Source organism: Ursus arctos, unplaced genomic scaffold (assembly GCF_023065955.2).
Source record: "Ursus arctos isolate Adak ecotype North America unplaced genomic scaffold, UrsArc2.0 scaffold_26, whole genome shotgun sequence".
Classification (NCBI taxonomy): Eukaryota; Metazoa; Chordata; class Mammalia; order Carnivora; family Ursidae; genus Ursus; species Ursus arctos.
The window spans coordinates 10,037,231-10,109,319 of NW_026622941.1; the positions used below are offsets into that span (position 1 = coordinate 10,037,231).

The following is a 72,089-nucleotide window of genomic DNA, read 5'->3' on the forward strand; positions in this document are numbered from 1 at the left end:
TAAAAGTATGGTGAGTTTATAAAATTTATATTTTGCAGAGGCTACTCTGGAAATTGATTAGAAGTCATGAGTGAATGTAATTAGATCACTTGGAGGCTTGGAGAGTAGAAAGAGAGAGGAAGGGAGAGAGAGAGAAATGGAGGGAGAGAGAGAGAAAATGAGGGAGAAGGAGATTGCCTTGGATTAAATGGGTAATAATGCAATTGTAGAGAAGTGTATTAATTCACAAAGTTGAGATAATTTGTGGCAGTTAGAAACAGAGATGACTCCTAGGTTTGTTTCATTAGACATCAAGCACCAAGAAAGACAATAATATTAAAATATCTGATTTTTTCCTTGATGTTGGTAGGGATCCAGGTTGGGAAGATAGTCTGTTTGGAAATATAGTGTGCTAGTTGTTTTTAAGATATCTCAGAAGAAATGTTAGTAAGAGACTGAAAATGAGGACCTAGATATTGGACCTTAGTCCTCGCTTGTATATAGTAACACTACATTAACTTTGTATCTGGCTTCCTTATTGAAGTGTTCTTTTATGCTGATTTTTTCTTTTTTTTTATGTTTGGTTGCCACTGTATAGTAGTACATCACTAGTTTTTTATGTAGTTTTCAACGATTAATTAGTTGTGTATAACACCCAGTGCTTATCACAACATGTGCCCTCCTTAGTACCCAACACCCTGTTACCCCATTTCCCCACCCCCCTCCCCTCTGAAACCCTCAGTTTGTTTCCTGAGGTCCACAGTCTCTCATGGTTCATCTCCCTCTGTGATTTCTTCCCCGTCAGATTTCCCTCCCTTCCCCTATGGTCCTCTGTGCTATTGCTTATGTTCCACATAGGAATGAAACCATATGATAATTGTCTTTCTCTGCTAGACTTACTTCACAGCATAATCCCCTCCAGTTCTATCCATGTCGATGCAAATAGATGTCTTGTCATATCTGGGTAAGAATGCACATCATCTGCAGGTAATTTCAGTATTTAATTTGTAATATTTGTATTATATCTAAATAGTTTTTTCTTTTTCTTTTTTTAAGATTTTATTTATTTGACAGAGAGAGAGACAGCCAGTGAGAGAGGGAACAGAGGCAGGGGGAGTGGGAGAGGAAGAAGCAGGTTCCCAGCAGAAGAGCCTGATGTGGGGCTTGATCCCAGAACTCTGGGATCACGCCCTGAGCCGAAGGCAGATGCTTAATGACTGAGCCACCCAGGCGCCCCTAAATAGGTTTTTCTGTATGTTTCCTTTTTCTTGCCAGGACATCCAAAGAAATGTTGAAGGATAGTAGTTCTATCAGTCATCCTTGTCTTCCTGATTCTATTGAAAATGAGTCTAAATTTTTGCTATGAAAGATGCTATTTGATTCTTACAAAACAAATTAAACAGATTTCCTTCTACTTGTAGGTATTTCTTTTTCTCCTCAATATCACAAATTGCATGATAAATGTATAAACCCATCTCTGATTTTAACCAGAATTTGATTATTGCATAGTATCCTTCTAGTATAATAGTGGATTATGTTAGCTCTTGTATGTAGGATTTTTGCTTCTATGTTTGTCAGGGGTGTTGTCCTAAATTATTTTCCTGTGTATGGATATAATTTGGAATAACGCTATGCTTTTCTTCCTGATCTGGGTGGCACTTTTCTTTTTTGTTAGTTTATAAACAGTTTATCTAGGAGTCAGATTACTTATTAAGATATTTTCAGATTCATCCTTTAAAAGTTATCAGTCAGGTATCTACTCGGAGGTATATCACTGATTATTTATCTACAGAATACAGAATATATTTGTCTATAGAACATAGTTATTTTATTCAATTTTTCAACATTACCTTGAGCCTTTTTATCATGTGTCTTTGCAGGAAATCATACATTTAAACAAGTTTTTTATGTTTATTATTAAAATTATATATTCTGCTTTATTCTGAAATAATTCACTTTGAGACTATAATTGCTTTTAATGTAATTATGTTTTTAAAATTAATTTATTTGCTATGTGTTTTGAGTTGCTGTTTTCTCTGACTTATAAATCTTATTTATCTTACTTTCTACGTTTGATGGAATTTTTCACATTTCTGGCCTGCTAATAGTACTGTGTTATAGATTTATTCTTTTAAAAGCTAAATATTTTTTTATAGTGTAATGACATATTGAGTTTGAGCAATGTGTAGGCTCAGTCCACTATCATTAGCATTTTGCTTTATTATTTATTTTTTTGATTAATACCTACCCACCATCTTTTCTTTCCTCTGTTAAATTCTCTTTTTCAAATTACTTGATTTGATGCCCTTATAGTTCATTTTTACCTGCCCTGACAGATAAATTCTGTAACTGTTTTCACGTTTTATTACATTACATTTGGTGAATTGAATGTCATTATAATATGGCAAAATATAGAGTGCTGCTATTATTTTCCACTTTTATTCAAATACCCAACATTCACTGACATCTTTGATAAGATCACTTGGGCCTTTGCTATTGATAATTCAACAAATCACTGAATTGATAAAATACTCATATAATTAAAATAGATAATGTAAGAAAATACCTTCAGGAAATTCTTGCAATCAATGTAAAGACCTTTAAAAATTATATTCTAGTAATTTAAAACAAATTAATGACATAGTTCTAAAAAAATACTTACCCTTAGCTGTCATAATCGCAGCTAGTCCCAGAAAAATAAGATAAAGGAAGGCAAGCATTATTGCAACAAGGCGCCATGGAGACTCTGTCCAAAGAGAGAAAAGTGAGCTCGTATGATGATCAATGGAAACAAGGGGAGGGGTGGTGGGGGAATGGGATAGGCTGGTGATGGGTAGTAAGGAGGGCACGTATTGCATGGTGCACTGGGTGTTATACACGACTAATGAATCATCAAGCTTTACATCAAAAACCAGGGATGTACTGTATGGTGACTAACATAATATAATAAAAAATATTATTATTTAAAAAAAAAGATTCTGTAGTTGGGATTAGAAAGAATTTTGGACAAGAATATTCAACTCACTTCAATTGGACTGAAATCTAAGGTTATGAGAGCACTGAATTGTGGAAAAATATACCCCAGCCTGAAAGGGGAACTCCCAAACTTATTTTGCAGATTTGGATACAGCCAGAGAATATATGAATATTTTTATGTAGGAATGGATTATGGACCAGTGAGTTGCCCTACTAAAGAAGTCTTTTGAAGTCTACAAATGAGTACTTCAGAAATCCTACTAGGGATTTTTAAAAAATGACTTCTTTCTTTTTATAGTAGAGCTAGGTTAAGAATAAAATTCCTGCATTAGCTGTTGGCCCAGACCGACATTCCGTGACAGTTTTGATAAGATACCTCACAAGCTTCATTTTTTAAAAATAGAAATACTATAAAAGGGACACTTTGCAAGGTTAAAATATCAGACTGAGAAGGTATATATGAAACATTTTTTAAATTATTATTCTATGGCTATGGTACATTATTCTAAGCCATGTGGCCATCAGTGGTTCATTGCCGTTGGCTGTTAATACAGCCCTTCATGTCACTATAACCATTTAAATGGTGTTGATATGAGAGATGAACTCCAATTCAGAGTTTCGCCCAGGAGTATTTGTTTTTATGATTGGTTCATTAAAATATTCAAGTAAAAAAGGGAAATCTAGGGGCGCCTGGGTGGCACAGAGGTTAAGCGTCTGCCTTCGGCTCAGGGTGTGATCCTGGCGTTGTGGGATCGAGCCCCACATCAGGCTCCTCCACTGTGAGCCTGCTTCTTCCTCTCCACTCCCCCTGCTTGTGTTCCCTTTCTCACTGGCTGTCTCTATCTCTGTCAAATAAATAAATAAAATCTTTTTTAAAAAAAGGGAAATCTAGAATTTTAAATGTTTTTTTTACCGTTCGTCTTCAAACTCCTAGTTGTTTTTCTCTTTTCAATATTTGAAGAGCTATGAACTTTGATTGCTGAGTAAGTTACACTTTCGTCACAAAAGTCTAGAAAATATGTAAGAAAAATGCAAAACAACTATTTATATGTAATTAATATATGTACATGTATATACATATCTGATACATAAACATACAATTGAAAAGCATGCTAAAAATTATAAACAAAAATTACCTCATTTTATGCTTATGAGAAGGTATTAAAATTTGCTCAATCACATAGCTGCTTTGTGAAATATGACAATTCTTTTTCTTTTTTAATTCTTAGTTTCTTTAAAAAGTAAAGATAATACTAATTCATAGATATATTGTGGAGATTAATTAAATGTATGTAAAGTCGATAGCATAGTGTTTGAAACAATCATGTACAAAAGTATATGAGAAAAAATCATGTAATAAGTCATTATTTTAGAAGTAGTAATAGTAGCAGTGAATAGTATTGTAAGAAAATAATAGGCAGTAGCACTAAGAGTAACGCTGGTTGCAGAAGCAAGAGTAGAAATATAAAACTTAATTTAAATGCCTATTTTCCCCGTTCCTACAGTTGAATTTAATCTTAATTAAAAGAGCGTGAAAAAAAATCGTCTGATTCTCGTTAGGTAGATAAATTCTCTTAGCAATATATTGCATGTACTCCTTCAGTACAAGTGAAGTAGAACTCAGCCACCAAGTCAGTAACATTTTTCTAAATAATATTAACTCTAACCGCATTGTAAATATTTACTTATCAAATGATGATTGTCTGAAATTTAAATCCTCCTCAACTGGAAAATCTTAAATTGATTCATACAGAGAAAAGATTTTCAACTCCTCTAAAAGTATCTGGCTATGAACTTTGTTGTTTATAATATTATTTTCTCACTAAATAAAGGGACTACTTAATGGCAATATCTGATTTTACCTGTATTTATTTCATGAAATTCCACCGAAGAAGGAGGAAGATCAAGACAGGGGCTGGACAGTGCCGATGTGTCTTGTTCCATAGTTTAGATCAGATTGCATGGGTCAGATGATGAGCAGAGGGTTTGAATGAGACAGAATCCAGAAAACAGATCTCAATATTGCATCATCAGACAGGATGTTTATGATAACTTTAATATGTAAACTACTTTCTCCACTTAAAATAAAAGACAATGTAATCCAGTCCCTATAGATTAAATTTGCTATTCTTCTATGCATAATGAAGCACATCTTTATTTCCAAAGATAATGTTTAAAATTATCTTAACCATACTTATTTCTTCTCTGCCATATTTTTTAAAAAGAATGAATAAACAATAAAGACTAAAACATTTATATAAATAAGTGATATATTGTATTTGAATGGGATTGTAATGGATACTGATTTTTGGAAATATCTTTTTTATAGTTATAAGTATCCATGCTCATTATAAATAATTGAAAAGATATTAGAATGTATCCTATAGAAAATGAAAATGATACAACCTTGTCTCCTCAATGTAACTAGTAACATAATTTTTCATAACTTTATAATTTTTCAAGTGACCAATGAATGTTTTGTTTAAAAAAGTAAAAGGAATAATTTATCAATAAATTAAATAATTAAATGAATTATAATGTCTTCCTACAGTAAAGCTTATACAGTCATTAAATATAAATAAGAGAGTTCTTCAAATGCTGATATGGATAATATTCCATAATATATTAAGTGGTGAAAAGTCACAAAGTATTTCATAATATGATTTTATATTATATTTTGTAGAAAAATAAATGTTTTTACACATGTGTTTCTAATACAATAATACGTGCCTAACCTAGTAACTTAAGATTGTAATATAATAATATTTAAGTGACTAAATTGGTAGATTCTCAGTTTATATATGTGGTTTTCCATTTTTGTGTGACTGTTGAATATCATTTATTTTTATCATTGGAAAGAATAAGGTGTTTTATTTTCAGCTAAAGTATGCTCTGATATATTCACACCACAGTGACCACAGGGGCCCCGGCCCTCATCTTTGATCAATAGATTTAAACTTCATAGCAAAAGTATATAATTTGGGAGACCATAGACTGTTCTAGGGTCTTATATAGTTTTGGAAGAGTGTAAAGATAATGAGTAATTTCAGACACTGATAATAGAGTACACATTCATTAAATTCTAGAGTAAATGCTGATACGGTAGAAAATATAACCTCAAAAATTAGGGAAAAAACATAGATAGAGAAAAATAAATAAATACAGAAGCTAGAAAAGAGTGGGGAAAGCCCAAGAATAAATAGGACAAAGAGAAAGCACAAAATTATGATATTGATGAAAAAGAAAATACATCTGGGACACCTGGGTGGCTTAGTCAGTTGTGTCTGCCTTCGGCTCAGGTCATGATCCCAGGGTCCTGGAATTGAGTCCCACTTCAGGTTTCTTGCTTGGCAGGGAGCCTGTTTCTCCCTCTGCCTGCCACTCCCCCTGCTTGTGCTCACGCTCTCTCTCTGACAAATAAATAATATCTTTAAAAAAAAAGAGAGAAAAATATATCCTTAATAATGTGAACTCTCTAAATGTTCCAGTAAAGAGATAAAAATTAGCACATTTAAAAAAATAAATGTTATATGCCATTTACAAAAGCCACATTTAATAGATAAGTATGAAATGTTTGAAAATAAGAGATGAAAATACGTACCATGAACACAAATTAAAGCAATCATAGCTTCTAATATCTGACAAAATACACTGTGCAAAATGTAGTATTTAAGGTAGGTTTCTTAATAAAAGTTTCAATTTGATAGTAATGTATCACAACTTAATGTAATCTTTTTTAAAAGATTTATTTATTCATTTTAGACAGATGGCATGAGCAGGGAGAGGGGCAAAGGGAAAGGGAGAAAGAGAATCTTAAGCAGACTCCCCACTGAGCACAGAGCCCAACACAGGGCTGGATCTCACCACCCTGAGATCACAACCCCAGCTGAAACCAAGAGTCAGACTCTCAGCCGACTGAGCCACCCAGGCGCCCCTAATATCTTTTACTATAACTTCAAAATATAATAAGATAAATGATATGTGTACCCGGAAAGAGAAATAAACATATCATTTGAGGAAATTTTAGCATACTTCTGACAAACATCAAGCGACCAAAGAGATCCGAGTTGGACAATCTTAAGAAGATTTAAACAATACTATTTCTTTAATGAATGAAAATGCCAATTTCTCTCAGGTTTTTTTTTTTTTTTTTGAAAAATACATATTTTTTCCCTCATACTTGGGAAACCTGCCTGGGTATTGAGTTTTAGCTTGATTCATTTTCTGTCAACATAGCACATGCATCATTCCCTTTCCTCTTATTTCCATTTTTGCTGTTGAAAATTCAGCAGGAAGAAAACATGTTGCTAATTTGCAGTAATTGCCTTTTCCTTAGTGCTGCTTTTGGAAATTTAGCTTTGTTCTTGGTGTTCTTCAGTTTCTACTATGTGTCTTTTTTGTGAAATTCTTTTCTTTCTTTTATCCTGATTGGTGTTAATTAGACTTCATAACTATGTGGATTGGTGTGTTATTATCAGTGGATTGAAAAAGTCTTTGCTATTAATTTTGCAGAGACCACATCTTCTCCTTTTGCTTTTTACTCTTAAATGCTACCTTTAGGCATCTGAAGTTGCTTCATATTTATCTTGTTCTTTTTGCCTCTATATGCTATATTTGAACAGTAGCTTCAGAAATGCCTTCCAATTCATTAATTTTCTCTTCATCTGTACCAAGGTAGATGATAAATCTATACAATATTTTATTCTATTTTATTTTTTAGAAATTCTATTTAGTATCTTTTCAAACCTATTTGATCATTTTTAAAGTTTCTTGTACTCTAAATACATTTCTAAATTTGCCCTATATTTCTTTAAACATAGTAAATAGCTAAAATTAAAAATATAAATATATATATAAATTTATACAATGTGTTTGATAATTAGCAATAATGATTTTAGAATCTTTAGCTGTCATTTTGTTCCTGCTGTTGCTTTCCAAAGTGACTTGTTTACTTGTGTGTTTAATTTTTCAGTATGTTTGTTTCTGGCTCTGAGCATCTTATCTGCCTCACTAATTGATTTATGGGAACTTAATAAGCCTGGGATGAAATGAGTTGCTCTAGAGAATATTTGCATTTTGTTCTGTTAGGTGACAAAGAAACCTTACTAATTTTGGATACTTTTAAAATACTGGGGGGTGATGTCATCAAGATGACAACAAAAGCCATTCCTGACTTCCATCCCCTTCAAAGAAGACCAACCAGCAACTATCCATAGACAAGACACCACAGGGAAAATCCTAGAACACAGCAGTGAGGGTAAAGTACCCTTTTGGACTACAAAGACCAAGAAGGACTGCATTAAAAGGTAAGAGTAATGGTTACACTCTGACCACATTGTGACACATCACATTAATAAAATGGAAGAAAAAAATCATATGATCATATCAATAGAAGTAGAAAGAACATTTGGTGAAATGAATGTCCGTTCATGATAAAAACTCTTAAAAAATTAGGTGATGAAAGAATGTACCCCAACATAATAAGGCTATATATAATAAGACCACAGCTAAGATTGTACTTAATGGTGGAAGGTTGAAAACTTTTCCTTTAAGATTAGGAATAAGACAAGGTACCCACTCTCACCACTTTTATTCAACAGAATACTGAAAGTCCTTATCAGAGTAGTCAGACCAGAAAAAGATATAAAGGACATCAGAATTGGAAAGGAGGAAGTAAAATTATCTCTATTTGCAGATAACAGGATTTAAATATACAAAATGCTAAAACTCTACCAAAAATCTGTTAGATCTAATCAATGAATTCAGTAAAGTTGCAGGATACAAAATTAACACCTAAAAATTGTAGCATTTCTATACACTAACAACAAATAATCTGAAAAAGAAATAAAACAATCCCATTTACAGTAACATCAAAAACAACAAAATACTTAGGAACAAATTTACCCAAGGTGGTGCAAGCTCTCTACTTTGAAAACCATAAAACACTGATGAAGGAAATTGAAAAAGATATAGATAAATAGAAGGATATCTGAAGTTCATGGATTGAAAAATTAATATTGATGCTGATTAAACTTTTTATGGTAATCACTTCATACATACATCAAATCATTATGTTATACACATTAAACTTATACGATATTATATACAAATTATATCTCATAAACTGAAAAACAAAACAAAGAAACACACAAAATAAGATCTTGGCCTAGTGACTTTTTTAACCAGAGAAGTGCTGTTAATGTAGCCTGAAAATCTACATGAAGCCTGGCTTCAGGGAAGCTATTTGAATAAGGAAATTGTCCTTTTACTGATCTGGGGTAGCTGATTTAGTTTTAGCTCATTTTTATCCTAAGACTTAGTTATAGTTGCCAGATTTAGCAAACAAGTGCCCGTTTGAAAAAAATGAAGATGCTTAATCCCTACCGACTGGATTCTTAGAGATGATCTCTTACTAAATTCACTAATTTAATCCCCTTCCAAAAGGCCACAGTATATTAAACCATCACTTTTCCTGACAACCAACTGGAGATTTTGGCTAGTTAGTTAACCTACGTAACAATAGTAGACATAAATAGATCAGATGCATGGAATACAGAGCAGAGCAAGAATTATTCTTTTAATTGAAAATAATATTTTGATATAATGTTATTTTAATAACTTCAATAAAATGTAAATTGTGGGTTTACCAAAAATCTCAAAGCTATCATTGATGTAACAATGGGTTGTTTTTAAAACATGATTTCATGAAAGGTAAAATACCGAGACGTTAGGGACATGTGTCTTTTTTCCACAAACTAGACATAATTCTTGATCCAGAATGTGTTTAACAAATAAAAAGTCTTCTGATTGCAAGGTGTTATGTAGTCAACTGTCCAGAGCTAACATTAATTTGCATTTCTCGAGAAGCTGAGGTATACCTCTTTTTTTAAGATTTTTTATCTTAAAAAAGATAAATCTTTTTTAAAGATTTTATTTATTTATTTGAGAGAGAGCATGAGTGGTGGGGAGGAGCAGAGGGAGAGGGAGAAGCAGACTCCCTATTGAGCAGGGAGCCCAACGCGGGGCTTGATCCCTAGACCCTGAGATCATGACCTGAGCCAAAGGCAGACACATTAGGAGAAGGAAGGGAAAAATGAAGGGGGGGGGGGAATCAGTGGGGGAGACAAACCATGAGAGACTGTGGACTAAGGGAAATGAACTGAGGGTTTCAGAGGAGAGAGGGATGAGGGTCAGTTAGCCCAGTTATGGGTATTAAGGAGGGCACATATTGCATGGAGCACTGGGTGTTACATGCAAACAATGAATCATGGAACACTACATCAAAAACTAATGATGTACTGTATGATGAGTGACATAACATAATAAAATGAAAAAAATGAAAAAACGAAACAAAACAAAAACAAAAGGCAGACACTTAAACTGAGCCACCCAGGCACCCCTGAGGTATACTCTTTAATTACAATTTTTGCAATCATTTTGTATTACACAAATATAATATTTTGTAATATACAATGAATTTTGATAACCACTGTAAGTATGCATTATTTATAGCTTATAAATAAATGAAAAATTTTAAAAAATGATACATTAGATTTTTGAAAATTGGAAGTAGAATTAAGAATCTAGTATAAATAAATGAACCTGTTGGAATTTATTTATTATCTGTTAATATCTGACTCATTTTCTTTTATCAGAACCCAACAGGACTTCTGGGGAAGATGGTGGAGTAGGAGGACCCTAAGCTCACATCATTACATGGATACACCTAGATAACCCTCACTTCAATGTAATTAACCCAGAAAATAACCTGAAGATTGGAAAAACAAACTCCACAACTAAATTTAGAGAAGAGACCACATCATAAAGGATAGGAAGTGTGGGGACAAGGTGGGGAGCTGTATGGGCTCACAGGAAAGGAAAAGGGAAAAAAACCACTCTCACACTGAGGAGACTTCATGGAGAAGATGAATCTCCATAGCATTTGGCTCTGGAAACAAGAGAGGCTGAATTTCATGACTTCTTACAACCAGTGGGACTTAAAGCCTGGAACATTAGAAATAGTGGGCTTTGCTCTGGGATAGCCCAAAACGTAATGGAAAACTGAGTCTCCACCCTTTGAGCATAACAGAAAGCCAGCAGAGATACATCACGAAAGCCTGGGAAAATGGGAGGGAGAGATATGTATAATCACAGAGCATGTCCCAGAGGGAAAAGTTTTGCTGAGACACTTCTCCAGAAACAAAGGATCTGGCACATGCCATCTCCCTCCCCTGCTTCCCTGCATAAACACACGGCCACCTGCAGGAATCAGCAGGGCACCAAATATTCTACCTAACTTGCTTGCATCAAGCACTGCTTCCTGCAACCAGGTGTGCCTCAGTCTTGGTCGTAAGTACCCTCCCCCTGAAGACTAATTCAAACTTTGCCAACACCTCATCTCCTGCTTATGTGTTTTGTGGAGCCTTGGCCCTGGCACTGATGGTTGCTGGTCACCTCCTGCAGAGGATGCATGCACCTTTTTAAAGTTATGTGCCCCATCTGCATATGGTTTGCTGAGCACCCCTGCCAGCTTGGTTTTGGCAGTGGAGGCATGTCCCCTCTGGCATCTTATTAAAAGTGCACACCTGTCACTACTTTCAAGAACAGGAGACATAGCTGACCTTCCTAATACACAGAAACAGAGAGAGACAGAAAAAAATGAGGAGACAGTGGAATATGTCCCAAATGAAAGAACAGGACAAAACCACAGCAAGAGACCTAAGCAAAATGGATATAAATAATATGCCTGATAGAGAATTGAAAGTAATTATCATAAAGATATTCACTGGACTTAAGAGTGAAGGACATCAGTGAGAACCTTAATGAAGTGATAGAAAACATAAAAAAGAATAAATCAGAGATGACAAACACAATAAACTAAATTAAAAATACATTACATGGAATAAATAACAGACTAGAAAAGTGGAGGAATGAATCAGTGACCTGGAGGACAAAGTAATGGAAAGAATCAAGGTGAGCAAGTGAGAGAAAAAAAGAAAATTATGCAAAATGAGAGTACACATAGGAAACTCAGTGAATCCATCAATTGTAGTAACATTTGCATTATAGTGATCCCAGAAGAAGAAGAAGAGAGAAAAGGGGACAGGAAATTTATTTGCAGACATAATAGCTGAAAACTTCCCTAATCTGGGGAAGGAAACATATATCCTTATTCGAGGCAGAGAGAGCCCCAACAAAATCAACCCAAGGAGGTCCACACCAAGACATACAGCAATTAAAAATGGCAAAGAGTAGTGATAAAGACCAAATTTTAAAAGCAGCAAGAAAAAAGAAGAGAGTAACATACAAGGGAAACCCCATAAGGCTATCAGCAGATTTTTTAACAGAAATTTTGCAGGCCAGAAGAAGGTGGCATGATATATTAAAAGTCCTGAAAGGAAAAAAATCTACAGCCAAAAATATTCTATCCAGGAGGGGTATAATTCAAAATAGAAGGAGAGCTAGAGTTTCCTAGGTAACGAAAGTCAAAAGAGTTTTGTCCACTAAACCATCCCTGTAAGAAATGTTAAAGGGGAACTCTTTGAGTGGAAAGGAAAAACCACAGTTAAAAGCAAGAAAAGTAGGAAGCACAGCAGCAGTAAAAATAAGTTTATCTGTAAAAATCAGTCAAAGGACTTAAAAAATAAAAGGATGTAGAATATGACACCATAAGGCTAAAAAATGGGGAGGAGAGGAGTAAAGAATGGGTTTAAACTTAAGTGACTATCAACTTAATACAGACTGCTATATGCACAAGATGTTATATACAAACTCAATGATAACCACAAATCAAAGACCTTTAATAGATATGCAAAAAATAAAGAGAAAGGAATCCAAATATATCACTAAAGAAAGCAAAGTTATGGCGAGAGAAGAGAGTAAGAGAAGAAAGGAACAGAGATAATCTACAAAAACAACCACAAAACAAGTAACAAAATGGCAATAAATACATAGTTATCAATAATTACTTCGAATGTAAATGGCATAAGTGTTCCAATCAAAAGACATAGGGTGATGGAATGGATAAAAACACAAAACAAAGCCTGTCTATATGTTGCCTACAAGAGACTCATTTCAGACCTAAAGACATGCAGATTGAAAGTGAAGGGATGGAGAAACATTTATCATGCAAATGGATGTGTAAAGAAAGCTGAGGTTGCAGTAATTATATCAGACAAAATAGACTTTAAAACAAAGACTGCAACAAGAGACAAAGAAAGATTCTATATAATCATTAAGGGGACAATCCAACAAAAAGACATAAGAATTGTGAACGTTTATGGCTCCAACATGGGAACATCCATAAACATAAAACTGTTAATAACAAATATAAAGGAACTAATCAATAATAATAAAATAATGGGGGACTTTAACACCCCACTTATATCAATGGACAGATCGTCCAAACAGAAAAATCAATAATCAATAAACCAACAGTGGTTTTGAATGACACACTGGAAGAGATGGATTTAATAGATATATTCAGAACATTCCACCCTAAACCAGCAGAATACACATTCTTTTCAAGTGCACATGGAATGTTTTCCAGAATAAATCACATATTAGGCCATAAAACAATTCTCAACAAACTTAGAAAGATCAAAGTTACACCATGCATCTTTTCTGACCACTATGCAATGAAACCAGAAATCAGCCACAAGAAGAAATCTGGAAAAAGCACAAATAGATAAAGGTTAAATAACATGCTATTAAACAATAATTAGGTCAACCAAAAAAATTAAAGAAAAGATTAAAAAAATACATGGAGACAAATAAAAGTGAAAACACAATGGTCCAAAATCATTGGGATACAGTGAAAGCAGGTCTAGAGAGAAATTTACTTAAATTAATATTATAAATTTGGCAGAAAATGTTTTAAATTGGTGTTAATTGCAAGAAGAAGGAGGGGGAGAAGGAGAAGGAGAAGAAATGAAAGAGTAGGCAGAGAAATGGTAACGTCTTCTAATAGCCAGAAGCAAGGGTCCAAGAATGAGGACGTAGGGGTAGAAGTGATACTTCTTGTGAAAACACCAAATAAATCAATGTATCTGCTTAAGTGGTTCTTTCTCTTCCCTAGTTCTAGTGATTTCTCCTTTCCCGTGTGCCTTCAGGCCTAGGAGCATTTTTTATTTCCAAATTTCTGTTCTATCCATTATGTTTTCCTTACATGTCACCCATGCCTTTGTAATGCAGTCCTTCATAAATTAACTTACTGAAATTATGTTAAGTGTTCTTCTTACCTTTTGGGTTCATTTTTACTATTATTATTTCTTAATTTTAATCCCAGTATAGCTAACATATAGTGTTATAATAGTTTCAGGTGTTCAATATAGCAATTCAACAATTCCATATATTTCTCAGTACTCATCAAGATAAGTGTACTCTTAATCCCTTTCACCTATTTTTACCCAGCCCCTGACCACCCCCACCCTTCTGATAACCTTCTGATTGTTCTCTATAGTTAAAAATCTGTTTCTTGGTTTGTCTCTCTTTTTTTCCCCTTTGTTCATTTGTTTTGTTTCTTAAATTCCACATGTGAGAGAAATGTGGTATTTGTCTTTCTTTGACTGGCCTATTTCACTTAGGATTATACTCTCGAGACCCATCGATGTTGTTGCAAATGGCAAGACTTCACTCTTTTTTATGGCTAAATAATATTCCATTGTATATATATATACCACATCTTCATTATCTGTTCATCTAATGGGCATTTTCCATTGTTTGGCTATTATAAATAATGCTGCTATAAACATACAGGTGCATACATCCCTTTGAATTAATGTTTTCATATTCTTTGGGTAGATACACAATAATGTGATTGCTGGATCCTAGGGTAGTTCTATTTTTAATTTACTTTAAATTATTTTTATTTATTTATTTATTTATTTATTTATTTATTTATTTATTTATTTTTGAGAGAGAGAAAGAGTGTGTACATGCATACAAGTGGGGAGCAAGGCACAGAGGGAAATGGAGAGAGAGAATCTTGAGTAGGCTTCATGGTCCACATGGAACCCTCTGCAGGCCTCAACAGCATGACCTTGAGATCATGACCTGAGCCAAAACCAGAGTCACATGCTTAACTGACTAAACTATCCAGGAGCACCCTGTTTTAATCTTTTGAGGAACCCCCATTCTGTCTTCCACAGTGGCTGCACCAGTTGCATTCCCACCAGCAGTGCAAGAGGGTTCCCCTTTCTCCACATCCTCACCAACACCCATTGTTTTTGACAGGTGTGAGGTGATAGCTCATTGTAGTTTTGATTTGCATTTCCTTGATGATGAGTAATGTTGAGCATCTTTTCATGTGTCCATTGTCCATCTGTATGTGTTCCTTGGAGAAATGTCTGTTCATATCATCTGCCCATTTTTTAATTGGATTATTTGTGTTTTGAGTGTTGAATTTTATAAGTTCTTTATATATTTTGGATACTAACCCTTTATCAGATATGTCATTTGCAAATATCTACTCCCATTCAGTAGGTTGTCTTTTAGTTTTGTTGATGGATTCCTTCCCTGTGTAGAAGATTTTTATTTTGATGTAGTCCTAATAGTCTATTTCTGCATTTGTTCCCCTTGTCTCAGGAAACATATTTAAAAAGACGTTTGCTAAGGCCAATGTCAGAGAAATTACTGCCAGCACCTCTGAGGTAGCAGTAATTATACCAGACAAAATAGACTTTAAAACAAAGACTGCAACAAGAGACGAAGAAGGATTCTATATAATCCTTAAGGGGACAATCCAACAAAAAGACATAACAGTCGTAAATGTTTATGCCTCCAACCAATGTAGAGCTGTTCGAGAGGGACAAACTCCCTGGCATTTGCCATTAGTGTACATGTGTGTGTGTATGGGGGTGGGGTGTAAATAAGGATTTATAGGGAATGTCTTTACCCACCAACATCCAAAGCATTCACCGTATAGAAGATGCTCTTTTGGTTGGAAAGACAGAAGGGTTGGCCTCCACAGGCCTGGCTTCAGTGTTATCATATCTCTGCCAGGATTGGGGTACTGAAAGCGGTGCTGATAAACCCCACAAAATTCAAAATTTTGCTTTCCAACTAATGTTGGGGCAACATGGGTTGGTTCATATATTTAATTTCTCCAGAAGTCAAAGAAACACTGTTGTCTCTTCACTTCTACTTCCACGTCCAACAAGGAGGCCTGACATCTTACTGGGTTGGAGAAAGTATCGGGCATTCTACTTGATGGGTTAACCTGCAAATCAACGGACTTTAAGTGCTTGTTGGAAGCAATCCAGCCAGCTGTAGGATGCTAACTTCGTGGCTCATGATCTTAATGATCCCTTGGAAGCACAACTTCCTACAACTGATGATTTTGCGGAATGAGGTCTTTTAGCAAAGGAAGAAAGCCTCCACCTGGAAGTGCCCTTTGTGAATTTAGACTTGTTGTCTCTCTAACATGGCTACCTTTTATATTCCTTTTGAAAAACAGCTATTATTATTATTATTATTATTTTAAGATTTATTTATTTATTTATTTATTTATTTATTTATTTATTTGACAGAGAGAGACAGGCAGTGAGAGAGGGAACACAAGCAGGGGGAGTAGGAGAGGAAGAAGCAGACTCCTAGCGGAGGAGCCTGATGTGGACTCGATCCCAGAACACCGGGATCATGCCCTGAGCTGAAGGCAGACGCGTAACGACTGCGCCACCCAAACACCCCTGAAAAACAGCTATTAATTTGCTTTAAATAAATTTTTCTTGTGAAAACTGAACACTTTATCCATGAGGCCTTGTGATTCTTTGGCTTGTCAGTCCCATTTTGGGGTGATTCAATTCAGACTCAACATTAGGAGTGTGAGAAGGACACAACAAGCCTTCCTTCTCAAATGGAAATGTTATATTCAAGAACACATATGGCCTGATTCCAGCAGTGTCTTCTCTTTAATTGAAAAAGTTATGCCTGTCCCTTTGGTGGAAACTTTATTCCCAACTTCATCACTCAGGAAAAGTGATGAACTCAGTGGGTCTCTTAAGTCACAGAAGTCCCCTAAATACTAGGTCTGGCTCACTGATGCTTTGCTTTTTTGAAATCTGATACTGATGTGCCTATGTTGGCACAGTGCTGGCTATGCAGAACGACAGCTGACATGGTCACTACACTCAGCTGGCAGAACTCAAAGCCCTTCTCATTGCTCTAACAATTCCTCTATTCCTTTATTCCTCTGGATGAATCTTATTATGTTTTATTGACTCATGGATGGATGGTTGCCAGTGGCTTACGTGTGTGGCCTAGATTTGGAAATCTACCCCCAGGGGTCCCTTAAGACACTTCACCTCTATGCTGTAAACTGTAGAAAGAATCTACAGTCACTCATTTAACTGTCTGCATCTCTCAGGTAGATGTTCATATTTTTTGAAAATAATGATCAGAATCAAGCTGTTGATTGAATCTGCACTATCTGATTGCTACCATTGCTGCCTGGATCCATCGTCACGCTGGACACAACGTAGGGCCATCATAGACTGGCACGAAGTATTAGACTCTGTTTCTGATTCAGAGATACCACTGCATGCCAGACTTGCAACCCCTGGCTAAGGTGATCCTATTGTTTCCTGTTGGACACCACAACATATAGGGCATTGCCCCACCCACTACTGGCAGATTAACTACATCAGGTATTTGACCTTCAATGGACTTATCAGTAGGAACTCATTGATGTCAGCACATTTCTAGACAAAACTGCTACTATTCTAGTCTGATTAGTCAAAAATTTGAAAACGATCTGTGTCAGGTTTTCAGCTTTCCAGACCGTTTGCAGTCTGACAATGGTGCACATTTTATTGTAAAGTCATTCAAAATGGCTAATATTTAAAGTATCTGATGGGTCTTCTTGCTCTCTACCATCCACAGCCATCTGGAATTGTTAAGCTTTGGTACGGCCCCCTCAAAAATACACAAAAGAAATGTCTGAGTCTCTCTTTCTCACCTCCTCTTGGTCCACGTAATAGATATTTGAAGACAATCCCTGACATTGTGATGTTCTAATTCCTCTTTATTTTCTGGCACTGTTGCCTCCCTTGTGCGTTCCATACAGGCCGTGTTTCATGATAACCATGGATTTATAAGCCATTAGCACTATTTGCAAAGTAAGTCCTTAGTTTTAAATTATATGCTTCCTAAAACTGCCACTTAAATATAGAGATTTTTTACTGATTGCTAAGAATGAATTGTTTCTTTCAATATAGTCAATAAACCATGGCTATTTTACCTACTTATTACTTCAGAAATTATTTTTATCATGGCCTAGATTTCTGTTTCTCTAATATGAATGCCGGAATGTGCTTTCCAAAACCTTTCTCATCCATCAATTTATTTTAGTGGAAAGTTTAAGATTATAAAAGAGTGTTTTATATAAATGGACAGTATGACAGGGGTTCTTCTATGCATTTACTTGCTCACTATTTCTGTTTACAAAATATGCTACTTAAATAGACCCAATTGAGAAGAAATTTCCAAGAAACACATATTTGGAACATGACTCTAACATTTACGTAGTCGTGTGTAGGACTCGCATCAGAGATATTTTCAATCTCATGTTATAGCTCAGTCTCATTACATCAAAGATTTTTCTAGCTTCATGGTATTTTGCTTTGTTAGATTTCTCTTCATTTCACCCTCCTTCCTCTTTCAAAGGAAAATCCACTCATGATGCTGAAGCTAATGTGGTTAGTTGTGATGATGCGTGTCCAACTCATTAGGACGCAAAGTGACTGTTACAGTGGCAGTGATCCCTCCATCCAAGCTTGAAATCCCAGTCTTGATTTCCTTCTCTTCCTTGAAACTAACTCTACTGCTGCGTGGTCAGTTACACAGGTTTTACACAGGTTTTGCTTCCAATCTCTTCTACAGTAGAATCTTATTTTTCATCAGAAATTTCAATCTCCTTTCTCATAGCCTCCCTTGTGAACCCCAAGTGTCATTACAAAAACATCAACAGTGGTTTAGGTGCTAAAAGCACTTTCAAATACTAATAACACTGTGGTTGGAAATATTCTGTACGGAGGAGTGGACGTGGACAGTGAGCAGATATGTCAGCAACAGCTTTACTACTTAGAGCATACTAACCAGGTACATGATGATTAAAAATAACTGCTGGGTTAAATGCTAAATAAAATGCTGACTCTTTCTGAAAAAAAATGCCACATACGCTATATTAGAATACAGATGGTTTATTTATTTTGTAATTATATGGCGAATATTTTTTAGCAGGCAATATTCTAGAAAACTACCACAAAGCACTTAATCGGGACTCAGCTTTTATTCCTTAATGAATAGAACACATTGATTTTTTAGGCAATGTTGTGTAGGGCAGGATAATGATCATGTTATGCTCCACTGTTGAGTGTCAGAAGGATGCCGGGGGTTCACAAGGACAGATTTTAGCCATTGCCAGGACCTGATTAGTCAAGGAGAAACTGAAGAATTAAATAATTTGCCTACTTTCTCCTCTCATGTTTTGATCTCCTGTCAATGTCTCCCCATAGCTGAAACTAGCCAGAAGCCAGAAGGCAAGAATGTCTGTGTGATGCAGTTGTTAAGAGTTCAGCTTCCAGGAGCATAGAATGCAACAAAGATTTATGGAGAATGGATGTGGGTGTGACATTATGGATAAAAGATATTAGCATCATGCCCACTGAAGTAGCCTATGTGACAGAGTAGTGAAAGTTCCCCTGAAAACCCAATGGCATGTCTGCAATACTGGGATAAACTGTCCGAGTGTTTCTTGTGGGCTAAGAAGGGTCCAGATGGGGGCAGAACACAACCCGGGGGCACCTTGGGTTCTGTGGTAATCTGAATAATGGCCCCCAAAGTATCCACCTCGCAATCACTGGAAACCATTAATATTAACTTCTATGGCAAAAGGACTTTGCAGAAGTGATGAAAGGAAGAATCTTGAGATGGAGTGAGTTTGTTGGACTTTCTAGGTGGGCACGAAATGTAATCACATGTATTTGTAGAAGAGCGAGGCAGAGGGAGATTTGAGTACAGAAGGGAAGGCAATGTCATCATGGAAGCAGAAATTGGAGTGATTCAGCCATGAGCCATAAATGCTGGCAGACATGAGAGCTTCATGTGGCAAGAAACACATTCAGCCCTGCTGTAATCATGATATAAGACCTATAAAACTCTTTTGGATGTTTAGTCTCTCCTGGGACACATGGTGTCTTCAGTTTGAGAGGAGAATCAGAACTAGACCACAAACCAGTGGAGGTTAATGGCCCCTGTCAAAGTTGCTGCACGTACAGGGCATCATGGGGACTTCTCCAGGAGCTGCCTGAGACTGCAGTGGGACAAAGGGGGAAGTCAGATGAACCCCTTCTTCTGTGCTGTTTTTCTGGTCTGAGGTCAGCTGAAGCTGGAAAAAGGAGAGAAATTTTAAATTTGCATTACATTCCATAATTTTTTTGTTGTACTGAACTGGAAATTTGAATAGCTGAACTGGCATGTTCTTGTGGTTCACAATAACTGAAAGATGCAACTCTCTGAGAACTACTTACATTATTGGAGACACCAGGGAAACAGGTAAAGAAAAAACTGCATATCAAGTTCTAAGGAAATTGAGAGAAACCTTAGTCCTCAATTTACACAGGTGATTTCGGAATTATTTTAATTGTTTTGCTTTTATGAACAGTATTTTGGAACCCTGAATAACACTAATTAGCCCAGAAATATAGCCCTTTTTATCTAAATTCTGTTAAAAATATCAATAATCTAAAATCTCTTTTGGTTCCAATCTTCCTAGGTTATCTGGTATTCTTGTCTATTTGAAACTCAACTCCTCTGATGGGTATATATATGTCCCTGTTTTGTTTATTCTATTTATTAAAATCAAACTATCTGATCTCTCTAATATTTGTCAGTATTACATAGTCATAGAACTGTCTATAAGACAAAGTGCCTATGGAGATATAGACATTCGATAAAAAATACACTTAACATAAAACTTACGTATAAGAATACATTTAAAATAGTGAGTCACTTTAGATTTTGAATTTCAGGTGTTGGTCCCATGAAGGAATTTTGGTCTCTTTATGTGTTGCAGGAAATATCATAGATCATATGGAATGATACAGGCACAAATTTAGAAAGTGTGGTCAGAGAGGTTCACATCTTAAAGAGGTGACGTTTGAGTAGGCCCAAATGAAGTGAGAGGGCAAGGCTCTAAAATAGTTGGGGGCAGAACCGTACAAATATCCAAAGACTCTTAGATGCAGGATTGCATGCTTTGTTTGAGGAAGAGTAAGAAGGCACTGGGACTGGAGCAGTCAATGAGGTAGGAAAGGACCTCAGAGGACTAGTCAGGGAAGTGAGGGTGTGGCAAATAGTTTGGATCTCATTTAAGGTAGGGCAGTGTACTGCTGAGGGTCCAGGAGGTAAACAAAGCCTATGTCAGATCATTAAATGGAGGGAATTTAATATAGGAAAATATTTATAAGGCAGTTGGAGAGCCCAAAAGATAACAGGAGAAAGAAGACAGCACAGAGATGATCAAAACAGAAAGCTGGTGTGTTTCTAGTGATGGAGGGACTTAGGAAGGAAGATGGGGACCCAGAACCACATGGTGGGAAATGGAATGACAGTGGATGGTTCCTGGTGGGAGCTGGGAAGAAGAGGCAATTGTTGTGTGGTAGGACCACATTGCATGTGCAGCCATGGCAAGAGATAAAGTCCGAAGTAGAGAGGAAAGAAAAACACCATGCTTCTCCCCTCTTCCCACCTTCCAAATACCAAGCCAGTTGCTCCCATTGACTGAACCTCACTGGAAGTGGGTGGGCCATGGAAACTGTGAAATGTGTTTTGCAGGAATCAGCACACTGAGTTATGGGCAGAACAGGGAAAAGCCATGGAGAACAAAGAGGAAAATGACTGACACAGTGGAAGAAACCAGATTGACCACGGCATAGAATCACAATATTTGGGGACAGAGGCTTCTCATATCCAAGTAAAAACATGATTTGTTAGCACAATATTCTGTAAAGAGAGTAAATATATCTTACCCAATCTGTCAGTCTCCTTACTGTAACATAGGGGTAGGACCTCTCAGATAAAGTCTCAGTATGAAACTGCATATGGAAGGGTTTGGTAGGAAGGGAAAGGATTTTAGAAAAAAAGGTTTTTGAAGAAAGAATTGAGTATACTTTAATGCATATACTTACTGACTTGGGAGATACAAGTTCCCCCTTGCGTATCTACAATGCTAAAAACCAAATATCTGTAAGACAAAATATTTTTATTAGTTTGCCTCCAAAACCTGAACTCAGTGGATCATGCTTTTTGGTTTGATATACTTTGCTACAGAAATATTGCTGTGCTTAGTGATGGGGTGAACCACCACCAAATCCCACTAGTGTTGTTAATTTATGAATGTACACAAATTATATATTTTTTTCTCATTTTAATGATTTTTGATTATATTATGTTAGTAACCATACAGTACATCCCCGGTTTCCGATGTAAGGCTCGATGATTCATTAGTCGCGTATAACACCCAGTGCACCATGCAATACGTGCCCTCCTTACTACCCATCACCAGTCTATCCCATTCCTGCACCCCCCTCCCCTCTGAGGCCCTCAGTTTGTTTCTCATAGTCCATAGTCTCTCATGTTTCATTCCCCCTTCTGATTACCCCCCCTTTCTTTATCCCTTTCTTCCCCTACTGATCATCCTAGTTCTTATGTTCCATAGATGAGAGAAATCATATGATAGTTGTCTTTCTCTGCTTGACTTATTTCACTTAGCATTATCTCCTCCAGTGCCGTCCATGTTGTAGCAAATGTTGAGAACTCGTTCTTTCTGATAGCTGAGTAATATTCCATTGTATATATGGACCACATCTTCTTAATCCAGTCATCTGTTGAAGGGCATCTCAGCTCCTTCCACGATTTAGCTATTGTGGACATTGCTGCTATGAACATTGGGGTGCATATGGCCCTTCTCTTTACTATGTATCTTTGGGGTAAACACCCAGTAGTGCAATGGCTGGATCATAGGGTAGCTCAATTTTTAACTTTTTAAGGGACCTCCACACTGTTTTCCAGAGTGGCTGTACCAACTTGCATTCCCACCAACAATGTAGGAGGGATCCCCTTTCTCCACATCCTCTCCAACAATTGTTGTTTCTTGCCTTGTCTATTCACAAATTATATTTTAAAAGACAAAATTGTGAATCTCATAATACATTTATTTCCAGGGATTTTGGATGCAGAATTAGGGACTCTATTTGTATTTTGCACATCACTTAATTTTCAGTTCTATCTCTTTCAAAGAAATGGTGAGAAACCACTGAATAAAAGAACAACCTCTGCTCTATTCTGCTTGATTTCTCTCTGTTTCTGTCTGTCTCTCTTTCTTATTTTTTGGCTACGTTATTGTTGTTGGTACACTATAACAGTGATGTTGCATGTTAACCTGGATTAGAATAACATTTTCTTATTTTCAAAAAGACTTCACGACTATTTATAAAATAGGTTACCTTTAGATCACGTTCTTGATGAAATTGACATTTAAGTATGGTGTCTTGCTATGGATTGCTAAGAACGCATTGCCTCTTTAAAACACTCAGCAAAATCATGACTGAATCACCTGTATTCCTGGAATGATATTTGCCATATGCTGACTTTCTTTTCCTCTCATGTAAATTGACTGTCTGTTTTGAAAAGTTTCTGTTCCAGTCACTGTTTTGTTATGGTAACAGTTCGGGAGGAGCTCAGGGAGAAACAATTCTTTTTACAAACTTTTATTTATTTTTTTAAAGATTTTATTTATTTATTTTAGAGAGAGAGAGAGAGTGAGTACGGGGTGTGCAGAGGGAGAAGAAGAGAATCTCAAGCAGACTCCATGCTGAGTGTCGAGCCTGGAGCCCAATGGGGGGCTCAATCTCAGGACCCTGAGATCACGACCTGAGCTTTTCACAAACTTTTATACAAACAGGCACCCCAGTAGATTTTGTATTGTATTATTTAACCATGTTATTTCTCCATAGTGAATTAAGTGTTAGTTTTTTGTATCCTTACTTATTCACCTTTTCCATCTATAAAATATGCTACCAGTAAGCATTCTATCAGAAGAAAATTCCAAGTAAAAAAAGACCTCCTCTAAAATATAACTCCAGTATTTACAGTCTAATCAAAGATTTATGATCTTCATATTATTTTTCTTTGTGGTTGGCTCTTTCCTCTAACTTCCTCCTCTCTCAGTGGTAAATGCTGTCATAATTCTGAATTTAGTGTCATTTCCTGTGGTCCTATTTGCCCAAATGATAATGACAGAGATATTGACATTAATGTGATAATGATCTCCCCATCCAGGTTTGCAAACCTCACGTTTGGTTTCCTCGTCTCCTCCTTAGGCTTTATCTTCTTTCCCATGACCTGGTACACTGCTTCGATTCCCAGTACCTCTTCTAGTAGCTACAAAATGGCAGACACGCTATTTCCTCTGCCCGATACCCATTCACCATCCCCAGGATTGTACAGTCCTGTCAAGGCTGGCGTAGGCGTTAGATGTTATTTCAAGCAGTAGCAAGTCTGTGGTTGGCAGTATTCTGCACGATAAGTACACTGAGCTGCTGATGGAGTCTGACCCAAAGAGCCAGAGTCATATCTGAATCCAGACATCCTTCTCGAAAAACTTTAATCTCCAAACGGAATGTAATTAATGGCTCCTGTCCATTATATATATACATTATATATTATATATACATTATATATATATATATCTTCTCATATTTTTGAGCACTTCTTAGGCGTTAAAAAAATTTACAAGTATCTTTATGTTGATACATTAAACTATTCTTACAATATATTTCTAATAAACTATTTCCTTACATTTTACCTTTCAGATGATGAAAATAATATCAAAGGGGTTCTGTAACCCATTCAAGTTTCCAGATCTAACAAAAAACCAGAATAGCAGACACTTGAAACTACTGACTTCTGACACCTCCCGTTCAGCAGGCTGAATGAAGAAGGGAAGAAAAGGATCATCTGATTGGGATCAATTAGAAATTGTTTGTGAATTCTAAACATTGTTTAAAAAACATTTTTTTTTTTACCTTTGTACTGTCATCTCATTTAGCTGTATGGTATTTTCCCAGGTTCTCTGTGTGTCTGTTCACATTAGCTTATTCTACTGATGTCAGAATTTCCATGGGACTGAGACTGTTGTGTCACTTCAAACTTCATCTGGTTTTTCAGTGTTATTCAATTTTTATACATCTACTTATCACTGATTCCATTTCTATAGTCACACATTCATTCATTAAACAGTTATTATTTAAAAATCTGCTGTGGTTTAGTCATGATTCTGGGAGCTGAGATATAGAAGTAAACCAAAGAGATACAATCCCTACTCTCATGGCCTTTTTTTTTTTTTTTTTTTTTTTTTTCTGTCAGGCCTACCAGAGATAGGTAACGACAAGATAGGAGCGATTTTATTTTTTATTTTATTTTTTAACATTTTATTTATCCATTTGAGAGAGAAAGAGAGTGAGAGAGAGCACAAGCAGGGAGGAGAGGGAGAAGCAGGCTCTCCGTTGAGCAGGGAACCCAATGTGGGACTTGATGCCATGATCCTGAGATCATGACCTGAGCCGAAGGCAGACGCTTAACTGACAGAGCCACCCAGGTGCCCTGACGGGAACTATTTTAGAGTCAGAGTTCAATAACATGCGCCTGAACTTTTCTCCCTCACCCCCTTTTCTGCATCCTTAGATCTGTATTGACAGAATTTATTGATTTGTCACACAGAGGAAGTGATAGCAATTTCTTAATTGAAAATAATTTGTCTTTTTGCATATTTTAGGTCCTGGGTGTGCCATGTTTATGTACAGTTCTGTTCATATAACAAACCTCATTGGTTTTTTAGACGATTAAAAACCCAGGAGAGACCAAGATAGATGTGCAGGAGAGGACACAGTTTTGAAGTTAGATCAAAGAGCCATTGGTGGGAATGGAAGGATATGCCTGAGATCAGTAGAGTTATTAAATGAGTTATCACTTATAAAGTACTTAGAAGCGTGAGTGACGCATAATGCGTATTTGTTGGTGTTCTTAAAATAAATATATACGTGCATAAATGCAAATTACTTAGAAAATTCTCTGGATCAACACTCATACTTCTCTGTGATAGGTTGCAAAAAATACGCAAATGAAAGAGCATTTTCCCTTTCTGTTACGTGATACAGTGAGCACATAAAATATCAGAATCATTCATTCCAGTAGTTTCTTTAGCAAACAGAGGTCATACTGACAGTTTCTGCAGGTGTATGTAGTTTCCAGCATCGCCACATCAGTTGTGAATTTTTATCATCCGCAATCGTAATGAGGCTTTAGACAGAAATTAGCTGAAAGGCTTTTGGTATGAGAAGTGTTTGGAGATATCCCTTTAGCAACCACCACAGGACATAGTTTATAAGAGTGTAAAGGGGTTCAGAGACTTAACATGTTGAGCACCTTTAATTTAGGAAAAAACCTGTCTTTTTTTTTTAATTAAAAACACATATGCTGCGATATTTTTCCATCCCTGTTTCTCATAGAGTTTCAACTACCTATATTAATTCTGACTGTTAGCCAAAGTAGCTAACTTCTATTCCACGGAGAAAAGTCCTGCGTGGATAGTTGGGAACTCTCTACTATGCAGAAATATTTTGTCAAACTAGAGAAGCTTGTGAACACACAACTGTCTACTGTCATACTGATCAATTTTTCATCTTAAAGTGACAAAAAGAAACACATTTGTTAACATATTTATTTTTAAAAGCAGGTTCATGGGACGCCTGGGTCGCTCAGTCAGTTAAGCGTCTGCCTTTGACTCAGGTCATGATCCCAGGGTTCTGGGATCCAGTCTCGCACTGGGCTCCCTGCTCAGCGGGGAGTCTGCTTCTCCCTCTGCCTGCTGCTCCCCCTGCTTGTGCTCTCTCTGTCTGACGAATAAATAAATAAAAATCTTAAAAAAAATAAAAATAGGTTCATGCCTTTCACTGTCTTCAAGTTTTGGAAGTTTTATCTACAACTCTGGAAGTTTTAAAACTGGTAGAATATTGTCAAACTCCCAGCTATGGTCAGTAACAAACTGTAACATTGTATGAGTCTCCATTGGAGGGGTATTATCAGGAAATGATCAGAATAGCTTTAGTTCTAGCTTGTTTTAGTTTTTTAATACATCTAAGCATTATCTATACTTTTGTTATGGCCATTATTATTTTAAAAAATAAATATTTATTTTCATTAAGTTTGAATCCATCTAGAGGAAACATCAGTAACACCAAAAATCAAAGCACAACGGGCCACTTTTTCATTCAAAAAGAGAGGGAGACACTAAACTCCTGGTCCTTGAGTTTCCTTATTACTTTACTGGTGTCTAGAAAAAAGAGTGATTCCAAGTGTAAACAGTGATTTCAGTGACAAAAGTAAAGTGTGCTTTCCTCGCCCTTCTGCCCCTCCGTCCTCGTTCTCTAGTTCCTGTTCTCAGAGTAATACTTGCTGCACTCCGACCCAGCTCAGAATCTTGCTTATTTTTTCTTATATATAGTTTAATGTCCCCTATACTGTTAGGATTTCCTGCAAGTTCAAAGGATGTGATGAGAAATAGTATTCACATCAATGAGCATAAATCCAGCGTGACATCTCCTTTGAAGGATTCCAGGACTGTTTGTTTTCCAAATTGTTGGTGGTTGCAGAAAGGGAAATGGCCAGCAGGTGGGGAATAACCTTTACTACTTATCTGACATGCAGAAACTTGAGATAACAGCAATCTACAGAACTCCACATTCTGCCAGGAAAGGGAGGAATTAGTGATCCTCCTATTTTGTATTCTGTATGATAGCTGCAGTTATCTTGTCCTTTTCATCTGACTACTACTCATAATTATAAAACACCATCTATTTTTGTAGGTCAGGATAATTATTTTGTACCCTGCAATATACACTCATTTTATTTAGTCATCCCCAAACCAATGAGTTAAACATATAATTTTAGAAATTGTGAAATTCTGGCTGAGTAGTTATTTAGTTATTTATTTATTTACTTACTTACTTATTTAAATTAGGAATTGAATTCACCAAGCTAGAAAGTGGTGGAGCTTGGCTGAATCTAGATCTTTCATATTCCAGGGCTAAGCCTGTGAAGCTCTGTTATTCCTGCCGCTTTATTCACTATGTCAGCTTAGGCCAGTTCTAGTCAATGACTAGTTTGAATACAGAATCTTAGCCGCAATTAGTGCATCTCATTGAAGGAGAAAAATGAGGAAAAGAATAGCTTGGAGTCATTAATTATAAACTCGCACAACAGATCAAATGTGTGAGTTTATCTCAAACTGTAGTTGGCCCAGTCAGAACTAACATGTCCTCATAAAGTGTTTCTTTTCTTTTATTTAAAAAATGTAGATATTGACCATGCAAGCTGTCTTGATACATTATCATGTGCTATTCAATTATCTTTTTTTTTTTAAAGATTTTATTTATTTATTTGACAGAGATAGAGACAGCCAGCGAGAGAGGGAACACAAGCAGGGGGAGTGGGAGAGGAAGAAGCAGGCTCCTAGCGGAGGAGCCTGATGTGGGTCTCGATCCTGTAACGCCGGGATCACGCCCTGAGCCGAAGGCAGACGCTTAACCGCTGTGCCACCCAGGCGCCCCTATTCAATTATCTTTTAATTTTCATGAAATCTGAAAACAACGAAAGGAGGAGATGGAAAAAAACCAAAAATTACAATATAAAATCATCCATATTCATCTCTTACTTTTCTGTTTCAAAAATAAAATGTATGTCAAATTTTATTATTAGAAAACTTCTACCATTTTAAACATAATTGTAGTCCTGATATATGCTTTTCATTATTAATTTTTAACAGTTTTATTTTATTTTTTAAAAAGATTTTATTTATAATAAGTCAGAGAGAAAGACAGAGCACAAGCAGGGGGAATGGCAGGTGGAGGGAGAAGGAGGCTCCCTGCTGAGCAAGGAGCCCGATGTAGGATTCGATCCCAGGACCCTGGGATCATGACCTGAGCTGATGGCAGACCCTTAATTGACTGAGCCGCCCAGGCATCCCTTTGACACAGTTTTAAACAAGTATTAGATCTACTATTAGAATTCAGAGAAAATTTATTCGATTATATTTTATTTTTTTAAGATTTATTGATTGATTGATTGATTGATTTGTTTTAGAGAGCTGCACGAGCAGGGGAGGGGCAGAGGGGGTGGAAGAGAGAATCCTCATGCAGACTCCCTGCTGAGCATGGAGACTGACTTGGGGCTCAATCCTGGGACTCTAAGATCATGACCTCAGCCAAAATCCAGAGTTAGTTGTTCAAGACACTGAGACTCCCAGGTGCCCCTCCATTATATTTTAAAGTTTATTATTTATATTTGTAAAAAAATAAAAAGGAAAGAGAATGAAATAAAAATGTAAACAAAAAGAAGAAAATATGCATGCAATAGTGATCATATTAAGATGAAATACCACACAGCACAAGGAAAATGCTATAGACAGAACCAGAGGAGATAAACGATCAAGAAGACACTTTAGATGTGAAGGCAACTTAAAGAAAATCTGTGATTAATGAATCAGATCTGTTACTGATTTCGTGTAATGACTGCACCATAATCATTGTTTTAAATTTAACTTATTAGGTTAATGTACAAATAAATAATATTACTTTTTGAATATATTTTATATGTGAGTTGATTGAAAACTAAGGATGTGCTAAAATTAAAATTTTAATTACAATTGAAATAAAACTGAAGTTTCCTGACTCGATGTGATACATTTCTTTGAAATGCTTTAGATAACATATGTAAAAATGATACATATTAAGGAATGAAAGAACACACAACTCTTAGAGAAAACAGTGGAACATGACAATGTAAAGATTTGAAGTGGGTAAGTTCTTTTTTCTGTGAGAGAGCCTTTGAACCTACTTGTTTATCTCATACTATTTTGGTTATCTATTGCTGTGTGCTAAACCACAGCAAAATTTAACGGCTTAGAGCAACAAATATTTTGTTTCTAATGTGTCTGTGGGTTGGCTGGGCAGGGACTAGCTGAGATAGCTCTCCTTTCTGTTCTATGTGATGTTGGCCGGCTTCAGTCATGGAGCTGCCATTAGGACGGAAGCCTCCATGATTCCATAATCCTGTCTGTCCTTCAGCTAAAATGGCTCTCTTCTTTGTCTTTATTCTCAAAGACTTCTTACCCTTCATGACTATTCATCTTCTGTGACCCTTCTTACCATGTGGCCTTACCAACATGATAGCCCAGACTGCTTGTAAATTCATTCTTCACAAGAGAGAAAAAGATTCAGCGCTTCTTAAGAGTTTGGTTAGAGAACTTGAGAAACATCACATTTACCCCATTCTGTTGGTCAAAGCAAGTAACAAGGTCAGTTCAGATTGAAAGTGCAAGGGACGAGTACAAGGGCACGAATACAAGAAGATAGTATTTGGGGGTCACATTATAACAATCTACCGCACATATTAATCAATTATCAATTTAGTCTTGAGTCAATACATGTAAATACTAAGAATGAACGTCTGTTATGGCCCACGGATGTTAAGTGCCTGAGATGCAAAGATAGTAAAACAGTCCAAGCCTGATGTTTACAATGTTATGGGTTCAGATTCTTTATAGAATTTAATTCAATCAAAAAGGACTTATTGGGGCACCTGGGTGGCACAGCGGTTAAGCATCTGCCTTCGGCTCAGGGCGTGATCCTGGCGTTCTGGGATCGAGCCCCACATCAGGCTCCTCCGCTGGGAGCCTGCTTCTCCCTCTCCCACTCCCCCTGCTTGTGTTCCCTCTCTCGCTGGCTGTCTCTATCTCTGTCAAATAAATAAATAAAATCTTTAAAAAAAAAAAAGGACTTATTTTCACTGGATTGGTCTGGTTCAGAAAAAAAAAATCAAGCAAAATCTGGAAATAGGAATATAGCTCAAGCAAATTCACTAAACTGTGAGTATTAAAGCAAATATATAATTTCACTCATAGGTAGAATTTAAGAAACAAAGCAAAAGAACAAACAAAGGAAAAAAGATAAACAAAAAGAATAGATTCTTAAATATAGAGAACTGGTGGTTGTCAGTGTGGAGATGGGTGGGGGATGGGTGAAACAGATCAAGGGGATTAAGAGCACACTTACCGTGAAGAACACTGAGTAATACATAGAATTGTTGAATCACTATATTGTACACCTGAAATTAATTAATATTGTACATTAACTATACTTCAGTAAAACATCATATATTTTGAATTCCTTCAGGAATTTTCAGTGTTTTTATATATCAAAGGTTAAACTTAGAGCTGAAAAATGTTCAAAATGACATAAATTGATCTGTGAGAAGAAATCTATAATAAATCCTAATTTGTTACCCAAAACATTTTTATAACCTTTTGTTGTATTTCCTTAATTTTTTAATGCATACCTTTTGTATCTGTGATAAAAGATATTTTTTACTGTTGACTTTTATTCCCTTCGTATTAAGTATTTTTCTGAGTGTCAGCCTACTGTAGGATATTCTGAGTCTAGCTTAGGTAAAATTCTTCCTGACATCTTCAACCTCTTTATAAACATATGAATCTGAATGAAATCAGATTGCTTTCTCGTAGCCCTATCTACAGTGGCTTTGGTTGTACCTAGGCAAGCATGCCTCTCTATTGAATAAGCAGAGTCTAGGGGGCCATGTGCATCCTACTATCCCTGAGTTTCCTTGAGTTGTATCTTGTGTCTTTGTGGTGTTTGTCCTATTTCATTACTGGACAGTTAGTGCCCAGCATGGGACAGAAACTATTCTTTTCTGACGTATGGCCTTTTGGAAGCAGAGCAAGTGTTTTTGCATCCACTTCAGAAGTGGAAGGGAAAAGTGGTGAGCATGCATTGGAACAGGATGGTCAATGATAGGATGCTTCTAGGAATATAACTTGGGGCTATAAATCATGAAGCAGGGGATCTACTGAAAAAAAGTAGAGATCCAGGATAGTAGGTTTGCTTGAAATATCAGATATTGAAACAGTTGGAAGAATCAACAGGGGTGCCTGGGTGGCTCAGTTGGTTAAGCATCTGCCTTTGGCTTGGGTCATGAACCCCGGGTCCTGGGATGGAGCCCTGCATTGGGTTCCCTGCTCAGCAGGGAGTCTGCTTCTTCCTCTCCCTCTGTCCCTCACCCCTGCTCCTGCTCTCTCTTTCTCAGTCTCTCGCTCTCTTGCTCTGTCTCTCAAATAAATAAATAAAATCTTTTTAAAAAAAGAACCAACAAATACCACATCCACAAGGGGACAGATTTACCCTTCTCAAACCATGTAAGTCTCAAAGGAAGAAATAGAGTAAAGGGGATCCTGCAAGTTTATTTCAGGACTTCACTTGGTGCTCGATTGAAGACTTCCACGTTCTTTGCCTGACTGAAGGGTTCCATGTCCTCAATGAGAGGGGGCAACTGGACATTGTAACCTGAGCTAAGCGCATTGCTGTCACTGTCAGCATGTGGATAAATTTAATAAAGACATTGCTGGTCTTTCACTGCATACTTCCCAAGCACAGCTCACCAAGAAGGATGACCACTATACACAGTTGTAAGGACAGTAATTTGAAAATGCTTGGGTGCCTCAGGATAGTGTCTGATATTCACACATACCACAAAAGCCACTCTTTGCTCATGTTTGTCCATGCTTTCAGGGTATTGCAGCCCTAAAATTATGCACCACTGACCCAGTTCTTATTCCTGTGCAGCCCCTCTCCTATATTTCCTGGAGTTTCTTTTAGTGCTAGAATAGTGACTCCTAGGTTCTTGTTGAACGTTTCAATTAGGGTAAAGGACAAAAGCCTGGCCTTTCTAGAGGGATAGGTCTGTCTGCGTTAGAAGCCTGTGCATGTATCTGAGTCTGGGAAGCAGGTAGGGGTTAAAGTGTGAATAACTTTTCTTTTCTTCATATTTCAGGGGTGGATAGGCTGCCCTAATCAGGCCCTTACTACACTGAGGGAGACCTCGTCATCCTCGTGGCTACTGATTTTTGCCCTTCATAAGAATATTTTGTCTGTTTAGCTTCGTGTAAAGTAAAACTTGACAAAACTACGAATATATCAATTGTAGACCATCCTTCCCCTCAAATCATTCTTTTTTATTTTTTATAACTGATATCTTGTTATAAGTAAAGCGTCAGAGGTGAGATAAATGTCAGAAAGCTTGAGCGCAGCTATTGGGTGTTTCTAGTTAAAAGTAGATTCATCTGTTTTGGAAACAAACTAAAAATCTTCTTGGCATCCTCTAATGAAAATAACAATTCAGGATTCTTGACTGAATTTTAGGCATTCTTCCTTGGTCTAGCTAGATTAAATACAAGGAAGCCCTTCTGGGCTTGGCTTGGGCATTTCCTAGTAACAGCTGCAGGCCCATTTCAATTAAAGAGCGAAACGAGTACTTAGACCTCAGCTGTGGAGGCCACAAGCATTCAGTGCTCCTAGCCCTGCTGCTCGGTTTGTTCATTTACCTCTTTCTTTTCCTTTCTTCTCCTTCTCCTTCTCCTTCTTCTTCTTTTTTCAAGTAGGCTCATACTCAGGTGTGGAGCCCAACAGGGGCTTGAGCTTGCGACCCTAAGAACAAGACCTGAGCTGAGATCAATAGTTGGCCGCCTAACCGACTGACCCACCCAGGTGCCCCTTCACCCACCTCTTTCCTGTCCGCTCAGTTATCTTTTCCACAGTGAGGCTTTCCTTCATCATCTGCTTTAAATTTTTACCATCACACTTCACACCTGTCTCAGCTTTTCAAGTCCTCCTTCTATGTTTTATATTTCTCCATCTGATAAACTCTTTTTACATATGTGTGGTCTTATTGTTAGATTCCTTTAATAGAGTTAAAAATACCACAAAACACAGTTTTTGTTTCTTTCGTGGGTTACTATCTTCACAGCATCCAAAAGAGGGTCTGTCACTTAGTAGCTACCCGGGAATATTTCTTAAATAAAGAAATTTGGTTTAGCTTGAAATATCTTCAAAGGAAGTATCGATGCTTGTTTACATAAGAGTTGGGGAAAATCATGGGACGCCTGGGTGGCGCAGTCGTTAAGGCGTCTGCCTTCGGCTCAGGGCGTGATCCCGGCGTACCGGGATCGAGTCCCACATCGGGCTCCTCCGCTGTGAGCCTGCTTCTTCCTCTCCCACTCCCCCTGCTGTGTTCCCTCTCTCGCTGGCTGTCTCTCTGTCACATAAATAAATAAAATCTTTAAAAAAAAAAAAAAAAAAAAAGAGTTGGGGAAAATCTTAATAATTTCAATATGAACTATCTTTAGTGATTTATTTTCAAAATATTGGCTTTAACACATTCAGATATCAGTTTCCTTTTCCATCAAAGTTGTTCCTACTCTATCCGTAAAAATTTATAATTCTCATATAATAGAAAATGTGATTCTGTTCTGTATTTACTGTTGAAGAATGAAACTCATTCAGATTAACTAATAATTCCGTTTCAAAACATTTAGTATCTCACTTTAATGATACAATGAAGCAAATAGCCAAGGAGTGATACTCTTCTGGGATACCTCAGCCTACTGGTCAACACTTTTACAGTATTCATCGTGCAGTCGCAACACTCAACACTTTCTTCTCATTCCACTCACGGCAAAGACTAAGAGCATCAACTGCATTTAAATGACTTTGGAAAAAGTAAACAGAATACAGGCTATTTCTGTTCCTTTTTTTAATTTCCAGCACTCTAAAGGTGCCTGTAACCAGGAAAAAATCACGTTAAACAAGTAAATTATAAAATGTAGTATGTGTAATATAGATACTTTCGATTATCCTAGGTTACAGGAAAAAACCAAAGTCTTTATCACTGACAAAGAAGGTTTGTCTCAGCTGAGACATAATTTGTATTTTCTACTTCATGTCATAAAGCAAACTTACCAGACCTAATTCTACCATCTCATAGCGTGTTGGATGTGCTCTTCTTATGTTATTAAAAATTGAGGTATAATTTTCTAACCTTTTCACTAGACAGAGATCTTAAAATTAGAGATAACATTTATTCTCATCATTCTACCTGTTAGTGTCTGCCTGGACCATTGTAAACATGATACTCAAATACAGTGAATAGTAAATATCCTTTAACTGCTACTGACAAGTTATAATGTTTACTTTGCACTTATATCTTTCTGGTTAGAGATTTATCACCTCTCCCACCACGTGCACACACACACACACACACACACACACACACACACGAGTAGAAAGAGGGAGCAGGGTAGGGGCGCCTGGGTGGCACAGCGGTTAAAGCTTCTGCCTTCAGCTCAGGGCATGATCCTGGCGTTATGGGATCGAGCCCCACATCAGGCTCCTCCGCTATGAGCCTGCTTCTTCTTCTCCCACTCCCCCTGCTTGTGTTCCCTCTCTCGCTGGCTGTCTCTATCTCTGTCGAATAAATAAATAAAAATCTTAAAAAAAAAAAAAAAGAAAGAGGGAGCAGGGTAAAATCTTTTTTTTTTTCCTATGAAATCTAACTGTAAACAAACCCAAAATTTTTTAAAAAGAACCATCTACTTTGGTACCGATGTCTTCTTCAAGTGAATTATTTTATATCTGAAAGTATCATTAAATTCACAAATAGATAATAGTGTATAGAGACAGATTAAAAAAATAAGTTGTGTTTTTTAGAAGACAGAAGGAATGAAAACAGGCAAACCAGGAAACAAAGCATATAACTGAAAGCTATTAGAGGTTATATAAACTTTTAGTGACAACTTAGTTTAATGATCTGTTGAAATCTAGGTTTTACCTCCATAAAAACAAAAGTACATAGTCAAGTATGTGTGCATGCATACATTTACGTATTTATAATTTATTAAATATTATGTGTATTATTAAGCATTAAATATATCTTTTAAAGATTTTTATTTATTTATTCAAGAGAGAGAGCACAGGCAAGGGGGAGCAGGGACAGAGGGAGAGGAAGAAGCAGACTCCCCGATGAGCGGGGAGCCCAATGTGGGGCTTGATCCCAGGATCCTGAGATCATGACCTGACCTGAAGGCAGACACTTAACCAACTGAGCCACGCAGGTGCCTCTAAACATTAAATATTTACATGTTTATAGATATACACAAATATATGTTATTATGATATGGAAAATATACATCTAATACATCTGTGGTTATTTATGTATCTAAAAATTGAAGATTCAAAATTACCAGGACAATGGAGGCCAAATAATATACATCATCTTACAGTTATGCAAAGTGACTCTCTATATTTTGATCTCTTAGAGGTAGACAAAGCTTAATGAGTCTCAGCTCAGCTGTTGCTAGCTAGTTGACTATAAGCATACTTCCCTTGATAATCCTGTGTTTTCAACTATGTAACTTAAGAAATAATGCTATCAATAACATAAGGTTTATGAAGATTAAATAAATTATGCAAATGATCTATCACAAAGCTTAGCATATAGTAAACTGAAAAATATTTAACTGTTTTACAGATAATTATTAAATATGAAAATTATATATAATATATATTATGAAAACTGTGTGGATTTAAAGGAAAATAAAGTGATAGGTATCACTATCATTGGTGTTATTACAAAATGAGAAAAATGATACAAATGGAAAAACTAGAATGTTAGAAATGTTGGAAACTGAGTCTAATAGTTTCTGTGCCACCCTCATAATTTTTTTCTTTCCTTCTTCCTTCCTTCTTTCTTTCCTTCCTCCCTCCCTCTTTCTTCTTTCCCTTTCTTTCTCTTTTCTTTTCTCTTTCTTTTCTTTTTTCTTTTCTTTTCTTTTTTTCTTTTCCTTTCTTTTCTTGCCAAATCTAAGTACCACCTCAACAATGTACTTGTTTTTGTGTAACTTGATTCACTTTACAAACTAAAATTACAAATAAATAAAAAGCTACTTCACTACTAAAGAATTAGGGACACATTATAACATTTTAAAGAATAATCTTTATATGCCTCTGTTCTCTCAGATTTAGTTCAGGCTACTGGATTTGGGAAATGTATAAATTAATTCACTGGAGGAGAAATCAGTACGAAAACTAAAAGGTGAGTTCTCCAGACTGATAGGTTTTTACTGATCTGAGTAATCTCCTGTTTGGTACTTACGTGTCTTACTAATCTTAGGGAATTCTTTTACTTCCCCTATTTTTTTCTTTATGTTCAAGTTTCATCAAGACATACTGATTATAGGGCTTTACAATGCATATATTTTTGTCTAAGGTCAAGAAAGAGATATCTCTGTGCCATTCCAGAGGTATTTAGTAAAAATACTTCAGTTTTAGACTTTAGGAAGTAAACAACGCGTCACTAGGTGTGTTATTTCAGAGTGAGAACCTTAAGACCCACCCAAGAGCTCACCACAGAAAAACTGTTTTCATCTACAAGGGGACTGACAAGCCACAGCTGCAGCTAACAAGTTCTTTGCAAGTCTTACATGAGGTCTTATTCTCTACTGAAGTCCCTCCTGTGATGGAATATATTAATTGGAAGAGAGATGCTTTAAGGGCTGAGATTAAGAAATTTTGAAACAAATTATATGTTGTTGTTTTTTTTCCCCATTCTGGTTTTATAAACCTCTGTCTGCCCTTAATAATTAGAGAATGCCAACGTTTTATCCAAAATCTATGTTACCTATTAGGATGTTATTTTGAATGCTTCTTTTCCTGTGTAGACATCTTACTTTATAAAACAGCTATTAGGCAGTGTTAAGTGCTGAGAAAGATCTAAATGTATCCAAAACTTTCACGTTGTTTTGTTTCTTTCACCTGAATTTGAGTAAGCTCTTCCTGAACCAGATGCAGAGTTGATTGCTTCTTGGGTTTTGTTGCTTGTCTATTTCTTTTGATGGGAAGCAGTTTCCTGGTACTTTTAACTCTATGGGAAAAAAGAGAAACATTCTTTTTTTTTTTTAATGATTTTTTTATTATATTATGTTAGTCACCATACAGTACATCCCCGGTTTCCGATGTAAAGCTCGATGATTCATTAGTTGTGTATAACACCCAGTGCACCATGCAATACGTGCCCTCCTTACTACCCAACACCGGCCTATCCCATTCCCCCACCCCCCTCCCCTCTGAGGCCCTCAGTTTGTTTCTCATAGTCCATAGTCTCTCATGTTTCATTCCGCCTTCTGATTACCCCCCCTTTCTTTATCCCTTTCTTCCCCTACCGATCATCCTAGTTCTTATGTTCCATAGATGAGAGAAATCATATGATAGTTGTCTTTCTCTGCTTGACTTATTTCACTTAGCATTATCTCCTCCAGTGCCATCCATGTTGCAGCAAATGTTGAGAATTCGTTCTTTCTGATAGCTGAGTAATATTCCATTGTATATATGGACCACAACTTCTTAATCCAGTCATCTGTTGAAGGGCATCTCGGCTCCTTCCATGATTTAGCTATTGTGGACATTGCTGCTATGAACATTGGGGTGCATATGGCCCTTCTCCGCACTACGTCTGTATCTTTGGGGTAAATACCCAGTAGTGCAATGGCTGGGTCATAGGGTAGCTCAATTTTTAACTTTTTAAGGGACCTCCACACTGTTTTCCAGAGTGGCTGTACCAACTTGCATTCCCACCAACAAAAGGGAAACATTCTTGTGTAACATCTTTGGTTCGTATCCATGATTGAACTCGTAACTGTCATTCAAATCACAACTGTAAAAATGATACCCTACTTGTCAAAACAACAACGCAGTATCTAAAACCCATAATATAATTGCGCAGATATTGAGTAAAAAATCAGAGATCAAATTAAAACAATATGTTGAATAAGAACTGAAAAATCAGCATTTCTACTAATGGCAAATATTTCCTCCCTTGATGGAGGTACAAAATGATCATCTCAACTCCCTAGAGAAAGCCAGAGCAAGACCCTGTAAGGAACAATCCTACTCAACTCTTAGGAAAGTTCTATTGGTGGAAGTGAATCACCAATAAGTATCTGGTTACTCAATTTAAAGTAATGTCAGGATCTTTAACTCTAGGACAAGAAAAATTTAAATGATTCCCTATTGTTACGTTTACTTGTGTGATTAAAGAAAGTATTGGATAAAACAGAATTTCTGATGTATTAATAAATTTCTACATCAGTGAAGTAGTAGAGTGCCCACGTATTTCACTACGATTAAATGTACTAATACTGGTAAGTGTGTACTCATACACTTAATGAGACATTCAATTAAACAGTAGAATAGGGATGTGATACGTGCTCAATAAATGTTAAAATTCTCCCCCACTAAATCAACTCATTAAAATGAAAATTGGTACACAAAGGAAAAGTTCCAGTCATTTACTTTGTCTTTTCTTTAACAACTGAACTTCAGAGTAACAAAATAAATGGTGGTAATTACTTTCTAAAATATAAAAACAGAGATTATATGGGTTACACAAATTTATACACAAGACAAAACTGCATTAAACTATACACACACACACACACACACACACACACCTCAAGCAAATAAGTGCATACAAAACTGGTGAAATCTGACTAGTTTATGGATTGTATGACTGTCCATGTTATGGCTTTGATATTATACTCTAATTGTGTAAGATGTTATCCTGAGGAAAACTGAGTGAAGGGTACCAGGGAACTACCTGTACTGTATTAATTTTGCAATTCTTTGTCAATCTATATGCATTGCGACATAAAAAGTAAAAAAAGAAGAGGTTAACAGAAGACAGTATATGTATTCTCTTGGTATTAGCACTAGCTATCTTCATTTTGCTTTCTTATGTCTCAGCTACACTGTCTGCTCTCTCAAGTCAAATTCTGTTATCTTCTTTAATAAAACATTCATTTGACATCAGAAATAGTAAATTTAGGGGCACTTGGGTGACTCGGTAGGTTAAGCACCTGACTCTTGGTCTCAGCCCAGGGCTTAATCTCAGGGTCATGAGTTCAAGCCCTGTGGTGGGCCCCATGCTGGGTGTGGAGCCTACTTAAAAAATAATAATAATAAATTCAGAGATGGTGGATGTGCTACATATTTTCAAACAAAAGCTCATGGAAGTCATTGCTCATCTTTATAACATTGTGTCTTGATGAACCTGGACTTGAGTTGATTGTAATTGGTGCACAAGAAGAAGTTCACTCTTCCCTGTGCTTCAGAATAAACTTCTACATGTTGATGGAGGGAGACTTGCTCATAAAGACCTCTCTTAAGAAAAAGAATAAAGGAGATAAAACAAAAAAACAAACAAAAAAATGATTGAAAGGAGCCAAAAATTTCCCAAAGTTCATCTTTCTACAGATCTAGTGCTTCGGATTTCCTTTAGATGATCATTACTATTCCTTTTGAGTAAAGTTGACCCCACTCCAGTGTCCAAATTGGACCACAACTGATTCAAAGCAATCAGCGTGTCTCATCCACTAGCCACAGTAATTTGCATCTGGCCTAGTCAGTGTCGACAAGATGGAGAGGGATCCTTAGATGACCCTCTCAAGAATGTGAGGAAAATAAGCTAGACACAGAAGAGTTTATGTTATATTGTTCTAGTTCTGTAAATTTCAAAAATGGGCAAAACTAAACTATGGTTTGCATTTGAGGTCAAGATATTTTGGAGTCAAGATGGTGGTGATATCTGGAAGGAGAAAGAGAGTAGTAACTATCAGTTTAAGTGAGGAAAGATCTTGGGGGTATTGGAAATGTTCTATCTCTTGATAGAAAGAAATAGATAGTTGCAGGTATTGCCTCTGATAATTCATTAGAATTTTTGCTTTTATTACTTTTCAATATGTATATTTTATTTAAAAAGATGGGAAGAAAATATGTGTGTTGAATTTTTTTCCATCTTATTTAGGTTTTGGTTTGAGGCATGTCTGTTATGTATTTCTCACTTTACAGTAATCACAGGTCTGTATTTCTAAGTTCAACTTATCCTACAAGTTCATGCTCAAATTTCAATTTTAATATGAATCCTTTCTTTGTTTCTTTCTGAAGTTGTCTCTCCCTCCTCTGTTTCTCTGTTCTGTTCCAGAGTGGATTGGGAGGAGATTCAAGGGCTACCTCCCTTGTAATGAAGCACAAATGAGAGAGAGCTGGGGTCTTCTGTGATTGCCAGGATTTTAGTGTGTTTCAGTTAGAGAGTAGAGATGAATCAATATTTTCTCAAACTGAGCGTCACACATTTTCCTTTGCATGACACTGAAAAATATTTCAAGATTAAGCCAAATATTTTTGATTTGATTGTTAGATATTGAATGAACTTTTGAACAAATTATTTGTACCCTAAAAGAGTCGTTATAAAACTGGCATAAGGTGCCTTACCAAATGACATGAATAGCATAAAATTCAGGTTTCTGGGAAAAGGTTAAGAAGCTCTTATGAAAATTTACAATGAATAAAAATAGACCATTATTAAATATTAAGAAGCAGACACCTGTGTTTCTATGAAAATAAATTGTTTTAATTATGAATAAAAATACATATTCAATGTTCTTACCAGGTGATGTTTCATTTAAATAAAGTGATTAGGTTTATGTTTTATACTTTAGGTGACTGGAGATAAACTAGGTAATCATAATTCTAACATGTGGCTTTAAAAAAGAGTAGAATTTCGGGGCGCCTGGGTGGCACAGTGGTTAAGCGTCTGCCTTCGGCTCAGGGCGTGATCCCGGCGTTATGGGATCGAGCCCCACGTCAGGCTCCTCCGCTAGGAGCCTGCTTCTTCCTCTCCCACTCCCCCTGCTTGTGTTCCCTCTGTCGCTGGCTGTCTCTATCTCTGTTGAATAAATAAATAAAATCTTTAAAAAAAAATAAAATAAAAAAATAAAAAAGAGTAGAATTTCATTCTTATCCATTGTTTTATTCAACAACCAATTAAACTTTTTTTGAGTCATAACAATTTTAACTCATTTCTACCATTTGTTTTAAAATAATGGGGCTTTTTCGCGTCTCTGAAATAAGATGTGGAGCCATATTAGAGGTACGAATATAAAAACTAGTCCAACCTTTTAAGAAAAAAAGTTCTTGCTATGGCTGCATTTGAAACTTTTGCTGACTCTAGAAACGATAAGACATACGTAAGTGCTTTATTCACAAAGATTCTTTGAATTCAAATGTCCCAAGATGGGGCATCTAATTCCTTAGCAAGTGTTGCTTAAGACGTTTATGTTCTGATGTCTCCTAACATGAGCACAGTTTGGCGGTTATTTATAACCATAAGTGAATGGGCAGAGAGAGAGGGAGAGGAAGAGGGAGAGAAATGAGTCATGTGATTAGTTACTTATTATAAGAGAAAATCATGTTGGAACATGAGGTTAAATAGAGGAGTCTGATGGCATTCATTTACTTTACCTAAAATGCAATGTGCCCAGATTTGCATAGGCAAAAGTAAATCTATGACTCCTTGGGTAATTGGGGCTGCAGGGACTGTATTTATTTTACATGTTCCACTGTGTTTCTTTCTAAGCAGGGCTTTCTGAACTCGCTACCATCTCAGGTCAGACATTCACTTAGTCCTTGGTTTTGGGAGGATGGCTCCGCTTTCTCTCATAATCTTAGTGTCAGGTAGTTCTAGCGCTCTTCTGAAGTCTTTTTTTGAGTTTAACCTCAGGTAACACCAAGGCAGTTTTGTAGAACTGCCCTCAAGGTAGAGCTTCAGGGTGTGAAATTTGAGACAAGAAAACAAAGGAATCAGGATAACAATTTAACAGGATACCGAATCTACCCAGATTCCCAGTAAACTCAAAGGTTGAAAACCATAAAATTTCCGTTTCCAAATGATTTTTAAAGGTGACTTTGATACTCACGTATTAAAAAAAAAAATCCCTTTCTTTTTTTTTTTATGATAGTCAAAGGGTTTGTATTACACACATACTGTGGTAATTTCCTGTGTTGTGGTTCCTGGAACATTTTAGAAGCTAGTGACTTTACTGCTTCTTGCTCATAATATGCATTCACCAATAGAAGATTCAAGAACATTGTTCAAATAAGTAATTTTTCTCTTTTTTCTTTTAAGTTTCTTCATGCGCGACTTTTGGATTGTTTAGCCTCCAGCTCAGCTCTGTGAACCAACACACCACCATTCTTCTTGATTAAGTACGCGCTGTGCCCTGCCGACATCGACACCGGAACATTTCTCATGAAAGGTATGTGAGGCCCGGGCCACAAAATTTAAAAAAATGAAAAGAACCAGAAAAGGTATCTCAGGGATATGGCTCATTTCAAGGCAGTGCTTTTAGGGGAAAAAATGGGCAATTTTAGGCTTTCCATGCCTTAACGCTTTCCACTTCTGATTCTTTTTTTTTTTTTTAATTCTTTATCTGTAACTTAGAAATGATTTTGTGAAGCTTTTCCAGCAGATTTAACGAGTGGCTTCTGACAGGGACAAGCTCTAAACTCTGAATGCAAACTGAATTTACCAGGTTAAATTATGAACAACATAATATTAGCTAGCCCTGAAGTAAATAGAGAATGCCAAATATTAGAAACAATGCATACAAGGGTTTTTTAAAAATTTACCATTTGTGTTGTGACACCCCAAATCACCTAGATTAATAATTTGACACATTGGACTGTCTGTTAGTGACCTTTTGGGAGTGTTAATGTTAATGCCAAATCTCCTAACGTGAAATAGTTTTAGGGTAAATGCCAATAAAGCAGTAATTTTTGGTATGAGAAAACATAATGTTCTTGTAAAAAATGGTGGCTTATATATCATAATTTAATGTACTGTGAAATGAATCCAGGTCCCCAAGCTATTTCCCATACATCACACCAGGTCCGGAGCGCTCTTACGTCTTCTCTTCCGTATATAAAAAAAAAAACCCTCTACAAAGCTACAAGCAACCGGATATTACTTAAGTAGAGAAGGCACTGAGATGAACAGAAGGGCACATTTCCGAGTACTATTGTGGCAAAGATAGAAGATGCTAAGTAAAAGACTCTGGGCCTAGACAAACGTTCATTTGATTTCTGACTTGGATACTTACTAGCTTTAATACCTGGAGAAAATAATATTATTAACGGACCTTAAGTCTTCTTATCTACTCAATGGGAATCATATTATCTTGTGATTCTTGTTGAGAAAGTAAAAGTAAATACCTGTTACGTAAGCTCATAACACACAACTTGATGCCTGCTGATGTCTTCCTACTCTGGATCCCTAAGCTTCTTTGCAGAATTAAGAAATAAATGGTAAGTCCACTTGACTGGGACAGGACAGGTAAAGGAGAAAACTTACAGATAATTTCACTAATGAATAAATTCTACTATATAAAAATTTGGGTATTGGGGTGAGTTCTGATGGGAATATTTTCATTTTCCAGTTTTCATTGGCAAGATGATTGGGTTATCAAACTAAAGAACGTTTTAGATTCTCTCTCATCGTGTTGCTTTTCAGAACTTCAGCTCCTGCTTTGGTTTTTGTTTGTTTGTTTTTGTTTTTGTTTTTTTTTCATTTTCATTTAGGTATACTAGGTCTTTTTATTTAGGCAATCACACATAAGCAGCAGTATTATAGTTTACATTTTTTTAATAATAATTTTTCATTATGTTATGTTAGTTACCATACAGTATATCCTTAGTTTTTGATGTAGTGTTTCATGATTCATTATTTGCGCTGCCTTTGTTTTTTAAATCATTACTGCCTCTCTGTTTCACTACAGCTTCTCAGACCACTCCATGGAATTTGATTTCTGGGATCTTAGGAGTAACATGCCTTTTGTTGATGGCTACTATGGGAATTTTGTTGCAAAATTGTAAGTTTTTCTAGGCAAGTTCGTATAAAGACCATAACTGTGGTGAAACCATTCAGTAATAAATGTTTCATTTTACTAATGTGTAATATTTTATTATTTCATAAGCTTGTATCTAATGAAGGAAATTTTAAATCATTTTTTACAGTATATTCTAAACAAAGTATTCAGCCAACATTGTCTCCAGATGCAGTCACAGAACTCCAGAAAGGTAGGTTCCATATTTTGGAAAACCTTAGTGTTGGTAGAGGATGAAATAGACATGTGGAATAGTATACTTAGTGATACGAGTTTACCTACTAATTGTAGGAGAGTCATGTTTCATTATTTTCTAATGTAAAAAGCTTTAAATTACATTGAACATACATCATTTACATATTTAAGTAATAAGGAAAATATTAGCCTGAAATGACATTTTTTTCCTATATGAGTGCTCAGGTTTAAGTAACAAGTCAAAAATAAGTTACGGTAAATACTACGGTTAATCCTAATTACTTGCTGGTTTGCTCATAGCCCATACTTTTATATCTCTTTACCTGTGCTTCTGCTTCTTGCACGACTCAGAATATAGTGCACAGATTTCTGTAGTTTTTAACCCTACTTATCCAGTGAAAGCCAGCTCAAAGTTCAATTTTTAAGGTATTTTTTTCCAAATGGTCTCCAAATTGTCTCACCATCTTCTGTGATCATATTTATCTATCTTTTTTCCTTAGCATTTTTATCCATCCCTGTTGAGATATTATTGACATGTAATGTTGTATAAGTTTAAAGTAATCAACAAGCTGATTTGATACACTTTTATGTTGCAATACGATTACCACCATAACATTAGCTAATACCTCTATCATGTCACATAATGACCATTTCTTTTTTTACGCTGAAAGCATTCAACATCTACTTTTTTAGCACTCGTGGGTATATAATACAGTATTGCTAACTATAATAATAACTCTGTGCACTAGAGCCCCAGAACTTATTCACCTTCTAACTGGAAGTTCGTCCCCTTTGACCAACATCTCTCCATTTACCCCACTCTCCAGCTCCTGTAATGACCATTCCACCCTACACTTCAGAACCATTCACTTGACAAAGATTTGAGTGCCTACCCTGTGTCTTGACTTTTATCACCGAGGATAGTAAATGTTCACGACGCTATCACTGGTTAACTGTCGTATTAGACTTCAAGCTAATTGTTTTATCTCTATTTTGAAAATAAAATATCCAAACATTGGAATCCTCCAATTCGTGCTATTCTTTTCTGACTCACGAAATATGCTAAAATATTTTCCTTTAAATATCTCTAGTTTACTCCTATTTGCACAACAGAGCTTGATTTGGGGTTACTTCCTAAAAATGTTTCTTTAGCCACCCTCCAATTAACACTCCGCTACCCCATATTTTAACATACTGACTTATTCCTGTGTATACTTACCAAAATCATCATTATATATAATTGATACATGATTGGAAATTTTATAGCTCTGACTCTATATCTCGGATATAATCTCTATTAGCAGGCATATTGTGTCTTACTAGTTCACATTAATAGCCCCTGAACTATGGTATGAGTAGGAGATTCTCAAAGAATATTTGTGGAAAATAGTGAAGAAATAACAAATGATTTTTGAATGAGTAAATAGCATAGAAATAATTGAATGTCATAGTCATGTTTTGTTTTTTTTTCTTAGGCTCTAGCTGTTGTTCTTGCCCAGAAAAGTGGATTGGGGACCAATGCAACTGCTACTTCTTTTCTGGTGAATTAAAAACCTGGAAAGAAAGTCGTGATTTCTGTGCTTCTCAGAATTCCAGTCTATTGCAGATTCAAAATGGAGAGAAATTGGCATGTATTTAATTCTGGTTTCCTACATTTTCTTTGACCTAGGAAAATATGCTCTTTAAGCTGAATATTTTGATTTGTCTTTAATTATAGTAAATGGGTGGTTGTTATTTGAACTAATGACTTACTAGTTTGTCATATCTTGAAACAATCATTATATAACCTACATGAAATTTCTCTAAGGTTTATATTATAGGAATAAAAATCAAGTTACATTCCAGATAAAGTACAAAGAATGTTTTGGGAAGAATTCAAAGAATGAATAATAGGCCATTATTTTTATTCAAAGACTAATAAAACTTCGTAATTTATAGTTTGTTCATTGAATTTATAATTTCTTTTGTACTTATATATCTTTTGTCATCATTCTGGGATATAATGTGCGATAAGTATGGAGAGTATGATCGAAAAATTACCCACCTTAAGAAAAAGTGAAAAATTTCTTTAGCTGCATGAAGAACCTATCCTGAGTATAAGTTAAGTAGACTAGAGCTATAAAATTTATCCTCAAGATACTGTTGATGTGGGATCAAATTTGATTGTAATATTCTTTAAAGGAGGTGTTCCATGAAAACTCTTCCTTCTGTTTTTTATTCCTTTAAGAAGTGATATTTTGTGGGATTTATTTATATATCATAAATGAATATTTGTGGAAATTAGTGAATAAATACATAAGGAAGAAATGTGAGGCATGTGACTATACTTTCAATAAAGAAGAAAATATGAGGCATATGACTATACCTTCTAACTGGACATTAAAAATGATTTCAGTTCATGTGATTAAAAAGCTAGTTTTGATGCTGACACTTTCTTAAAAATACATTATTCCCAGAATGGACTCAGATTTGATTAATATGTTTGTCTCTGTTTCCAATCAGCATTTTGCGATCTCCAGTACATATTATTACTGGATTGGACTCTCTTACCATAAAGAACGTAGTGCCTGGTTGTGGGAAGATGGCTCCACTGTCTCCCAAGATCTGTAAGTTTCTGGCAGTCAAGGTCCTCTTAGTTCCTTTCTTTTTTCTTTCTTTCTATCTTTCTTTCTTTCTTTCTTTCTTTCTTTCTTTCTTTCTTTCTTTCTTTCTTTCTTTCTTTCTTTCTTTCAGGTCTTTTTAGTTCTTTATGAGTTTGTCTGTAGATCTCACCAGAGACTGTAACTTCTGGGAGCACTGTAGCTAGGATAAACTCTCTACGGCGTGAAAAGAGAGGAGAGCTAACAATTTCAGCTGCCTCTAGATCATCCAAATTTATGCTCACGTGACATGAAGTTCGTGTGCTTGAGACCGTAAAACAACTTTTGACCTTTTTTTTTTTTTTTTTTTTTGCCTTGTATAAGCACTTGAATGCTTACATGCACGTGTAGATGTTTACCTTCACAGATGCTGTCCAGGGAAAATAGCATAGTCATTATTTTCTTCACTCTTCTTGAGCCTGTTATTTTCAGCATAGTCCCATGTTTCAAATATTCTGAGCTTATTTTCTGTATATTTGTAATCTTTGGTTCTCATTTTTATTCATAAACATTGGATGTGCAGGATCAGACAGTGACGGATCTTATGCTTGGATTTGTTTTCCCAGACTAGATTATCCAGTACCTCTGTAAACAAAGTAGAAGTACACCATATATCAAAACCATGAATAATAACAGCAAAAACATAAAATTCTTGGCCATAACTGAGTTTTTGTAAACTGTGCTCTGAAATTGTGAAAGCATGGCTCTTGAATAAAAATATGTTAAAATCTCATTAAAAGTGCTTTAAAAAATTCTAACATTTAATAAAAAACACTATCTCTGAATATTCTCCTTTCCTTTTCTCATATGTTCATGTTTTATTTTTCATTACAGATTGCCGTTAGTTCAAGGATTAAGGAAGGAGAAATGTGTAATGTATAGCTCAGGCCGAAGTGTTTTGGATGAACCCTGTGAAGAGAAGTATCGTTTCATATGTGAACGAAAGCTTATTTAGCTGTTTCTTGGAGTGAACGGGTGGGCAGTAGAAGATTCAGTAGTACTAAGAACATGACTTTACCTCTTGTATTATTGCTAATTATCTACTTCTGGAATCTGTAGAATGTTTCAAATTAGGTCTTATGGTACAATTTTCGTATATTTGAAATCACGTGTCTTAAAATTGGTGAAATGTTTGCACCTATATCTGCAATAACAATGCATCAAGGTAAAGAATTTCAGGACTAGTGTGATTTAATGTGTATGTTCAATATTAAATTTAATATATTTTTATGCACATATTCTTGTAAATTTTCTTTGCAGAAATTCAAATAAAATAATTTGCATCAAAGGATCTATATCAGTGTTATTTCAGTTCTTTGTAAGGCGTAGTAAATTGGGAAGTCCCATAGTCATTTTACTTTTCTTGAACTTAGTTCTTTCTATATGTTTTAACTTAGAGCTTAAAGTGTCATATGACAGCTTCCTCATGTGTATCATCAGACTTTAGAGGGGAACATATTTATGTTCATCTCTTGATGTTCTTGAGTTCTATACAGTAATTATGAATCTTTGTCCAAATAGGTGGTTCCCGTGTGTTTACTTTTAGATTTTTGCAAGGGTAAGTGGAATCCAAGACTGATCGCATAAATTTGCAATACTTATTTTTTTACTCTACGCATCTTTCTTGCCTTACGCTTATCCATTGGTAAAAAGTCACTGAGATGTAAATTAAAGATCTTAATCTCTAATCAACCCAAGCCTTTTTCCTAAAAGTTATGTGTGAAATACTGAACAATTCCCTTTTAATGTCGGGGAGGGAGCAACCCATTTAACTGAGGGGGTTCTGAGTGTGTCAGAGAAGGGGTCGGAACATAATAAGGTCTAATGTCTGCGACCTGGATGGGGTTTTCCTAATCTCACAGATATCAAAATCCAATTCCCTTTTTAAAAACTATTGCATATACATCTTTAAAAATTTATATTGACTTTATTTTGTTTCTAGTTCAGTTAAATTATAATAATTAAGAGCCTCAAACTGATTTTTAATAAAGAGCTTGGCAGAGAAAAATGCCTGTGTATGTTAGTTCTTTTTTTTTTTTTTAAATATTTTATTTATTTATTCGACAGAGACAGCCAGCGAGGGAGGGAACACAAGCAGGAGGAGTGGAAGAGGAAGAAGCAGGCTCATATCAGAGGAGCCTGATGTGGGGCTCAATCCCATAATGCCGGGATCACGCCCTGAGCCGAAGGCAGACGCTTAACCACTGTGCCAGCCAGCCGCCCCTAGTTCTTAAAATATAAGTATAATAACGGGCATTTGGGTGACTCAGTTGGTTAAGTGTCTGCCTTCTGCTCAGGTCATGATCCCAGGGTTCTGGGATCCAGCCCCACATCGGGCTCCCTGCTCAGAGGGGAGTCTGCTTCTCCCTCTCCCTCTGCTGCTCCCCCTGCTTGTGCTCTCTTGCTCTCTCTATCAAATAAATAAATACAATCTTAAAAAATATATATATATGTATGTATAATAAGACTACAAACTGCACTCCTCATATTCTTGTATGAAGATTAGGAAAAATGCACTTAAGTTATATTACGAAAAATTATAAGACAATATAAATACAATATTTAGCTTGGATTAGAAGGACACACATTGTACTTTCTGGACATTTAAAATGTTTTGGCTTTGGGGCACCTGCGTGGCTTTGTCAGTTAAGGGTCTGACTCTTGGTTTCAGCTCAGGTCATGATCTCACAGTCGTGCGATCAAGCCCCACGTTGGGCTCCACACTCAGCAGGGAGTCTGCTAGAGATTCTCTCCTTCCCTCTCCCTCTCTTCTCGTCCTTACTCTCTAAAATAAATAAATCAATCTCTAAAATGTTTTGGCTTTGTTGTCCATGTAAATTCAAAATAATATATTTTTAATTAAATTAAAAAATAGTATAGATAAACATAATGAAAATCAATAGTTTTCTGCCCCAATTTTCCCATCTCCCTGCCCTCTTCCCATAAGGCAATTTCCTCTGGGTTTTTTGTTTGCTTTTCTACTTGGGGTGGTTTTCTCTGTAGTGAACCAAGGATGGTCTATTTTTTATCGTTTTGTCCAGGATGAAGCTCAGGTGTTTTCATTTAGCCACACCCAAGTATAGCTTCAAGTTGTTACTTTTCATATCATCACCCTATGAGGTGCCCAAAGCCCTATCTGTCTTTATTCTGAGAACTCATGAAAATTCTTTAAGATTGCAAGAGCTATGAGGAAACAGATGGGTGATATCTAATTTCAGAGAGTAATCTATGTCAAAAATTGTCTCTACTGAGAGGAAAATACCGTAGCCTCCCAATTATAGCTCAGGTGTATTTTTCAATTCCCATATCATTTCAGGGCATTTATAATGGAAAGTCCTGGATTGAACGGAAGATATTAGTCCTCCACAATACTGTGTCTTTCTCACAGCATGATCCCATCATGTTAGTGACCCTGAGTCCATGATCACCAGACCCGTTTTACTTTTATTAGTCTTCCTCTTCCTTCATCCTGAAAATATCTTTGTCATCATTGGGATAGGAAAGACTTCTTTTATATAAAGGTCTTTCTATTAAATATATCTTTTCTAATGTGGTTTCTGATCTATTTTCTGGGGAGAAACGTTATTTTTCTTTTGTTCTTTGTTATAAAATGGGCTAACGCACATGGAAGGATCTAGGTGAGGGAAAATCTCAGAGTTGAATGTAAAACTAATGAAAGAGGGTGAGGGAATGTCTCCCCCCCGCCCAATAACAAAATAATATTGCCAAGAGTCAGCTTATCCTTCCTTAATTTTATCCCATTACCTAAGCATGTTAATCTGAGTGTATTGGTGCATAACAAGTTATGATAAATTTAGAAACGTTAAACAGCACGTGTTTGTATGTCATAGCATCTATGGATCAGGAGCTGAGCACAGCTTAGTCGTTAGCTCAGGGCTTCACAAGGCTGGAATCAAAGTCATGCCCACACTGAATTCTCATCCAAAACTGAGTCCTCTTCCAAGTTTATTCAGGCTGATGGCAGAATTTAGTTCCTTGGGGCTGTAGAACTGAGACCCTTGCCTCCCAGTGGCTACCCCTCTTCATAGACAGTCACACCACGCATGCTTTCTTCTTTAAGGCCAGAAGGAGGGCACTCCTCTCCCTCTCTCCTCTAGAGTCTTTTTAAAGTATTCAACTGATTAGGTCAGCTGTACCCACAATATTCTCTCTTTTGGGTAACTGAAAATGGACTAATTTAGAACCTCAGTTACATCTGAGAAATAACCTAATCTTTCCATTTAATGTAATCTAATCACAGAGCAACATCCCATCATCTTTATAAATCCCACTGAAATTCAAAGGCACATGATTATACATATGCGTGGGAATTTTGAGGTCCTCTTAGAGTTGCCTACAATACCAACAAAGCCCTAAAAAATATGCTGTAAGTGCTACTGCATAGTTCATTGAATTTAAACATTGCCTTTTGATTCCTGGTAAGATAACTAAGAACTGAATTCATATATGCCAGGACAAATAATACGTCTAAAAATTTTTTTTCCAATATATTAATTCATAGTTCCTCCACTACGGACATCTAAGTCTGCCTATTAAAGCCAAAGTTTTGTATAGCTGGATTGAGACAGCTCTTTGCTTATCTCCAAGGATGCTTGAGAGTTGGTTTTTGACTCTTGGCCATGTAAGGCAGTGAGCTAGCTAACGAAGTAACTAAGTTAGTTAACATAAAAACTAACTAGTATAAAAACTTATGGTAAGTTTTCTAAAGTTCAAACTTCCTGTGTGGAACCTAGAACAAATTTGTTTATTTATGACTCATACTTGTGATAATTAGTGATATATCCTGTCTCTGTTGTACAATCAGACTATGCAGGAAACCTCTGTCTGAGCTCTCCTAAAACCTAGTTTATTCATATGAAAATCAGCACAAATATCAGCAGTTTCACTCAGAGATGAATCATGCTTTTGTGGAAGTAAGAGCACTGGGGAGCTTGTTCCTGAATGGTTTTTTGGTCCCCAGCTGCTTATTCGAATTTTCTGCTGCTGTATTATATTACTTGCCTTTTTAAAAAGCTTTACATGGGTATGCTTATTAAAGCCTTATGATTTCTTTCAATTATCTAAACCTGGAAATCTTTGGAACATTTAAACCTCCTTTTTCATTTCCATAATTTTGGACCTTTTGAATTTTTTCTCTTTATATCTTAGTGTAGGGGTTAGAAAGTTTTCTCTGAAGGACGGGATGGTAAATATTTTCAACTTTGTGAGCCAGTCTCTGTTGAACTATTCAATGCCCCCATGGTAGTGCAAATGAAGACATTGATAATACATAAATGAAGGGTTTGGCTGTGTTACAAAAGAACTTCATTTATATAAACAGATGGTGGGATAAATTTAGTCTATAGGTCATAGTTTGCCAACCCCTGCCAAAGTGGTTAAAATGAGAATATATAGGCACCAACCCTACTCTCCACTTTGCCTTATCACATCTTAGCAGTTGTAAATGTACTTATAAAGTTTGCTGTACAAAACTAGTTGTGTCTTATATTATCAGTTCATTGTAAAAGGTGAAAATCCATAAGGTATGTGTGTTAGCCAACCTGCAAGGTGTCTGCCGATGATCCCTATTTCCGGTGTACATACCGTTGTATAATTTCCTTCCATGTTGTACCAGGGTTGATCTGTGTCACCAATGGAATACAGAGGAAATGATAATATGCCACTTCTAAGGCTAGACCATAAAAGATAGCATGGCTTCTTCCTCTTTTCTCTCTCCTGTATCACTTGATCTGGGGGAAGCCAACTACTGTATCATGAGAAACCCTGTTGCAAGAACCATGTGACGAAGAACTAAAGTCTCTTATGTACAGTGAGCAAGGAAATGAAGCCCAGCTTCAGGTAATGAGACTTCCTCTTCCTTGACAGCCTTTCGACTCTCCAGCCTTAGACAAGCCTTCAGATGACACAGTCCCAGCCAGGATCGTGATGGAAACCTCATGAGAAATCTTGAACCAAATTCATTCTGCTAAGTTGTTCCAAGATTCCTAACCCTCAGAAAATGTGTGATATAATACCTGTTTATTTTTAAGCTACTAAGGGTTGAAATAACGTATTATGTAACAACAGATATTTCACATTTTGGTACCAGAAGAAAGGAACTACCATAAAGAATCAAACAAATTGAATGCTTGAGCCATGACAGTGGATGGAAGCTGGGAGGCCTGGAAAGACAGAAAGCTTCTGCCCGCACCTCTCCTCCCCTCCAATGCCCAGTTTGAGCCCCCACTGGCTGGCAAGTCCAAGGCGGGCTTACTTGTCTTCATTTTTGGAGACACTTTTCCATTCACTGTAATTTTAGTTGTTCACTGTGGAAAATTTGGGAACCAAAAACCAGATATCTATAGCCACAAGCAAAAAGTGAATATATATATATATATGACACATGTCATATACATAAAACGGCACACGCATGTATATGCAGGGATTAGTGTTTGTCCACCCTTTATTGTGAAATACAACACACTTACAGTGCATGAAGCAGAAGGTGTGCGGTTTAGCCAATAGTCATCACACACCTGCCATGCCACTGAAGACACCAGAGATGGTCCTTTGGGATCACCCCCTGTGCTGTCCAGTGGCCCCCATCCTGATTCTGGGCATACCATTTCCTTGTTGCTTTTTGTAGTTTACTATATAAATATGCAACCCTGAACAGGTTAGTCTGACTTACTTTTGAGCTTACTTTTGAACTTCCCATTTATGTAAAAAAAAAAAAAAAAGACTGAAGTCTACTAGTGAGGGCTTACAGGGAAGTGAGAAACATGTTAGAAACTGGAGTAAGAGGAATTCTTACCATTTAGTGGTGTCAAGTTTAGCATCACTGTAATAATGTGGAAGGTAGAAGATGTGCCTAGTAAATTGAGTGAACAAGCTAAAGTCACCTCCAGCCAGATTATCGAAGTTAGGGCCTGCTTTCTTCCTCTTGCTTATGTTGCAATCAATAGGAGACCTATAAACTAATGGAAGGCCTTAAAATAAGGAGCCAGAATGCACTGGCTTGGAAGATTCTCAAGCTTGTTTAAAAGTCAAGAAAAGAAAAAAATAAAGCTAAATTCTGAGCGAACATCAAATCCAGGGTGCTGTCAGGAAAGCACAGTATAAAGCAAAAGCTATGGGTCTAACTGTAAAATGCTCCGTTAAGGTTACAAAAAAAGCAAAGATGGTGCCTCAGTTCAGTGAAACAAAAGATCTATGAAGAGTGTCCTTCAACAAACCTTCTAGGAACCTTGAAATTTTTCCTCAGTCATTTCAGCAGGAGCTCTCTGCAGAGAAGCTCAAAGAGGTGTATGTGTTTGGGCTTTTGGGAATGAGGTGAATCCCGATAAAATTCATAGGAGACTCTAAAACATTTTAAAATAATTATATCAGCAGAAGCATGGCCAGTTCGAATGGAAAGGGACAGTGACAGTAAAAATACATACATACACACAAGACAAACATATATATATATAACATACATAAATGGGAATCTTGGTCTCCCTGAATATTTGCAAGTAGGAAGCACCTAAGAAAGCTATGAAGCCACAAGCAAATGTTGCCTTTCATTAAAAAAGAACAATGGTTTAAGGGAGAGAACTTAGCAGGTTTGTCCAAGAGTTACGGAGAGACATTTCAAGGCAAAAGTATGACTATATCCTAATCAGGTATCCTTGATATATTATTGTATATTATTATTATGTTATACTGTTGTATAATACTATATATAGAAACATATAAATATATTGTGATATTATATAGATACAGATATATGTCTGTCTATTACCTATCAACCCTCTATCATCATGTATCATCTATAGCACATTTTCTTTTTCCATTCATCTGTCAGTGGGCATTTAGGTTGTTTCCGCACCTTGGCTGTGGTGAATAGTGCTGCAGTAAACATGGGTGTGTTAATATCTCTTTTGATTCTGATATCATTGTTTTGGATACATATTCAAAAGTAGGATTGCTGGATCATATAGTAGTTTTAGTTTTAGTTTTTTGAGCAATCTCCATCCTCTTTTTCCCAGCAGCCACGTCATTTCGCATTCCCACTAAGAGTACACAAATGTTCCAATTCTTCCACATCCTGGCCAACACTTGTCTTTTTTTTTTCTTTTTTCTTCTTTTAATCTCTATTCTAACATATATGGGATGGTATCTTGCTGCGGTTTTGATTTGTATTTCCCCAATAATTAGTATTATGAGCACCTTTTTGTGTCCTTGTAAATTTGTAAATCTTCTTTAGAAAAATGTTTATTCAAAATTTAACCCATTTTTTAATTGTTATTAGTTTTGTTTTGTTTTGGTTTTTTTTGGTATGGAATTGTAAGAATTGCTTAACTATTTTGGAAATTAACCCTTTATCAGATATATGGTTTGCAAATATTTTATGCTATTTTATAAGTTGTTTTGTCACCCTCCTAATGGTTTCCTTGATGTGCAGAAGATTTTTAGGTTGATACAATCCCATTTGTCTATTTTTGCTTGATCACCTGTACTTTTGTGTCATACCCAAGAAATAATTATCAAGACTGATGTCTTAAAGGTTTTCTCCTATGTTTCCTTCTAAGAGATTTATAGTTGCAGGTCTTTTGGCTAAGTTTTTAATCCACTTTCAGTTGATTTTTGAGTATGATATAAGCTAAGGCTCTAATTTCGCTCTTTGCATGTGGATATCGAGTTTTCCCAGCACCATTTGCTGAGCAGACAATCCTTTTTTCCATTGTGTATTGTTGGCACCCTGTCAAAGACCAGTTGACTGTACATGCATGGATTTATCTCTGGGATCTCTATTCTGTTCTATTGCTCTATGTGTCTGTTTTCATGCCAGTACCATATGGTTTTGTTTACTATAGCTTTGTAATATAATTTGAAGTCAGGAAGTTTGATGCGCCCAGCTTGGTTCTTCTTGTGTAAGATTGCTTTGAATATTTGAGATATTTTATCAATCCATATGAATTTTAGGATTTTTTTCTATTTCTGTACAAAATGTCACTGGGATTTTGACAGGAATTGCACTGAATCTGAAAATCATTTTAAGCAATATGGACATTTTAACAATATAAAGTCCTCTGATCTCACTAACAGCCTGGCCAGATACTCTGCAGGACCTGCAACCCTTGTGTTAAGTTCAACCCACTTTTTTCTTAGCAGCTCCCAGTCATCTAATGTATTCAAGTCTTTAGTGCTCTGACATAAGGTACATGGAATCCGGTTCCTCAGGAAGCTTTCATCTGGTTAACAGATGTTCTTTCCACTTTTTTACTCCCTAGGGAGAAGCTAGGAGCTGGAGGGGTTTGCCCACTCACTTTGTGTTGGGCCAGGAGGAGGATCTCTGGAGCTATCACAGCTTCCATCCCACACCATCATCTCTGTTCTCACTGGTACCAGTCAATCAGACTCTGCTGGGTCACATTAACACTTCAAGACAGGCTAGACAGAAGTCAATCCTATGGGAAGCCCTCCAAAAAGTTAGAACACTGGATGTGTGGTTTACCTCTTTTCTTCCCCATGGAGTCAGAGTTTCTTTATTTTCTCACTCACTGCTGAGTGGGCTATGAGGGCTATGAGACTATGATGACTGCCAGCCCACACCACTGTCACAGTTTTCACTGGCCACAGGCGGCTGGATTATGCTGGGTGTTATCAACACTCTGAAATAGGCTAGACAGAATCCAATCATTTGGGTAGCCTCTGGAAAATTAGGGCACTTAGATACTCAGTCTACCTCTTCCTTCCGCAGAGAAAGCTGAGAGCCTGGAGTTTCCTCCTGGTTGCATAGACCTGAGCCAGGATAAACATTATCACAAGAGGCTGTCTCAGTTTTCCCTACTGGCTTCGAAGTGGGTAGTTTGCACTCACCCAGTTACATGAAACTTCTCAGTTAGTTTTAGAATTTCTCACAAAGGGATTCTGCCTATGAATTGTTATTGAATTGGTGTGTTTGTGGTTGGAAAGAGGGTCAAGGACTTCCTGTTTTGCCATCTTGCTGATGTCACCGGTTAATTTTTTTTCCCTAGAAGGAAAAATAAGAATAAGCCCACTATGTATTTATAATTTACATGTATTTATATATACATATTTCCAGCCTTAAGTGATATAAAATAGAGATACTTATTCACTCAATTTCTAATTTATATCTAAATTAGATTTGAATTATAATCAAATGCAGTTTAACTGGATTTAAATGGACAAAAATATTACCCTGTGTGAGTGGAAGAATTGTGACTGGATTCATCTCATGACTGGGAGAGCAATTGCCATTGTAAATAATGCCATAAAACATCTCCTTACGGCACTAACTAGGACTTTTAATATTTTCCAATTACCAGTTGAGGTTTTCCGAACAATATCCTTTGAGATGCATCTAGCTGTATGTTTTTACTTGACCCAGCATTAAAATTGTTAGACTTGCATTTTTTCAACTATTATGGGCTATAGATGTTTGTTAAAACACTAAATAAATAACACAGAGGTGCTGCAAGAAAGCCAGTGCATACATGGAGAGCAGTCACCTCAGCTTAACATTTTAGAATGCTTAGTCACTGGAAACTTGTGAGTCTTCCCTATAAGCTTTTACTGGATAAGAGTATGAAGTATATTTTAGAGCACAGATCTAAAAGAAAGGGTATTTTTATAAACATACTAGCTAAGTCTCCAGTTTCATATTCCAAAGATGTTGCCTGATTTCAAATGTCCCCCAACTCTCCCCCAAATACAAGAACTCAATAAGAAAAACAAATAAACCACACAAGTCCTATGACCTTTCAGCAACTCCTCATACGGAGTGCCACAACCTCCAAATTCACTATAAGCAGATGAAAGAAATACAACAGAGTTCTTGCTCTAGCCTACTACTTAATGCGTATCTGGTGCAGCGTTGGGGGATTTCTGTAAAAAAGACAACAGAAGGCGTGATGAAGCACAGACATAATCAATCCAGGAAGATAAAACGGCAATAATAAATTCCAAAACACTTAACATAGTTGGGACTTGGTATTTCATAAAGGGCTTGAAATGCAAGATGTGAGAAACCTGGAAAAGCACTTTTTTCCCCTCTGTGGGAGAAGCAGATAATAATGAAGAGGTGGTGCCTCTTAGAGATGTGACTGTGAAAGTAATAATAATAATAATAATAATAATAATAATAATTATGGGGATTTCAGGATCCTGAAGAAAGGAGAAAGAAAAAAAGACATGCCTTTGCTTGCACACTGCCCCCCCCCCCCCCCATGTCAGCACCATCCATAAAGGAAACTGCACAGAGCAGGGCAAAACTGACAGAAGAGGGAGCTCTCTGACTAAGAACCTTGACCGGTACATGCCTAGGAATAGAAAAAAAACCAGACTACCTCTGTAGAAAATCTCTTTAACAATTCAAGAATATGAATAAAATATTTTCTACCTACAAAAAGTCATCCATCTAAAAAAAAGAAAACAACCGCAAAGCTGATGAAAACCACAGTACCACCCAGCAAATTAAATACAAGATCCTCACACAGTCTTAAAAAGGAACAGAAGCGCCAAAAAGAAAAAAGGGTTGAAATGAAGCAGAAGTCAATGAAACTCAGAGAAGCAGTGAATTGCCTCAAGTAAAGTGATGAACAGAGATTTACAAGGCAAACGGAAACATAAGAAAGCAGGTGTTGCAAGCCCCAACCTAGACAAAGAAGTATACCTAAAGAGAATTAAACAAAACCAAAAAACGACACTTTATAATCTTAAAAGATACATGCTACTATGAAGGTAAATAGCTATGAATCTATTCAGTAAGTAATAGTGACTACATATTTAAAAATTACAGTCGATGCAGAAGAAACAGGCAGTAACACGTTAGTAAAAGGTGGTTTTAACAGGCCGCTGTCAATATAGGACAGCAAGTTTGAACAAAACAAGTTATGTCATAGATGTTCTAAATAACATAGTCAACATGGTAGATATTTTAGATCCATATTGACTACCATACGCTGACAGTAGAAAATAGACCTTCTTTTCAAATGCCTTTGAAGCATCCACAAGAAAATGTATGGATACTTTCTGATCGGGATGAAGTACATACATGTACTTAGGTGTGTGTATGTATATATGCACATGTATGTATACGTATGTGAATATTCTAAAGCATTTTGCTTTGCAGAAAAACTCTTAAGGTATTCCACGGCCGTTAGGAGAATGGCATAGATGCCAATTATCTCCACTCTTTATTAAATTGTTCTGGTGGTGGTAACCGATATAACTAGGCTAAAAAAAATAGGCAGAAAGATTAAAAAAAAAAAACCCTCCATATTTGCGCATGTGTGATAATATACATAAATAATATGAGATAATCGATGATAAACCTAACTCTAATAATAAGAAATTCAGTAAGTTGACAGGTTATGGAGTTAATATGCAAAAATAAATAACATCCAGGGTGCCTGGGTAGCTCAGTTGATTAAGCATCTGCCTTCCACTCAGGTCATGATTTCCGGGTCCTGGGATCTAGCCATGAACGGCTCCCTGCTTGGAGAAGAGTCTGCTTCTCCCTCTGCCCCTCTCCCTGTTCATACTCTCTCTCTCTCTCTCTCTCCAATAAATAAATAAATAAATGAATAAACAAATCCTTAAAAAATAAATAACATCCATTTACACAAATAAAACCAGTAAGAAGACATGATGAAGGAAAAAACACTATTTATAATCATGATAAATAAGATGAAATATTTGGGAATGAACTTAGCAAGGACTATTCAAAATCTATTTAAAAAATGTAAAACATTCCCAAAAGACAAAAAATAGACTTTAAAAAGGCAAGAGCATTTACTTTTGCTTGGGATCTTTTCTTAAGTTAATTTATACATTTGAAATGATCCCCCCAAAATCCAATGGCTGATGGATCTGGGTAAGTTGACGTTGAAGTTCATATGGAAAAACAAACACAGACTATGTAGATGCAAAAGCATAGATATGAGGAAGACCCACCAGTTATTGAAGCATACCTCAAAAACCTTCAGTAAATGTGGTATGGTTGGCAAAGACACACAAATAGACAGACCAAAGGAATAGAATACAAAGGCCAGAAATAGTCTCAACTACATATAGAAATTTAGATTACGATAAAGGTAGTGATCTTAAATCATGGGATACATGTTGTTGTTTGGACAACTGTATAGCTATTTATAAAAGGTTAAAATTAGATATATTCCTCAAACCATATACAGGAATAAACATCAAAGGGGTTATAAATCTAAATAAATAAAATGAGACCATATAAATAGAAGAAAACTGGATATATTTCTCTATGATCTGGGGGAACGCTTTCTAATTATCCTAAAAATTTCAATGCTCTATAAATGTAATGCTTGAAAAAATATGGCTACCTAAATTTATTTTAATTTGCATAGCAAAAAATTCCAAAAGCAAAGTCAAAATACACATGAAAAATTGGAAAAATACTTACAATATACATTACAGATAAAGGATGATATTCTTAATATACAGAGAATGTTTAAAGACTGAGAAAAAAGACTAAAAATCCCCTAGCAAAAACATGGCAAAAACCTTTGAACAATTATTTCAGATAAACAGATATAAAAATGACCATTAAACTGAGAAAATCAACTGCAATCATGATAAGAGTAACGTAAACTAAAATCATAATGGGATTCCATTTCCCATCTGCCAGAAAGGCAAAAATTCAAAAGCCTGTTGAAGTTGAGGGGAAATGGACATATTTATATACTGCTACTGGGAATGCCAAAGGCTACATCCTGACATGGAGGAAATGTCTCCTTTCCTCTCTTCTCTCCCTCCAGCCCCCCCACTCTATAGATAGAGAGTTATAGATATTGATATAGGCATAGGCATAGCTAGAGAGCTATAGTTATGGGAACAACAGAGGCACTTCACACACCTAATTGCATATTCATGTACTCCTTAAGTCAGCAATCCCATTTCTAGGAATTTATTTTGAAGGTGATGTGCAAATGGAAAGAAATTGAAACCCACAGGCCATACATGCACATGGAAAGGAAGCTGGATAAGAGACCATATAATGTATCACTTAGGGGTGTTCTCTGAAACAAGATGTCCTGGGTCTATAATTTATGTGACTCTGGACAAGTTATTTTTTCTCAGTTCACACCTCAATTTCCCGATTAGAAAAATGAAGACATTAATAGCATCTTCCTTGCAGAATTGTTTTGAAGAACGAATTAGTTTAAGCAAAGTACATGCAATTATAGTGGCCCACTCAATAAATGTTAACTCTTTCTAAGGGAGGAACATTATTTTTATAATAAAATTACCTTAAAAATTATTTTTTTGTTTGCTTATCTTTCATTCAAATATTTGAGTGCATTTTTTTTTTCAAAATGGTATTTGTTTTCATGGATTAAAACAAAACAGGAAAATAAAACAATTCCTTCTCACCTTTATAGGTGTTAATTAAAAAAAATCTTGTATGGTGTTTTTCTTTTATTTACTTTCAGAAGTAAGTGTATTCTCTACTTCTTGATCATAGTATTATCCATTGCTCACAGAGACACTTAATAAAATCATTTATATGTACGGTTTTTCTTTCTCATCTTTTAAAAACTTTTTCTACCCACATCTTTTTTTCATTTTTTAAATTTTTAAAAAAGATTTTATTTATTTATTTGACAGAGAGAGAGCGCGCACAAGCAGGGGGAGCAGTAGAGGGAGAGGCAGGCTCCCCACTAAGCAAGGAGCCTGACTTGGGGCTTGAGGGCAGACACTTAACTGACTGAGCCACCCAGACACCCCTCTACCCACATCTTTTGGATTTCTTACTGCAGCTCAAATTCACGATCTGGGGCCCCTCTTCTCTCTCCTGCACTCATGGTGTCCCTTGTAAACGTCTTGGAACGTGATTTTTTAAAAATTTAGATTCAATTAATTAACATATAATGTATTATTTGTTTCTGGGGTATGGGTCTGTGATTCATCAGTCTTTTTTTTTTTTTTTTAAAGATTTTATTTATTTATTCGACAGAGATAGAGACAGCCAGCGAGAGAGGGAACACAAGCAGGGGGAGTGGGAGAGGAAGAAGCAGGCTCATAGCGGAGGAGCCTGATGCAGGGCTCGATCCCATAACGCCAGGATCACGCCCTGAGCCGAAGGCAGACGCTTAACCGCTGTGCCACCCAGGTGCCCCTCACAGTCTTTTATAACACCCAGTGCTCATTACAATACATACCCTCCCAGTGTCCATCACTCAGTTACCCCCTCCCTCCCACCCCCCGCCCCTCCAGCAATCCTCAGTATGTTTCCTATGGTTAAGAGTCTCTTATGGTTTGTCTTCCTCTCTGGTTTCATCTTGTTTCATTTTTTCCTCTCTTCTCCTATGATCCTCTGCCTTGTTTCTTAAATTCCACATATCAGATCATATGATAATTGTCTTTCTCTGTGACTCATTTCACTTAGCATAATACACTCTAGCTCCATCCACTTTATTGCAAATGGCAAGATTTCATTTTTTGATGGCCGAATAATATTCCAGTGTGTGTGTGTGTGTGTGTGTGTGTGTGTGTGTGTGTGTGTGTATCACCACATCTTCTTTATCCATTCATCTGTCAGTGGACATCTGGGCTCTTTTCATAGTTTGGCTATTGTGAACATTGCTGCTATAAACATTAGAGTGTAGGTGCCCCTTCGGATCACTACATTTGTATCTTTGGGGTAAACACCAGTAGTGCAATTGCTGGGTCCTAGGGTAGCTCTATTTTCAACTTTTTGAGGAACCTCCATACTGTTTTCCAGAGTGGCTGTGACAGCTTGCATTCCCACCAACAGTGTAAGAGAGCTCTCCTTTCTCCACATCCTTGCCAACATCTCATTTCCTGACTTCTTAATTTTAGCCATTCTGACTGGTGTGAGGTGGTATCTCATTGTGGTTTTGATTTGTATTTGGGAAAATCATTTTTGATGGCAGGTCTGTGGTGCATGAATTCAGAAAAATAATAAGAAGCTAGGTCTTGGGTATCAGCATGTGTCTGGGCTAATTTCAGGGTAATGCTTTTGTATTAGACAGTATAATTAATATTATAATTAAAAGACTGACATGTAAATGCACTTTTCACATTCATTTTAATTTCCTGTTCTTCATTCTGTAATTTATAAATCGTTTTGTGCATTTTTCCCTGGTCGTAAGGAACAGATAGTATTTATGATACTTCTGAATTCTGAGTGAGAAGCCAAAATCATCTGGTTAAGTTATGACCAACAAAATTCTAATATAGAAAAACATAATGAGACCAAGTGTAATGGTCATATTGCATAAAAGCCTTATATTAGCATTTGGCATGTTTGGTGGAATATCAAAAAATGACTCAGACTTACTAATTTTGGACATTACACTCTTATCATTGACCTCACTCATGGACTACTGGTAATGTGAATTCACATTCTAACAACATTGAGTGATTTAGGGGGAAAAGCTGATACCAGGTACTTTTAATATGAGCAAATGAATATGAATGGCTTATATATCACAAATCAATTTCATGGGAAAGAAACTCAAGCCTCTTCCAGCCCCCAGTGCTCCACCAATTCAGTATTTGCCTATCTGCTGTGGAACCTCCATGAAAGCAGATACAAAATTGTTTTCTTTTTTCCTCACATATATCCACAAAGGTATATATGCAGCTAGAAATTACTCAGAGTACAACCTTCACTTGCATTAAGAGAAAGATATATTTCCAAAAGGGTAATTTTATTAGTGACAATGGTAAAGTAGTTCAGATTTAAAGGCTCTAGTGGCTTGGACAAAACTGAATTTGAATTCTTACTTAAATTCCTATTCTAGTTGAGTCCCTAAGCAAGTAATTTTATTTTCAGAGCCTCAATTTTCTCATCTATACAATGGGAATATCTACTTTGTGAATTGGCTGAGAAATAAAAACAAATACTTTCAGAGCAAGCATATAAAACAGAAGTGGGAACGTAGTAGGTGTGCATTAAATTGACTTCACTTGCTGTCTTATGCTAGATTTCTAGGCAGTTTTGCCATTTTACTGCCTTCAAAGGCCGAGGAAAGATGCTAACAGAGATAGGGAAGGAAAAGCACAAAGAATCTCACTGAAGAATAAAGTAATTCACTAAAAAGATATGGAATTAGAGGTCTGAACAGAATGTCTTCCTTTTCCAGTGTTTCACTGGCAGATAACTATGTATCAAATAAATGGCTTAAAGACTAAAAGATACTTTCATGTATGTATTGTAGGGATCCTGGAGCTTTCTGAATTCTCCCCAACAGCTTTTCATCTTTAAGACCTCCATTGCCTGAGTTCTTACCTTAACCCCTCCCCTTATTTCTCTTGCTTCCCCTGGACTGGTTCAGACTGTCCATTAAGGTTGATTTCTGAGACTTTAGGAGCGCTGCACTTTTATTGACGATTATGGTGTGACTCTTGTTACAAAACGGGAAGTTTTTCTATAGGAGTCTTTAAGAAAATCAAAGCTTTTCTGAAACATTTTGATCATAAAAGTTGTATTCCACCGATATATAACATGTCTTTTATTTCATGTTTTTCCTGAAAACTAAACCCCTAATCACGTGAATATCACGTGATTCTTTCAGCGTTTTCGAAACATGGTTTTCAGTCATTATCCTCTCCAGGCCCCACCATATATTTGTAAACTCCTGTGGTTGGTTTAACCTGAAAATAGAGGATTTTCTGTATATCACCACCCAGGAATTTGAGGGTGTATGACAAGGTAATAAAAGTTCCCTTTTCTCACTGTGAAAGAGTCCAATTCCAATGTTCTCTGACATAAGGATGATAGCAATGTTCAACATCCGTATACTAAATAGATAATGGAAATATGAGCTCAATTTGACAGATTTTTCCTATGTGCATATGATTATGTAATAAATGATAAATAAAATACCACAAATATTATCGTGAATTCTGATGACCTGCTGGAGATTGCTCAGAGCCCTTGCTTTCTTAACTCCTTCCCTTTGCATTTGCTGTTAACTACATGACTCAGGAAAAAGTACAAATATTTTGCATAAGTCTTTCTTATTCTATGAGATCCAGCTCAAAATCCAAATGCTATATGAATTCTTTCCTGAATGCTCCCTGAAATGGTCCCTTATTCTTCCACAGTCAGGAAGCACTTCTTTCATAAGTCACTTTAGTGATTTCAGTGCCATGCATTTGGGGTCCTTACCATAGGCTATGTCTTACGGACCCTAAGGGAGAGGAAGTAACCTTTGGGGGAAAATAAAAACACTTTCTGAACACCTATGAAAGTTTTACCATCGAACTACCTAGTTATTGATGCTCAAGTAAAATTATTTTCTTAATTTGTGACTAAACAAAAAATTCCACCATCACACAAGGGTCTTTCTTGACTCAGGAGAGATGCAAATGCTATTTCCATTGCCGGCTAAGCTTTTCCCATTTACTTCTCCCTCCAGATAACTCCCCTTCACCTTGAGAGCTCAGCTCTCACTTCCTAAAAAAGGCTTTGTCCTAAGCACTCCCATCCCATTCTCTGCTCTATGTTCTTTTAGCGTTCTATAGTTGTTTTAATTCTCTCCACAAGAAAAACTTACTATAATTAATAAATTATTGGTAATTTTATCATCTTACCCTTTACCTCATCTTTCATAATATAGTGTAAAAGATCATGTCTCACTTGTTCACAGTCATATCCCCTGAGTGCATCACACTATAGTTTATGTAGTAGGTTCTCAATATTTGCTGAGAGAATAAACAAATAAGTGGTTTTTGACTGAGTAAAAACCAGTAAAAGTTTTTGAAAATTCCAACACTGTTAACCATGTTTTATTTTTCGCTCTTCGGCTTTGGCTGCTGTGCTTGTCTAGAAAGTTGAGTACACATGCAACTGTTAGCTCTTTGCCGATGAAGAGAAGAATTTACCAGAGAGCTGGGTTCTCTGTGCTACTCAGAATTCCATTATACTTCAGCGAGAAAGCACGGATGATTTAGTATTGCTTAATCTTGATTTTACACGTTTTCCTTCGGCAGGCAGCTAGATCACAAACAAAGTAGCCATGCAAGCTGAATATTTTGATGTGGCTCCTTATTCAGATATTAAATGGATATGTATCTTTGAAAAAAAATGACCTGTTAATTCCCTGTACTTTGAAGTACTCATTACAAAACTGGGATAAAAAACAAGGTGTTTTATGGAGTATATACAACATTTCAGGGAAAATTCAATAAGTAATGATAAATCATATGTATCTAAAAATATAGAACATTGTGATGCCATGAAAGTAATACATATATATATATATATATATATATATTCTACGTCAGCTGATGTTGTTTATATGCCACTTAAGGAAACTTCTTAGCTGCATTTTTACTCTTTAGATGGTTATAGGTTAAAGATAGCCTATAATTTGAATGCTTAGTGTTAAAGTAATAAAAACAGAAGATATGGTTTTAAGAATTACTGCATGCTTGGGAGACAGTGCTGAGTGCGGAATCAGCAGGAGGCGGCCATGGTAGTTACCCCTCCGGATAGCACTGCTTTGGGATGTTGTGAGGCCCGGATCTCTGATTTGCTATGAAGGTCATATTCCCTGAGAACTTTAACAACCTGCATAAAATTTTTCTGTCATTTATGTACTACAGCTCCTTAGGTAAATGACATTTTTCTGGTTGGTTTTTGTTTTTCCATGGGCCTGATAATGAGAACCATGAACCATAGGACTGTCACCTCTTACTGGAAGTTAAAAATGTTTTGTGATTGACCAGCCGAGTCTGAATCTGGGATACTGACTTTAAAAAGAAAAAAAAAATGCATGGTTGCAAGAGCAGATTGGATTAATTTGATGTATTTGTCCCTGTTTCTACACAGGGTTTTATGGACTCCCTACCATCTATCTCCTGGATTGGGCCCTTTTGTAATGAAGATTGTCGAGGCTGACTCTGCTCTCTCCCTGATCTATGCATTTCTGGCAGTTGGATATCTTTTCTGATCTTTGTAAATTTATTTTCTGGTCTGTACAGGTTATATCTAGTAGCACTGCAGTGAGGAGAACATGTCTTTCTCACATAAAATATGTGCAAAAGAAAAATACATTTAGCCCCACCCAGAACTTCCAAGTTTATGCTCAAGTGTCATGGAAGTAAGCAGTCCTATGTCTATAAAATAACTTTTGATACATTATTACGTGTCAAAGCATTTTTTTCTCCTTTTGCCATGGTATACACATATGGACATACACACTATCCCTGATTCATCTGCTTGGACAATCAAGAGAAACTTATAAAGCCACTATTCATTATTCTAGAAGAGTCCAACATTCTTAGGCCTCACACTTTTTCAAAGATTTCAAGCTTATTTTCCATACATTTGTAACCTGTGAATCACAATCCCAGTAATAATTATGGAATATGAATATTAATGCAATCCCAAATGTTCATCTCTGGTGTGTTTTCTCAGCCTCGATGAGCCAATACATCTTAAAGAAAACAGAAATGAAGTATATAATACAGTATATACTCTTTTTGTCTGCATTCTTTGACTCAGGATTATATCTGTTTGGTTTTTTATTACTGTGTAGGTTTCCATCATGCGACTATACAACAATTTTTCAATTCTATTCTTCTACTTGTGATGGTTATTTTGGTTGTTTCCTATTATTTTTGTTATAATTTTTTATTTGTTATATTAGACACCATACAGTATATCCCCAGTTTCTGATGCTATGTTCCATGATTCATTATTTGCATATAACACCCAGTGCACCATGCAATATGTGCCCTCCTTAATACCCATCACCGGCCTATCCCAATCCCCTACCCCCCTCCCCTCTGAAGCCCTCAGTTTGTTTCCCAGAGTCCACAGTCTCTCATGGTTCATTCCCCCTTCTGTTTACCCCCCCTACATTCTTCTCTTCCTTCTCCTACTGATCTTCCTATTTCTTATGTTCCATAAATGAGTGAAACCATATGATAATTGTCTTTCCCTGCTTGACTTATTTCACTTAGCATAATCTCATCCAGTCCCGTCCATGTTGCTGCAAATGTTGGGTAATCGTTCTTTCTGATGGCTGAGTAATATTCCATTGTATATATGGACCACAACTTCTTAATCCAGTCATCTGTTGAAGGGCATCTCGGTTCCTTCCACGATTTGGCTATTGTGGACAATGCTGCTATGAACATTGGGGTGCATATGGCCCTTCTCTTCACTACGTCTGTATCTCTGGGGTAAACACCCAGTAGTGCAATGGCTGGATCATAAGGTAGCTCAGTTTTTAACTTTTTAAGGGACCTCCACACTGTTTTCCGAAGTGGCTGCACCAACTTGCATTCCCACCAACAATGTAGGAGGGATTCCCTTTCTCCACATCCACTTTTTTTCATGACACATCTCCAAAGGCAAGAGAAACAAAAGAGAAAATGAACTTGTGGGACTTCATCAATATAAAAAGTTTCTGCACAGCCAAGGAAACAGTAAAAAAAAACTAAGAGGCGGCCCACGGAATGAGAGAACATATTTGCAGATGACACCACAGATAAAAGACAGGTATCCAAGATCTACAAAGAACTTCTCAAACTCAATATACGTGAAACAAATAATCAAATCAAAAAATGGGCAGAAGATACGAACAGATACTTTTCCAATGAAGACATACAAAAGGCTAACAGACACATGAAAACGTGTTCAAAATCATTAGCCATCAGGGAAATTCAAATCAAAACCACCTTGAGATACCACCTTATAACAGTTAGAATGGCAAAAATTGACAAGGCAGTTTGTTTCCTATTATTAATGGCATGAGTGAGACTTCTCTAAACACTTTTGTGTATCTTGTACCTGCTTTTTTGTGACTATGTGTTCTCATTCTCTTGCATATATACTGAAGAAGTAAATTTCTAAGTTATGATGTGAGCATGTATTTAGTTCTAGTAGATAATAACAGTTTTCAAAAGTGCTGTAATTTTACCAATAGTTTCACGTGACTTTCTTTTGCTCTACACCCTTGTCAATACTTCGTACTTCAATCTTTCTAATTTTACATATTCTGGATCATATTGTATATTGATATGTAACTGTAGTTTAAATCCCCATTTCCCTAATAATTAATGGTACTGATCATTATTTTAAGTCTTTGATCATTATTTATTGATTGTAAAAATGTCTTTTGGAGCTACTTGTCCATGGGTTGCAAATATCTTTTCTTTTTTAATTACTTTGGTTTTCAATGTCCCTTGTGACCAGAATGGAATTTTTCCATAAGAAGAAAATTTGATTTTAATAAATTCAGATCAATAAATTGTTTTTCATGATGTATTATCCTTTTTTATCTTAAGAAAACTGTTTTTACCTGTAAGATCATGAATATACTACATTTTTCTTCTGGAAATAATTCTTTTCAAGTTATTTTGTTTGTCTACAGTATAGATCAAAATTATTTTATTTCTATCAAGAACTATTTATTGAAAAGGTCATTTTCCTCACTGAATTGCAATGACACCTTGGTCGTAATTCAGGCAATACATGTGCCAGTCTAATTCTGGTCTTTCTATTATGGTGCAGTGATTTATCCTTACACAATACTATTCTGTCTTAAATACTATAGCTTTATAGTAAATCTTGATACCTGACTTAATTATTTTTTTAAATAATTGATTGATTGTCTTGGTTATTCTTCTAGGCCATGTGTGTGTGTGTGTGTGTGTGTGTGTGTGTGTGTGTGTGTGTATAAAAGAGAACTGACACCTTAACAAAGCTGACTCTTCACATCCACGAACAAGGATTATCTGTCCTTTTATTTATGCTGTCATTATTTTCTCACAGAAAAGCTTTGTCAATCTCAGTAGAAATGTCTTGCAAAACTTTGTGTTAGATTTCTTCCCCTAAGCATTTGATAGTTTTTGGTGTGATAGGAAATGGTTCTCTTTAACCGCATATTTTCTATATTTTTATTGCTAGCAAATTTTAAAAAATTGAATATTTTTGGCTTTATTGAGGCATAATTGGTATATAAACTGAAAAAAACATTTTTAAAGGATACAATTTGATGTGTTCTGATATATGTATGTATCCATGAAATCACTATCAAGATAAAAAACATATCCTTCAAGCCCCCAAATTGTCTTATGCCCGTTGTCTTCTGTGGTTGGTGGTCCATTTTAGCTTAATTTCGAAACCTTTCCTATGTTGCTTGGGGTCTGCCTTGTTTGCGAACGTTCAGTTCTTATGTAAGATTTACATACATAGTGGGATATAGAACATAGTTCAGTCTCAAAGCTTTTGTTGTATTGGGTTTGTTTCCCACTTGTGAAGCTCATTGGTGAATCCTGGGCTTCTGTCAGCTCATATACAAAATTAAGGTATACTTTTTTCACACTTTCTCCTTTCTGAGATTTCCTTTATTCTCTCCAGCTCCAAGAGTACATTTTCCTGTTTCATTTGTTTGTATGTTTTCTGAGCAGGAAAGTAGATTTCTCTCAGAATTTTAGCTTCCTCTGCTTCAGTCTTTTTTTTTTTTTCTTTTCCTTTTGAGAATGCAATGACACAAGTGTTAGACCTGATGGTATTGTCCCACAGCTCTGAGTCTTTTAAAAATATATAAATACTTCTTTCTCTTCTTTAGATTAGATAATTTCTGATGATCTATCTTCAAATCACTGGCTCATTCTCCTATCCTTTCTGTTCTGTTATTGAGCCCATCTACTGATTTTTTATATCAACTATTGTATTTTTTGTTCTAAAATTTCCATGCTGTGGAAGTGCTTATGCATATATAAATGAAAGTAAATGTTATATAATATCAAAAGCTGGATCCTGGAAATATCAAATAAAATGAATCACTGAAGTATTTGATAAAGGAAGAAAATGTCAGGACCATAGAGTTATAAGTTTAATACAGTAAAAATGTTACTTCCATAACACAAATTGAAAGCAAAAAATATTAGTTTTGGTTACACAATGGGAGTAAACTTGGAAAATTAAGGGGCAGTTGGTGATCTACTAGGAACCCATAGTATCAAATTGCTCCCAGAAATAGAAAATCTGAACTCACTATAAATGCTGGAATATTTAGAAAAAATTTAGAGCTTTAGCATTAAAAAATTAATGATATTCATAAAATGCTCCATATGTATTTTACTTAAACTTTAAAGAAAAATTTACCACTATCTACTTAAACTAGTCTAGAACCTCTAAATTGATACAATGCTTCCAAATTTATTTTGTGCAGCTCACAAATCTTTCCTACCAAAACTTGATAGTCTTCCAAACTTGTCCGCAAACGCTTTTACTCATTTATGAGTAAAAAAACAACAAAGAATAATATCTTTTATAATAAATTTCAAATGTATATCAAAATATAACGCATCATGATAAAGTAAGAAATTTTACAGGTTTCCAAGATTAGTTGCATGAGCACATTAGAGAGAAATATCATTAATTAGTAAACTTATTAGACAAAAGTTGGTGAAAATTTCTCATATGAGCTCTAAGCAAAAATAGAAATAAAAGAAAAATTATTAATTTAAATCCTACTACCCCAAACTAAAATCAAACCGGGATAATAGAAATTTGAGGGTATTTACATTAAAAA

The 72,089-nt window shown here is 36.1% G+C and overlaps 1 protein-coding gene across 2 annotated transcripts; it reads left to right on the forward strand.

Annotated features, from left to right (window-relative positions):
* The first annotated feature begins 42,809 nt into the window (after window positions 1-42,809).
* Window positions 42,810-48,821, forward strand: KLRD1 (killer cell lectin like receptor D1). 2 transcript variants are annotated; one of them, XM_026502452.4, is made up of 6 exons: window positions 42,810-43,066; window positions 44,585-44,677; window positions 44,823-44,885; window positions 46,363-46,514; window positions 47,390-47,493; window positions 48,361-48,821. In XM_026502452.4, the coding sequence occupies exons 1-6, from the start codon at window positions 43,060-43,062 to the stop codon at window positions 48,479-48,481; spliced, it is 540 nt and encodes a 179-aa protein (XP_026358237.1). In that variant the 5' UTR covers window positions 42,810-43,059; the 3' UTR covers window positions 48,482-48,821. The 2 variants fall into 2 exon arrangements, with proteins under 2 accessions (XP_026358237.1, XP_057175016.1); XM_057319033.1 differs by lacking the exon at window positions 42,810-43,066 and adding an exon at window positions 43,249-44,114.
* Window positions 48,822-72,089: the final 23,268 nt, after the last annotated feature.

What these genes read in the sequence shown, in the direction of transcription:
- KLRD1 (XM_026502452.4), top strand. An exon ending in GGGAATTTTGTTGCAAAATT is followed by an intron (nt 44,678 to 44,822) that starts GTAAGTTTTTCT and finishes CATTTTTTACAG; the next exon opens with TATATTCTAAACAAAGTATT. An exon ending in TCCACTGTCTCCCAAGATCT is followed by an intron (nt 47,494 to 48,360) that starts GTAAGTTTCTGG and finishes TTTTCATTACAG; the next exon opens with ATTGCCGTTAGTTCAAGGAT.